The 72,089-nt window shown below is 34.7% G+C and overlaps 6 protein-coding genes across 6 annotated transcripts; 1 reads left to right on the forward strand and 5 right to left on the reverse strand.

Annotated features, from left to right (window-relative positions):
* Positions 1-5,205: 5,205 nt before the first annotated feature.
* On the reverse strand, positions 5,206-6,361 carry LOC144841120 (fibrocystin-L-like). The gene is made up of 3 exons (XM_078697309.1): positions 5,806-6,361; positions 5,458-5,654; positions 5,206-5,277 (listed from the first exon to the last, which is right to left on the reverse strand). Exons 1-2 carry the CDS (start codon positions 6,011-6,013, stop codon positions 5,521-5,523), a joined length of 342 nt encoding a protein of 113 aa, XP_078553435.1. The 5' UTR covers positions 6,014-6,361; the 3' UTR covers positions 5,206-5,277; positions 5,458-5,520.
* An 8,168-nt stretch (positions 6,362-14,529) lies between these two features.
* Positions 14,530-16,700, reverse strand: LOC144839190 (fibrocystin-like). The gene is made up of 4 exons (XM_078694503.1): positions 16,673-16,700; positions 15,888-15,958; positions 14,971-15,145; positions 14,530-14,651 (listed from the first exon to the last, which is right to left on the reverse strand). Exons 1-4 carry the CDS (start codon positions 16,698-16,700, stop codon positions 14,530-14,532), a joined length of 396 nt encoding a protein of 131 aa, XP_078550629.1.
* Positions 16,701-22,371: 5,671 nt separating this feature from the next.
* Positions 22,372-22,903, reverse strand: LOC144839191 (fibrocystin-L-like). Its single transcript, XM_078694504.1, has 2 exons — positions 22,843-22,903; positions 22,372-22,751 (listed from the first exon to the last, which is right to left on the reverse strand). The coding sequence occupies exons 1-2, from the start codon at positions 22,901-22,903 to the stop codon at positions 22,456-22,458; spliced, it is 357 nt and encodes a 118-aa protein (XP_078550630.1). The 3' UTR covers positions 22,372-22,455.
* An 8,672-nt stretch (positions 22,904-31,575) lies between these two features.
* On the forward strand, positions 31,576-34,173 carry LOC144839192 (uncharacterized). Its single transcript, XM_078694505.1, has one exon. It carries the CDS (start codon positions 31,576-31,578, stop codon positions 34,171-34,173), a length of 2,598 nt encoding a protein of 865 aa, XP_078550631.1.
* A 4,836-nt stretch (positions 34,174-39,009) lies between these two features.
* LOC144841122 (fibrocystin-L-like) lies at positions 39,010-40,165 on the reverse strand. The gene is made up of 3 exons (XM_078697311.1): positions 39,610-40,165; positions 39,262-39,458; positions 39,010-39,081 (listed from the first exon to the last, which is right to left on the reverse strand). The coding sequence occupies exons 1-2, from the start codon at positions 39,815-39,817 to the stop codon at positions 39,325-39,327; spliced, it is 342 nt and encodes a 113-aa protein (XP_078553437.1). The 5' UTR covers positions 39,818-40,165; the 3' UTR covers positions 39,010-39,081; positions 39,262-39,324.
* A 26,803-nt stretch (positions 40,166-66,968) lies between these two features.
* Positions 66,969-69,977, reverse strand: LOC144840259 (fibrocystin-L-like). Its single transcript, XM_078696015.1, has 5 exons — positions 69,834-69,977; positions 69,059-69,177; positions 68,591-68,711; positions 67,733-67,890; positions 66,969-67,077 (listed from the first exon to the last, which is right to left on the reverse strand). Exons 3-4 carry the CDS (start codon positions 68,616-68,618, stop codon positions 67,754-67,756), a joined length of 165 nt encoding a protein of 54 aa, XP_078552141.1. The 5' UTR covers positions 68,619-68,711; positions 69,059-69,177; positions 69,834-69,977; the 3' UTR covers positions 66,969-67,077; positions 67,733-67,753.
* Between the last annotated feature and the right edge of the window lie 2,112 nt (positions 69,978-72,089).

The following is a 72,089-nucleotide window of genomic DNA, read 5'->3' on the forward strand; positions in this document are numbered from 1 at the left end:
TGCATATCATTATTATACATGATACCCAAAACAACAAGGCTCATCTCATAAACACAATATTTCCCGTTTTTTTAATTGTACTTCTTCATTTCTTATGCACTCGGAGTTTATAACTTGATACAGAAACCATAATCCTGTTATCGATAAAATGAATATTAATTATTAATATTGGTAATGGTAACTAATAATAAATAAACTAATTTCCAACATTTAAAAAACACAAATTGCAGAATAAAACCAAAACGGAAACAAAACAACTTTATTTATAAAAATCACACATACTTATTGGCACATGTAAAATAAAAAAAATAAAAAATGTACTGGCGTAACTGACGGCCGCAATAACTGGTGGCTGAAATGATCCCAAAAGAGTTATGTTGTCTGGTACTCGTTGTGTTAACATTAATAATGTCTTTTTCCTTTTCATATAGGCCTAGTGTCTGATGTGTTGATGGAGTAAATGTTCTTGGGCAGCTGGTTGCAGTTTTTCTCATTTTCTATGGCTATATTGTTCTTAGTTGATGTCATATTCTAAATATGTAATTTGTATTGTCATGACGTTGAAAATATTTAAATAACAATTGTCCATGTGGTTTTTAACATCTTTAGATTCATCTGATGTCCAAATCCAGTAAAAGTATTGGATTATTTTATTGATGATTTGTTCTACTGTACAATCATGTAAGAATTAGAAATCTGGCTACTCGCTCAAAGCTGCTACAGTAATGTACTGTGTTAGGAATACTATTAATTGAATCTAACATACACTGGATAGTTCCTAATTTCAGTCTGTTACACTAGTATTAATTTTAAGAATTTTATTAAGGAACATACTACACTAATTGTGCTTCATATTTTCATATTCATACCGGTAATTTTTTTAAAAACATTTGACGTTTTTAACATGTATGAAATCTATCTCCAGCAGGATCAATTGCAGGACAATTGTTCTTGTCTTATATGTGATGATTTTTATGTATAAATAAATGATCATAATGTAAAGAAAAATAAATTAGAAACATTGACATTCTAGCTGAAATACTTTGAAATATTTAATCACTGAATAACTTAATAAATTACACTTTAATATTGTGAACATTTCCAAATTGATCAGCTTGTATTATACCATGTACCGTCAATTCTAATAGTAACCCACACTCTAATAGTAACCCCGCTTCTAGTAGTAACCCAACTTATAAGTCAATCTATAATAATAACACACTACTACTACTAGTAACCCATGGGGGAGGTTATTATTAGAGTCACAAAAACTATTGAAAAAATGACATTAAGACTGGTCGTTTATTATGCAGCAATATTTTGAAAATAAGGAGATAATGCATGTTGATCTCGGGAGGACTGAGTGTTTTTGAGTTTATAAAATAAAGTTCAAACAAATTTATTTATTCGTACTGTTTTATTATTTTTCTATGATTTGCTGACCGGAAAAGTTGGGGTGGGTTACTATTTTCAGGTGCCTAATTTAAGATTAGTAATAATAACCCACTACTCCAATAGTAATCCCCCTTTCCCCCCCCCCCCCCACTTCTAATAGTAACCCACCCTAAAAAACAATCAAAAAATTTACAATTAGAAGATTTACGGAATCAATTAGTTTAAACTAATTAATACATGCTATAGACTATTGTAGCCCAAATATCAAATTACACTTTTAATATTGCAAACATTTCCAAATTGATCAACTTGTAGTATATAACCATGTATCAATTAGTTTAAACTAATTAATCCATGCTATAATCTATAGACTATTGTAGCCCAAATATCAAATTACACTATTATTTATAATAATAACAGCAACCAGTAATCCACAAAATGTTAGGATTCAGCCAAGTAGCCTTTTTTGCAATTAAAATCTCATTACACGGAATCTCTTCGATGTTATAGAACACACTTCTCGTAGGCGTGTTGAATATGTGTGTAATAGCGTGTTGTATAAACGCGCCCTTAGGTGCAACAGCCTGACAAATTGATATGGTAACACTATTAAAAACAAGTATATCAATCAGAACGTTAACATACGTTATGTTATATCTATTTTCAAACCTTTTAAAATCAAAAACTCATCAGCATCATTTTTTCATTCTTAACTTTCATCCTTATAATTATCCAATTTTGAATTGAGAATCCAGGATTTGATGTCAACAATTTCGCTACCTCTTTCTTGCCTGCAAAATGAGAAAAACAAAAATGCAATTATTCTATCATCTCTTACAGGTGTATTTGTCCTAAATTTGTCCTATTTTTAGGACAGCTATCCACTTGGAATCGAGAAATTGAATATTTGCGACCAACAACCGGCCCATATTTTATAACTACTGTAGTACTGTACTTGTTCAAAAATAACACTATATTGATCTCTTTCCCTTTAATGTTCAACAATATTCCAATTAAAATGCTTAAATACAGAAGTATAGGCCTACATATGACAACCTCAGACATCCATCCTATATTAGACTGGGTTCCAGCCCGTAAATTGTGGCACATATGGCGTTTTATACGTATAATATAATACTCAGATTTACGCACTGGGGAAATATGTGAAGAAATCGATTTGCATGCCCGCAAACATCCGATAAGAATGACGTAGGTTATCATACCATATGTGCCAAATTATTTATCTTTACAATTTACGGGCTGGAACCCAGTCTAATCATATATATGCACTGCTCTTTAACCAATTGAATGCTCTTTGGCATGTGAAGAACGAACCTTTTTAAATATAAACTTACCTGTGAGATCGTCATGGTTGTATAGGTCATCTCCTATAGTAGTAAACAAAAACAATTTATAACATTAATATTTTATACATTTTCGTTCTTGATACATTGTACATTTGTGTTTTCAAATGTTTTGCTGCTAATATTGTAGTAGACTAACCTGATGTTGTGGCAATTTCTAGTTGTCCATAATTATCAGCATCATCTGCTGATAAACAACAATAAAATGTTAAGAATGTAATGTTTACGAAAATCTAATTTGTGTCTGATAAGTGCCATTTCCGGCATCTACAGTTGCACAACTCTTAAACATTTCTTATGACACAGGGACAGATTGGAATGGAAAATGGGACATGGATTAATTAATTTTAACACTAAAAAAGAACTTCATAGAAAGAGTCAATCTTAATTTCACCTCACCTCAGCACCAGCTGGTATAGATTTTTATTAGTAATGTTTTATAAGCTTACCTGTGATGTTTTCTTCTTCTTTAAAAGTTTCATCTGCTGATCAATAATAAATGAAAAGTTAACAATTTAATATATTCCTAATATATATCTGTACATTAAGTACTTTGATTGCACTGATTGCATTGAAGAACTTAAGATCTACCATAAAATTTGTTTCCATGTTTAGAAGCAACAAATATATGGTCTTGATTTTATGGCACTCTGGAATTGTCTCTTCTATTAGCAAAAGAAGTATTCTCATTTTACATACTTTGTTTATAAACTATATTAAAGCTTACCTGTAAAAGTATTCATTTCTACTTCTAGGCTTCTGGGTTATCTCCTATAGAAAAACACAATAAAATAATTAATTAAAAAAAATTAAGTTTTCTTATTCTTCTTACCTGTACAAGTGTTGCCACTTGTTAATTTGACAAAATTTGCTGATTTTTCAATTACCTACTGGCAGAACAGGTAAGTAAAAGATATGTACTGTGAGGGTAATAAGCTGTACGAACTATATAAAGGGCAGGAAATATTTTGAGATAATCTAGGTTTTGGCGAGATTCTGGTTTTTAAGGTGTTTATGCTTTGTGAGAGTGAAGTTTGCATTGTACCAGCAACAATGCCTATTTTTTTTTTAAAAAGATGTGCCGTGTTTAACGTTTTCACCCGCAACTACAGCAATTGCATTATAATTCTTCAAGGTTGATATGTCCTTGGCTATTGGCTGTTCTTGTGGCCTCGAAGTCTCTGCTGCCTGCTTTTTATTTTGGGCATATACCGCATCACATGCTTGTGCATATCTAGCACTTTCCTGTGATTTGTGATCATTATCTGTTATTAAAAACAATCCACTTAATATGTTCCCTTATAGAAGTATTTTAACACAACTTGTTATTAAGTTGCAAAATACTGAAATTAAAGACTGCCTGAACCCAAAACAAGTAAGTGCCAGACAAAAAGCCTAAGGAAAAGCCTAGAATATTATATTTATCCTTGTTTGACCAATGTTTGACCAATATTTATCCAATTGTTCTGGAGGTTGTCTTTAATTTGAGGTGATTTATACAGCCGATGAAATCAAATTTGAAAGTAGTCTGTAATTGGATTTTTATGGGAGTGACTTGTAGGTACTTTTGGCTAGTCTTCAACATAAGTTGCTCTTAGAGTGGATACGATAGTCTACAATTGAAGATGCTTTTAAAATTGGGGTAGGGGGAAGTATTAATAGAAGGTAGTGGGTTAAATAGAGGGAGACCTGCATTGAAAATTTGAAATGGACTGTTAGTCTTCAAAAAGAAGTTGCTCTTAGATTGGATACGTCACTAGTCTACAATTGATGGTGATTTTTGAATTATAATGCAGTATTAAATAGAAGATGGATGGTTAATTAGAGAGAGAACTGCATTGACAATTTGAAAATGACTTATAATTAATTAAAAAATCACCAACCTTGGAATCCAGATGTTCTGCAATATCCGTTGTAAAATCTTCAATTAGATTAAACTGAACATTAAATTTCTCCAAAACTTTTACTGTTGATCTGCGATTGATATGTGGAAAACACCCTCAATGACAGAAAACTCTGTTGAGTTGATACCTTCTAGCGTGGATGAGTTGGAATAAACAATGCTGAATTCAAAGAAGTAACCACTTCCCGACAGATTAATGGCAAGATCAGTGAAGTTGGCCCAGCCATGGATTATATCTACAGTGTTGTTGCTGATGAGCTCTGCATCAGATACTCCTGGGCATTTTCCATGGATGTGAAGAATGTCCCAGATTTTGCACAATTTCAGCCTGAAAAAATCAAAAAATCATTGAATAATTCCTTTTTTTCGTAGAATATTTGTATCAAACCTATGGTGTATTACCAAAGCTTGATAGCCTACAGTATATTGGAGTTTAGAAAGAATTGTGTTAAAACCTACACTGGTATCCAATATAGAGATGCAAGGCTGAACCTCAAATGGATGGTTCTCCATAGCATCAGCCGTAAACGTATACTCATTGTGCTTTGGAATTGATAGATGATTTCTACTCCTTGGTCACTAGATGCCTCTTCTTCAGCTTGCTTCTCAGAATACCTGTGAACCAATTAGTTATGTTGGTTTGTAATGATATAGGCATTATGGTTATGTTTGTTGCACGCCACACATGAGAATACAATTTAAGACTTTGGACAAGACGATACAAGCCAGTTCTATACTACCGTAACTCTACAGAAAACTCTACTTCAACTCATTACTTCTTAAAATGTGACTTACGTTTCATTGCCTGTACTTGGACCTCCTGTTGTATTTGTTGCTCTCACACCCCTTGTTGGGTCTTCAGCTGGGGGAGAAGAATCGGTCATTGCTAATAACCTCAACTTCAAGACTCTCGTACAAAGTACCGGTTTGTGCTGCATTAACAATTTCTGCTTGAAGGTTAACTAACTCATCATGTTCAAGGGTTGAATTGCCTGTAAGGAAAAAATATTAATTATTGTTTAGATATTAAAAGAATAGGTAATTAAATAAAATTCAACTCATTTCTAAACATATGAAACTGAAAAAAGAAGAAATCTGGATAGATTATGTGATACTTTAATATGGTTAAAGAAAGCTATTTACTTATTATATATACCAAACTGGCAAGATTGTTAACAAGATCTTCTTCATAGAAGTCGTCAACATCAACAGGAGCCACACCAAAGTCAACCATTATAACCGGTGTAGTGATGATGTCAATTGGGTCACTACCACGTATAAGTATCCAAAGAGTCTGCCAATCGCGATCACAATAGTTCTCGCCATAAATGCTGGAGTCAGGAGTTGGCATGAACTGATCGTTTGGATCTTCTGGAACCCATATTTCTCTTTCTATTAATGGCAATGATGTCGAAAGAGTTGACAATTTTAAATATCTTGGACTTACATTTGATTCACTTTTATGTCATGGAAAGAGCATGTTGAACAAGTAGCTTCTAGAGTATCACAACGTATCGGTATTATTCGTAGATTAAGATATTATATTCCAAATTTTGCTTTAAGACTACTTGCTAATGCAATAGTATTACCTTGTTTTGATTACTGTAGTAATGTTTGGTCAAATTGTAACTTAGAACTTGTTAATCGTCTACAAGTACTTCAAAATAGAGTAGCTAGAATCATTCTTTATGCTGATATGTACACCCCTATAACAGAATTGATGTCCTCACTAAAATGGAAGAGTGTCCATGACAGATGGGAAAATGATTTATTAATTATGCTATTTAAATGCCTACAGGGTTTAGCACCATCTTATTTAACAAATCTATTCAAATTTATGGACACTTTTCACACAAAAAATACAAGAAGTCAATCAACAAAAACTCTAAATGTTCCAGCATGGAACAATATTTATGGAAAGAGAATGTTTAATTATAGAGCATCAACCTTATGGAATAATCTTCCTGTACATATCCGTAAAAATTATGAGACACTTAGTCAAGTTGAATTTAAACATCTTGTATAACTTCTATTGTACATAGTTTTAATATAGCTTTTACTTTTATTTTTCTTGTATTTTTTGGGAGACCAGTACTTCCAGAATAAAGAAAGATTTGTATTGTATTGTATTGTATAGAAACATATCTCCATCCAGCTGCCCGTTATTTGACATGACATAGTGACCTTGATGGTACACATCTAAGCGTTGAGGATTGGCATACCAGATGCCGACAACTATTTTCTGATCTGGAGCTGTGTTCAGGAAATGAAGTCATAACGTTTGAGGATTCGTTGAACTCTCATATACATCTCATAAGTCTCTCCAATTGCAACGATAGACATAAATGTGCTGATGCGCTCTTGACATGTGTACCCATGACACCAGCCGTGATCTTGTGGTCCATTGATCAAATCAACATAACCGTTAGACCCAATGACGATTGGTGAAGACGTCGTAATTCTGTGTCAGGATCAAGACTTTCAATAATCAACATAGCGTAATCATAGTCATAGCATTCAAAAGCCTGCCAAGATTCATGCCATATGCAGTCTTCTGTACCAATGATACCTTAATGAAAAGAGCAGATTATATAAAAGATCACAGCTACAACACAGTGATTCTCCTACTTCTCAAAAAAGGGATGCCACAATAAAATTGCGTGCCCAGTCTCGGTGAATGGACTGGTCTTGTTTCAAGAGTGCAACTTTAATAGGAGGAAAGATTTAGGGAAGAATCACAGTTTACAAAAGCTAAAATTCAACATTAAAGCAGACAACCAACCTTTATGTGGACATTTTTCATCATAAGGAATTTTAAGTCCACGTCTCGGATCTCTATCCCACTCGTATGGAGAATCAGGAATAACATAACTTTTAACTTTTAAATGTAAATAGGTTGGGTAATCATCAGGAATAGTCCTGAACAGGGAGATGAGCGCCCCTGCCCACCGATGAGTTTCGGGATCCCTTTCACCCGGAGGGAGAGTACCCGTCAGGGTCCCTACCAAGGGTTACAGGTCCCAGGTTTTTAGTTGTTTTTAAAATTGTTCCATGACCTTCTCATCAAAATTAACGTCTCTCATAAAATTAAGAAAAGTTGTGCTATGTCAACATAATGTCAATGACGGCGAAATGTCCCCAATATTGGGGATAGCTATGAAAACAAGTAAGTAAGTAAGTAACTTGTATTTCAAGGCAAAAGAAATTACTACAGAGGAGAAGAAACAAGCAACACTGTTAACAGTTATTGGCCCATCATCTTATAAGCTTTTACGAAATTTGGTTACACCAGAAAAACCCAAGGATAAAACATTCGATGAGCTGGTAACAGCTATGAATGGGCATCACAGTCCAGTGCCTAGTGAAATTGTACAGCGATACAAATTCAACTCACGCTTTCGACGTGATAATGAAACAGTGCCTGAATTTATGGCATCGCTTTGATCGATGGCAGAATTCTGTAACTTTGGAGCCTCGCTCAATACAATGTTACGAGATCGTCTAGTTTTTGGCGTCCGTAATCACGGAATTTGGTCTTTTGGCAGAAAAAGCACTGACACTGGAAAAAGCTGTTGAAATTGCAACTAGCATCGAAACTGCAACAAGAAATGTAAGAGATCTGGCACAGCCAACCTCTGCAGCTGCAGTTGAAAATGTAAACAAAATTGCTTACAAAAAGAAGTCAAAATTTACATCAAATACAAATAAGAAGTCGAAACCATGTTTTCGCTGTGGAAAGAATAACCATTTGCCAGACAAATGTTATTTTAAGTAAACAACTTGCCATTATTGTAGCAAGGTAGGACACATTCAATCTGTTTGTCTTAGCAAAAAGAAGGGGAAGCCCCAAACAGTTAAAAATGTTGTGGCAGATGAGCCAAGCGATGAACCAAGCAACATAGCTACAGAAATGTATGAAGAATTATTTGGAACAAAGACCACGTCTAGTTCTCCACCTCATCATCAAAGTTAAGATACTGTTAGATGGTTTGGATACTGAAATGGAAATTGACACAACAGCCTCGGTATCAATAATGTCGCAGACGAAATTTAGGCAATTATGGCCTGAAAGAAAACTTGAACCATCGTCAGTTAAGCTACGTACGTACACTGGACAAATAATGGATGTTTTGGGTAAAATTAATGCTGAAGTTACATACCAGAGTACTACTACAATATTACCGTTAACGATTGTGCGAACAAATGGACCTACCCTAATTGGTCGAGACTGGCTTCAGTTTATAAAGTTGGACTGGCAACAAATCAAGGTAATAAACCAATTAGATTTAAGTTCACTGCTTGGTAAATACCAAGAAATATTTAAAGATGAACTAGGTACCCTTAAGGGTACTGAAGCAAAAATGTATGTTGATAAAGAGACAATGCTAAAATTTTGCAAAGCCAGAAATGTTCCGTATGCTTTGCGACAGAAAGTAGATGACGAACTTGATCGCTTACAACGAGAAGGCATTATTGAACTTATACAGTTTTCAGACTGGGCTGCACCAATAGTTCCGGTACTTAAGGCAGATAAATCTACCATTAGGATCTGTGGTGACTACAAAATTACTGTAAATAAAGCAGCCAAAGTTGATCAGTATCCTTTGCCCCGAAGAAAAATTTACTAAATTGGACATGTCACAAGCGTACCAACAATTACTCTTGGATAAAGATTCTCGAAAATATGTTGTAATCAACACTCAAAAGGGACTTTACAATATACACGGTTGCCGTTTGGAGTCTCTTCAGCACCAGCGATTTTCCAGCGTGTCATGGAAGGACTATTACAAGGAATTAAAGGTGTTACAGTATACCTGGACGATATATTAATTACAGGAAAAAATGACTTTGAGCATTTCGAAACTCTTGAAACCGTCCTAAAGCGACTGGCAGATGCTGGACTTCGTCTAAAAAAGAGTAAGTGTGTTTTTATGGTTAAATCTGTTGGTTATTTGGGACACCTGATCGACAAAGAGGGATTGCATCCCACAAACGCCAAAGTGAGAGCAATTAAAGATGCTCCAGCGTCTCAAAACTTGACAGAACCGAGAGCTTATTTGGGATTATTATCTTATTATGAAGTTTTTACCAAACTTATCCAACACACTTAATTGCTTTGTTATATGCCTTACTTCGTAAGGATAAAGCTTGGAACTGGACAAATTTAGAACAATCTACTTTTGATAAATCAAAGGAATTGCTACTTTCCTGCAGAGTACTTGCACATTATGATCCAAAAAAGGAAATAATATTATCGTGTGATGCATCTCAATATGGAAGTGGGGCTGTGTTAGCACATCGACAAAGTGACGGTACAGAAAGACCAATCGCATTTGCATCTAGAACACTTGCAGAAGCGGAAAAAAAGTATTCGCAAATTGAGAAAGAAGGTTTGGCATGCGTTTTCGGAGTAACGCGATTTCAGTCTTACATTTATGGTAGACATTTCACATTGGTAACAGACCATAAGCCATTGCTGGGTCTTAATGAGGACAGACTTGTGCCTAGCCAAGCATCAGCTAGAATCCAACGTTGGGCACTGAAATTAGGTACATACAAATATACATTAAGCTTCAAACTGACAAAGTCCCATGCCAATGCGGATGCCTTAAGCAGATTACCATTGCCAGGAAAACCAGAATCAATTCCACAACCTGCCGAAACTGTTCTATTGATGGAGTCAATGAACCAATCTCCAGTTTCCACAGCAGATATTAAAGGTTGGACGGTTAAAGATCCAACACTTTTTCGAGTTCTTTACTACATTGAAAAGGGTTGGCCCAATACTAATCCAAAAATTGAAAACTTGCAACCATATTGGATCTGACAAAGAGAACTCTCTACACAAGATGGATGTATTTTGTGGGGAAATAGAATTGTTGTTCCACAGCCTGGTAGAAAACAGTTGCTACAAGCACTACATGACGGTCATACTGGAATTGTCAGAATGAAAAGTTTTGCTCTGGATTCGTTATGGTGGCCTAATATGGACAAAGACATATCAAAGCAGTGCGATACATGCCAATCCAATCAAACTTTACCACCTAAAGCACCATTGCACCCATGGAATTGGCCAAATAGACCATGGTCACGATTACATATCGACTATGCTGGACCATTTATTGGAAAAATGTTTTTAATACGATGCATACTCAAAATGGCTTGAGGTAATTCCGGTAAATTCCTCAACGACAAATACCACAGTGGATAAGCTCAGGCTTATATTTATGATAAAATAGTATCCGACAATGGAACATGTTTCACCAGTGATGAATTTCATACATTCGTAAAGCGAAATGGAATAAGACATTCTTTAACAGCCCCATATAACCCATCATCGAATGGTCTTGCGGAACGTGCTGTACGCACATTTAAAGAAACAATGAAACGTATGAAAGATGGATATATCGAAACAAAAGTCGCAAGATTCTTATGTTGTAATTTGTATGTTCTTGTTATCAGTTTCTTGTTTTTAGGACCCAAGTGGAAATAAGTTTTTAACTTTTCTTGGCATTCCTTGTAATCAAGGCCTGTTTTTTCCGTGCAATTGTTTTTCTATTTTCTATTTATTATATTTTATTGTTTTTTAACCTTGATTACCAAATAAAGTTTTAAAAAGAAACAATTCAAGATTCCTATTTAAATATAGAAATACACCTCATAGCACAACTGGCAAAACACCAGCAGAATTACTGAATGGCCGAAAATTGAAAACGCATTTTGATCTTTTACACCCTTATCAAGCAGATCGTGTTATCACTCAACTTGAAAAACAGAAATTAGCCCATGATCGTCATGCAAAGAACGCACTTTTGTAGAAGGAGAGTAGGTGTATATAAAGAACTTTAGAGGACAAAATCTGAAATGGTTACCCGGAACAATAATATTAAAATCCGGTCGCATCTCATTCAAGATAAAACTAGAAGATGGACGAGTTTGTCGTCGTCATGCCGACCATATCAGGAAGCGTTATAGGCCTGTTCAAACTCAGGATAAACAGCTTACAAACAAAGATGATCCTCCACAATTACCTCCAATGCTCATTAATCCAAATCTTAACAGTGGAAACATCACAATCGACTGTCGAAGCACAGTCTATTACTGCTCAGCGAAGAGTATACCTTACTCGCGATAGAAAACCGCCGGAAAGATATGGACATTTTTAATAACTGAAATATAGAAACTTTTATGGACATTATTACTGGACAATTTAAAATGTTGATCTTATATTTTACTTTATACAGTGCATTATACCATATACATTTAAAGTGTTATTAAACCATAACTTAGTACAGTGCTGCTTTGATTCAATTATAAATAAATAGCTTAGAATTGTTTATAATAGAAGGGAGGGAATGTAATGTATTGAACTTGATTAATATTACTTGCTACCAATTATTTATACTTCCTTCACCTGTTACCATATATATTACGTTAACCCACTTCTATATAACCCTGGCTACTTAATGGTCACTAATGGCTAAAGTAGACCCCTCTGCTGAGACCACTAAACATTCCACCTTTACAGATTAATTACCCATTACCGATATTGTTATTATATATAGTAGATGTAGAATAAAGAATAAACACTTCAGTGCTAGCTTTCAACTATAACAGAACTTGTCTCTCTCTCACTTATTTGTATTGTAAATCGGTACATTACAAAAAGTATTGTAGGTAAGTGTACTAGGTTGATGAAAATAATGCAACTAGCAAGTAAGGATACACAATGATTTACATTTACGTAACTTGGATAAATGCAAGTGGTCCGTAGATATATAGGATAAATACTATTAGTACTTACCCTAAATTATGTATAAGATAAGATAAGATAAGATAACTTTTATTGATCCTCAAAAAGGAAATTCATTGCTCGTCATATTAACAAAGAAAACACTATAAAAACAAATATAGCATAAAACCATTCATATAAAAACATCTAAAAAATTACAATATAAAATTATCTTCTTGACTTCCTGTTGTACTGGATGATACCGGAGGGAATAAAGGATTTAGCAAATCGATTTGTTTTCACACCGAGGAGCCTCAATCTACCACTTGGATTAAGTTGGTCTATTATCACTTTGTGGAGAGGATGAGAGGCATCCAATTCAACTCAATGCGTTCGAAATCTTTCTGGAGGTGTTCTAGGTGCACATCGGTAAAGGAAGGCAGTTCCAGACCAATCATTTTACCAGCCCGACGGATGAAAGTTTCAAGGCGTCCTTTATTCCCTCCGGTAACATTACCAGCCCAACAGGAGAGGCAATACGTCCAAACACTACATATAACGGATCTATAGAACGAAAGTAACATCAAATCACAGGAGTTAAATTTATATAAAGTTCTCATACAATACATTCTGGGACTTAATTTTTTGCTGATGAAGTCTATATGGTCTCCCCAACTCAGTTTATCATTGAAAACAATTCCTAGATACTTGTACTGGTCAACAATTTCAATTTCTTTACCTTTGATAGTGATTGGTTGAAAATTAAATTTATGTTTAGTCCTAAAATCAATGATCATCTCCTTTGTTTTTGATGCATTTATTTGGAGATAATTATCGTCACAAAATTTAACAAATCTTTGTATTTCGCTACGATAATTTTCATCATTGTTTGAAACTATGAGACCAATAGTACTAGTGTCATCAGCGAATTTAACAACGGGGCAAAGCTCATCATTTAAAGATCTGTAATCCGCCGTATACAAGGAATATAATTTAGGTGCGTTGACAGTACCCTGAGGAACACCGGTGTCAGAGGTTACGATTTCTGACTTAACACCATTAATATTAACAAATTGTTTTCTATCACAAATGAAATTTAAAACTAAACGAACAATCGGACGGGGAAACTCCATATTCAACATTTTGTCTGCTAAGATATGGGGTTGTATGGTATTAAACGCAGATTGAAAATCAAAATACATAATACGTGCCGAGTGGCCTTTCTTTACATTATCTAGATGTGAATACAATTTATGTAATTTAAAATAAATCGCATCACTGGTACTACGGAGTGATCGGTAAGCAAATTGCAACGGGTCTAACACTTTTTCAGCATAAGGTTGCATAATTTTTAAAATAATACGTTCCAATATTTTCATCGCGACAGACGTGAGTGCAACGGGTCTCAAATCATTCATGCTGTTAATCTTAGGTTTCTTAGGTACCGGTATTATGCATGAAAGTTTCCAAATATCCGGGAACGCATGATAAGAAAGACACATATTGAAAATAAATGTAAATATACCATCAAGGTGAGGAGAGCAGACCTTAAGTACTCGTGGTGGGATTCTATCCGGCCCAGCAGCCTTCGATGAATTGAGTTTCATGAATTCGTTATGTACATCAGAAATGCTTATACTAAATTTGGGATCATCTTCAGTCACCCGACACAAGCTAAATAGAGCCTCTCTTTCTTTTTTAAAATCATGAACATTAAAACGGTTATAAAATTCATTTAACTCATTAACATATTGCACAGTAACATTCGGAATCGAGGTGGGTGTATTACCACCGTTTGTGTAACCACTCATAAGTTTCATTCCCTGCCAAACTTGTTTCATATTATTAGACCTGAAGTTATGTTCAACTGTTTTCCTATAAATGTTCTTCTGTTTCATTATTTCAGATTTAATCTCTCTAGTCAATATTTTCATACGATTAGAGTCGCCCATCTTAAAGGCTTTACGTTTCTCACACAACAGTAATTTAACGCCTTTCGTGATCCATGGCTTGTTGTTAGGGTAGATTTTCACTTTTTTAACTGGAACGCATTTATCAATACAAAAGTTTATGTACGAGCTCACTGCATAAGTAATACTGTATATGTATGTAAACCCTGTTCTTGTCTCTGACTGTTACCTTCTTTGTACAGTACCTACAGCGGACATTGGGTGGATACCATCATCATTTGATGGATTGGTCATAGTAGCGTAATGATCTTTCTTACACGCAGTATCAAAATGAGCGAATGTGACATCTATTGATAAGAAAGAGCAAAATACCTTTATTTGTAAATGAATAAGTATGTTGAAATATATTCATTTGGTAAGTTTCACCAAAAATGTATTCCGATATTAAAGACATATTTTATGATAAAACAGTACTAAGGGACAACCTCAACATTACAGTGGTGATAACTTGGATACAATGGCAATTTTATGTTATCCAAATAAGCATTCAGCTTCATGTGTAAACAGTATGAGTATGCGTTTCCTGCAATAGAACTCAACTGGTTTGTCCAAGTAAGGACTAGGTTTGTCCAAGTAAGGACCAGATTATGTCATGCTTTTACATACCTTGCAATCTTGTGCTTCCAGCAATAGCTGGGTAATTATGTATACCATGAAATGGAAAAAATGGAGCACCATTATCACCAGACATGAAATTTGCCCTCACGTATCCAGCATTTCCATTGTCTGGACCACAAGGTGCACACTGTTTTGCACTTTGACCTGCATTCTCCGGTTGATTCTGAAATATTTACATGAAAATGTTAATGGGAAAATGTAATATTTTAATCAGAATTTATAAATTACGTGACTGATTACACAATGGAATGGCATTATCAGTACACGTTAAGAAAAAGAAGGTAGAAGAGTAAGAAAGTCCTTTGACAAATTTCCTTATGAAAGTCAAGTATGCATATATAATATCTATACATTGATTTTATTTGACAGAATGCAAAATATAGTTCCCCAAACTGACAAAATAATAACATTTGAAAAACAGAAATAAAATCTTTTAAAATGAATAATAAAAATGTTCATATTTATTGAAAATGTTTATATCTTTTTTGGGTTTCCCACTTTTATTTCATCGTCATTAACATTGTTCCATTCATTATGATTTTTACATTTATACATTATCTAATCTAATTCATCATAATTGCTTAATTACAGTATTCGGTTTGTAACATGCTACAAATGTTTATATTCTTATATCGCAATCAAAGAACAGGCTTGTACCAATTATAAACGATGACTACATTCTCACACATACTTATCAACAGCTTCATGACTAAGAGAAGATGGCCCAATGACAAATGGCATCACCCCGATGTTGTTGTCTAAAATCTAAAATGTAAGTTACTATATAAGGAAAAGAGAAGTATTTTGGTATTGCTTACCTGCTCCAACTGTGTGGTGAATTACATTATCCTGAATTGCATCCCGATAGCAGGACTGAAGCCATTATGAAATGTATATTCACGTACAAACGATGGACTTTCTACAGTAACTTCTCCAATATCCAAAAAAGCAACTGAATAATGTGGCTCATAAAAATCTGAAACAAATAAATAAGTGTCACTATCGAATGAATAAGTGCCAGACAAAAACCTCAGGGAAAAAAAAGTTACAATTACAGAACTAACAATTTCCAATGTAAGAATGTTCCTTTATAGAAGTATTTTAACACAACCTGTGTTATTATAATGTATTATTCTGGTCCTCAAGCTTTACTGGAAACTGAGGAAATTCGGATTAGGCCCTCCACGGACCCTCGACAGCCAGCAGTGCAGCGCCTACCAGATCAGCACACCGGGAGACAATCCCCTACTTTTTTTCAAACAGTGTACCACGTTCTTTAATGTGCACTGTTAAGTACACAGGACCAACGGCTTTACATCTCATCCGAAGAATAAGGCAATGAGAGTAAAGCATCCTGCCTAAGGAACCATGGTGGTCTATTTATAATTATTTTCTCTCAATCTAATAACAATCATTGCCATGATTCAATAAATTGTTTATTAATTAAAAATAAAAAAATCATCACCATTAATGACCAGAAATAATGAGTGATAGAGCTGATAATGTTAGTTTTCCCAACGATTATATAATCTTAAGTTTCCAAAGAAGGAAAGAAGGCAAATAAAGAGAATGCTAGAAGTTTGGACTGGCAAACAGTTTAGTGTACACATAAACAGTAGTTACTGGCACTGTATACTTCAACACAAAGAATAAATATTCTAAATATTTATTTCTTAGGCTTAATACTTACAATAGTTGATTAGATCCACTGCTAGCATTCTTCTTACTTAGATTCATTCGCATAGTCTGACATTTTAACTTAAGGTACCTTCTCAGGCAGTGCCATGTTCTCTATTTTAGAAAATTGTGCTCTACAAAGAAACACAAATATTTAATATAACTCACAATATTAAAAAAAAACTTACATACAGTACATAAACGTATACACGGTAGGTGTATGGTCAAATTATTTGACATATTGTTGCATGATGAAATCAATATGAAAAGAACGGTTGCGTTTTTCTCCACATTTCAATCAACATGCTGTGATCGTTCTGTACCGCAAACATATCACTATCACGAACGCTGAACATCTTGCGACATAGCGCACTTAACAAGACTTCCCCAATCAGAGCGATTATTGTCCAAAGTGTGCATAGACTTGTTTATTTTTGTTTTTTCATTTTCTATAATTTTGATGTGATTTTGGGTCGTCCCCTTAGTCTCTTAACTTTTCTCATTGTTTGTTTCCTCGCATAGAGCTCTTTGAGCTGGGATATCGGAGTCTAGATGAAGAAGGTGTCCACACTATGTCAACATATACTGTATATTTAACAATTACAAACTTCATTTTGTATATGAAGACAGATTATGGCACTCCTCATCTTAGAGACTCAAAATACCTGCTTTTAAAACGGATAGATTTTAAGTAGCTACCAGAAAAGCTTTAGTGAGAAGTTTAAGGCGCTGTGGGTGCTCAAATGAAAACTGTCAATGGATGTCAAAGGTTGAAAAAGCAATGCGTTGCTCAATTTCTAAACAATGACCCTGTTGTACACACATTTGACTGGATATTTGTTTAATTAATGTACAGTATGTATGCATGTATGAACATGCTCGCCTGCATCTTAAATTGAGAGGATCTGTGTGTGTAGCATGATTTCGATCCAAGTCGGCCCTAAACCGTCTCGGCCAAAGTCAAGTCGGCCCCAGGTCAACTCGGCCCCAAGTCAACTCGGCCCCACGTCAACTCGGCCCCAAGTCAACTCGGCCTCACGTCAACTCGGCCAAAAAATAATCGGTCAACTCGGCCCCATTAAAGTATGGAACGCAAAAAGTGCAAAGGAAGGGGATTGATATTTCTTCACATTTTTTTTACCTATGAATAATTCTGACTTTTAATGAATATTAATATTTAGACAATGATACATTTAGCAACAAAAATAAGAATGATAAGCAATCATTATTACTTATTACAATGAACATTTGGATAATAAATAGGAACACATTGTAGGCCCAATAATGATGATGCACGTACGTCGGCGCGTATGTTCGTTCGTGCGTCGAAATTCAATCATGTCCGATATGCGAGTACATGAACTATTAGGTGTAGTAATTAGATTGTTTGGTTGAATCATTGAGGTATAAAATATAATTGTTAACTATGGTTGAATCACGCGTAGATTTTTTTCAGTGCTGCATATCCATTTGATTAGGCGACAACATCTGAAACCAATTCGTAGCTGCGCCTCCCTGCGCCTTTGCTAGCTATTTCGATATCTACAACTGCTACGTGTTTTCGCTGACCGGGGGATTCCCCTTTTTTAAAAACGCAAATCATGGACAAAAACGAGGCACGCCAAAACGATGTACGACCATGTTTTCTATGGCCAAATGGTGGAACGTAGGCCTACGTCTTCGATTTACTAAAATGCTGTACCTGCACGTGTTTTTGTAACACGCGGGTACTTCTATTCGGCAATGAGATCATTTTTTATATGAGTATTTTTCTTATTTCTTCATTTTTTTTAAAGCGTGGATAGTAATAATCATAATAATATTAAGCACTTTTTGCGTTCCATACTTTATTGTGGCCGAGTTGACCGATTAGTTTTTGGCCGAGTTGACGTGAGGCCGAGTTGACTTGAGGCCGAGTTGACTTGAGGCCGAGTTGACTTGGGGCCGACTTGACGTGGGGCCGACTTGACTTTGGCCGAGACGGTTTGGGGCCGACTTGACCTGCACCCTGTAGCATCCAATAAGAATTTAGTGAAGTTCGAGAAGCTGGGAAGAGCAACCCTGTGTTGATCTGGGCCTCCGTGGATAAATTGAACTTATTATACCTATTCATGGTAACAGTAACGTTTGTTGCTCTTAGAGTGGATACGATAGTCTACAATTGAAGATGCTTTTAAAATTGGGGTAGGGGGAAGTGTTAATAGAAGGTAGTAGGTTAAATAGAGGGAGACCTGCATTGAAAATTTGAAATGGACTGTAATCTTCAAAAAGAAGTTGCTCTTAGATTGGATACACTAGTCTACAATTGATGGTGATTTTAGAATTATAATGCAGTATTAAATAGAAGATGGATGGTTAATTAGAGAGAAAAACTGCATTGACAATTTGAAAATGACTTATAACTAATTTAAAAATCACCAACCTTGGAATCCAGATGTTCTGCAATATCCATTGTAAAATCTTCAATTAGATTAAACTGAACATCAAATTTCTCAACAACTTTTAGTGTTGATCTGCGATTGATATGTGGAAAACACCCTCAATGACAGAAAACTCTGTTGAGTTGATACCTTCTAGCGTGGATGAGTTGGAATAAACAATGCTGAATTTAAAGAAGTAACCACTTCCTGACAGATTAATGGCAAGATCAGTGAAGTTGGCCCAGCCATGGATTATATCTACAGTGTTGTTGCTGACGAGCTCTGCATCAGATACTCCTGGGCATTTTCCATGGATGTGAAGAATGTCCCAGATTTTGCACAATTTCACCCTGTAAAAATCATTGAATAATTCCTTTTTTTTCGTAGAATATTTGTATCAAACCTATGGTGTATTACCACAGCTTGATAGCCTATATTGGAGTTTAGAAAGAATTGTGTTAAATCTACACTGGTATCCAATATAGAGATGCAAGGTTGAATCTCAAATAGCATCAGCCGTTATAAACGTATACTCATTGTGCTTGAGAATTGATAGATGATTTCTACTCCTGGGTCACTAGATGCCTCTTCTTCAGCTTGCTTCTCAGAATACCTGTGAACCAATTAGTTATGTTGTTTTGTAATGATATAGGCATTATGGTTATGTTCGTTACAAGCCACACATGAGAATACAATTTAAGACTTTGGAAAAGACGATACAAGCCAGTTTAAAACTCTACTTCAAATCATTACTTCTTAAATGTGACTTACGTTTTATTGCCTGTACTTGGACCTCCTGTTGTATTTGTTGCTCTCACACCCCTTGTTGGGTCTGCGGCTGGGGGAGAAGGATCGGTCATTGCTAATAACCTCAACTTCAAGACTCTCGTACAAAGTACCGGTTTGTGCTGCATTAACAATTTCTGCTTGAAGGTTAACTAACTCATCATGTTCTAGGGTTGAATTGCCTGTAAGGAAGAAATATTAATTATTGTTTAGATATTAAAAGAATAGGCAATGAAATAAAATTCAACTCATTTCTAAACGTATAAAACTGAAAAAAGAAGAAATCTGGATAGATTATGTGATACTTTAATATGGTTAAAGAAAGCTATTTACTTACTGTATTATATATACCAAACTGGCAAGATTGTTAACAAGATCTTCTTCATAGAAGTCATCAACATCAACAGAAGCCACACCAACGTCAACCATTATAACCGGTGTAGTGATGATGTCAATTGGGTCACTACCACGTATAAGTATCCAAAGAGTCTGCCAATCGCGATCAAAATAGTTCTCGCCATAAATGCTGGAGTCATGAACTGATCGTCTGGTCTATTTGGATCTTCTGGAACACATGTAATGACGATTGGTGAAGACGTCGTAATTCTTGTGTCAGGATCAAGACTTTCAATAATCAACATAGCGTAATCGTAGTCATAGCATTCAAAAGCCTGCCAAGATTCATGCCATATGCAGTCTTCTGTACCAATGATACCTTAATGAAAAGAGCAGATTAGATAAAAGATTTTACTACCATTGATGTCTGTAACCATCATGTTTGCAATTCTATAATCCTATAATTCTAAGTCAACGTCTCGGATCTCTATCCCACTCGTATGCAGAATCAGGAATAACATAACCAGGCCGTGATCCTACTAGAATTCCACCATCTTCGTCTCTGATCATTGCATTCTTAAATGCATCACAATCCATCTCCACGCACTCAGAAGGATTAAAGACCCTTTCCCTTCAATTTGTGACGTTTTGTAAAAATAATACATATATATTACTTTAAAAACATTAAACAAGGTCACTCCTTGTCTAAAATGTACGTTTTATGGTAAATTATGATAAAAAGTGAGAAACAATGCACTACCTATGTAGCTCGCGGCGAATGACCTCTCGTGGGCAGTCTAGCCTAGCTAGGCTGAGTTTTGTAGGCCTAGCCGGTAAACATCGGTAACGTACGAATATCGTATGCTAGTTATATACCTAGCCTGACGTTGTATAGTTGCTGCAATAATTGTCTTTCTATATTTGCCAGACACCGTTGATACAAAATGGGGAAAACCTGGTATTTTCGGTGAAAATTTATGAGTCTTCCATTTGTTTTGGCCTCACGATCAATCAAAAAGTGGGTGAATTACAGAAGAAAAACAAAAATATCAATCCGCACGCAATGCATTTTGGGATTTATAGCGGGCCGCTAAAATTACTAGAATCAACTTATTTTTCACATTTTTAACCATTTAAAGACAAAAAAGTTACCATATAATATTTATTTTTACATTAATTGTAGTTTGTGACCTTAAATTAGATCTAAAAAACGTAGGGAAGGGGGTCTTTTTAACTTTACTGTAGTGTTAAGATTAAATGAAAAGTATTGTAGGTACAGTAAGTGTACTAGGTTGATGAAAATAATGCAATTAGCAAGTAAAGATACACAATGATTTACAATAACGTAACTTGGATAAATGCAAGTGGTCCGTAGATATATAGGATAAATACTATTAGTACTTACCCTAAATTAGGTATATGTATGTAAACCCTGTTCTTGTCTCTGACTGTTACCTTCTTTGTACCTATAAGCATTCAGCTTCATGTGTAAACAGTATGAGTATGCGTTTCCTGCAATAGAACTCAAACAATGGCAGTTGTTGGTTTGTCGAAGTAAGGACTATAGGTTTGTCCAAGTAAGGACCAGATTATGTCATGCTTTTACATACCTTGCAATCTTGTGCTTCCAGCAATAGCTGGGTAATTATGTATACCATGAAATTAATTGAAAAAATTGAGCACCATTACATAAAATTTGCCCACACGAATCCAGCATTTCCGTTCTCTGGACGAGGTGCACGCTGTTTTGCACATTGACCTGCATTCTCCGGTTGATTCTGAAATATTTACATGAAAATGTTAATGGAAAAATGTAATATTTTAATCAGAATTTATAAATTACGTAACTGATTACACAATGGAATGGCATTATCAGTACACGTTAAGAAAAAGGAGGTAGAAGAGTAAGAAAGTCCTTTGACAAATTTCCTTTCGAGTGAAAGTCAAGTATGCATATACTGTATAATATCTATACATTGATTTTATTTGACAGAATGCAAAATGATTTTTACATTTATACATTATCTAATCTAATTCATCATAATTACATAATATATACAGTATTCGGTTTGTAACATGCTATTTAATGTTAAATCTTACTGAACCTACCTGTAACTCATCGCAATCAAAGAACAGGCTTGTACCAATTATAAACGTCCATTCTCACACATACTTATCAACAGCTTCATGACTAAGAGAAGATGGCTCAATGACAAATGGCATCACCCCGATGTTGTTGTCAGCAAGAACAAGATCAGTCATTTACAACGGAACTCGAAATTTGGAAAAAGACTCCATAATCCCAATTCTTCCAGATGAAGAAATTGGCAATCTGTGTGCAGTCTCTCTGACCATCCCTCGTCATGAACACCGTGCAAAGAAGTATGGCCTTCGTTGTTGCTCCATTGACTTTCAACGTCACAATCTCCCCACTGACATGGTACAGCACCATCTCAGAGCCTACCACAGTGTTGTCTTGTAGGATGACATCTCTGGAGCTCTCAATTTCAATACCTGCTGGCCACGATATATCCTCAGCATTGTAGCGGTCTTGATATGTACCAGGAAAGACAGAACAGCAGATTAATCTAAAATGTAAGTTACTATATAAGGGAAAGAGAAGTATTTTGGCATTGCTTACCTGCTCCAACTGTGTGGTGAATTACATTATCCTGAATTGTTAGTCCTGAAGTACCAAACATCCCGATAGCAGGACTGAAGCCATTATGAAATGTATACAACCGCTGGACCTTCTACAGTAACTTCTCCAATATCCAAGAAAGCAACCTAAGGGAACATTATACTTACCCGTTGATTAAGTTAATTAACAATTGGGATGAAATATTTTACAGTACTTTGTACTTAATTTATTATTAACATTAAAACATATTTTAGTGTAAATTAAAAATAATTTTATTTTATAGTTGTTTATTTATAATTTAATTTAGCATTTACTTAAACTATAGGCTTAATATAATTAAGTTAAGTTATCTTGCCCAGTGGGCTAGTCACAACAAAAACAAAAATCAAGCCCTGCTGAAATGGAAGCCTTATAATTCTTTTTTGCACTTTTTTTTATAAAAAGAAGAATTATCTGCAATTGCGCCATTGGCTGCAACAGTATTTTTAATTAATGATTTATGGTTTTTTTCAAATAACTACTGCATATATCACAATATATCACTTTTTAACAATTAGCCAGTAAATCATGGTCTGGTGTTAACATTCTGAATTTTCCACTGATGCAGTGATTCCTGAATTTCACTACACTGCATAAAATATTAGTAAGCCTATTATAAGATTACCTTTTCCTTCAAATAGAATACAGTAAATGTCCATCTGGGTCTTGTCTTCTAATATGCGATGCTTCAAAACACATATCCAGTCGTCTTCTGTTGGTCATTTTGAGATTTTTTTCTTCTGAAGAAACAATAACAATTCTACTAATTTTTTAATTAATTATTAATTATTAGGTCGTACAGACAGTGACCAACAACTTTATGTCTTGTCTGAAGAATCACCCAAGAACACAGACAAGTCAGCACAGATCTCGAATTATAAAATATTGCTTATTGAATCGATCAAAAGATGTGTACGGCGTAACAGTTAGCGTTATTTAAATATTCCTTGTTTTTAACTATATAAATATTGACTTTTTGGAACTGAAGTTGATTTATAAAAAGCATATAGGCCTATTTACATCGTATTTGTTACATATAACCCTGAATAGTCTTTGGTTTGGTGTTTAATATAGGACATGCGGATAGATTGTACTGTGTTTATTAGGTATTGGTATATAGGCTAGGCCAATACTAGGATGATAGGTTCCAGCATGTAGGCTATAGCCTGCTGGGCCTAAAAAAAAATAAACCTTAAACCAAAATTACATTTCCTAGTTTTTAGAATGAAAGCTGTCTACAGAAAAACCAATTGATATCTAAGCTAGGCCTAATTGAATATAGGGTCTTCGGCCTAGGCTAGCTTGATACTAGACTAACGATATAGCCTTTATAGTAATAATACTAGCCTAGCTAGGCCTTATAGGCCTAACCCATTCCCATAAAAGAAAGAAGAAGAAAACAGATCTGTCATATAGGCCTAGCTAGCCTAACTAGGCCTAGGCTAGAGCTATAATAGACTATAGGCCTAGTAGGCCTAGAGCTAATACTAGGCCTAGGCCTATTATTATGATTAGGCCTAGGCCTAGCCTAGGCCTATTCTATTGTTGCAACCACTTTACCTTAAAAAAACAATTTGTATCCAAAGCTAATTTGATACGAAGACATCCTTCCACATTCCAATAAAAAGGGGCCTAGGCCTAGCTAAGTATAAAAAGTGTATTGCTATACAATACAATACAACGAATAGGCCTAGGCCTAGGCTAGGCCGAAATCAAACTTCCCCGCAGGAGGTTCGTGCAAAAAAACACTTAAATAGGCCTAGGCCTGGACCCACACTTTTAGAGACTCGTCAACTTATTGTTTAAGAATGCAGATATTTTTTGCCCCGTCGATATAAAATATTTTCCCGTAGAAGTAATTATTAGTTTATTACTAATTTTTCTGTTAAGGTAGTATAAGTATAGGATTTGGTAAATCATTATTTTAATACAAATAAATATAAGTAGAACCACCAGAACTATTTCCGCTATACAGCCCTATTTAAAAATGGCCTGGTCTAAATTAACATTCTACCTACTAGGGGAACGTAGGTTGGCCGAGGCACTCTGCTTGACTTTCTAGGCCCCCACACTACAAGTCCTAGGCCTACCCGTTAGGCCAATTTCTCTCGCGTTGTGGTAATAAGGATACGCAGCTAAAGTGAATTTCCTCCGCTACACACTGAACCACGAGCTAAGCCTACATATTTACCGATACTCGTCAATTTATTTTTTATGGCATCAATGCTACACATTTTGCCCATTGTTAATACATTTTCTCGTACTAAAAGTACTTATTAATTTAATTCATTATGTCTATACTTTATTTATTTAGATATTTAGTTCCCGTTTCTTGTTGAAATAAACTGCAAATAAATAAAGCTATTGTATTTCTAAAGGTTCCTTTAGCAAAATGGAATCATCTTTCCTATAGTATATTAGAATACAAAAATATTTAGGATCTCGCTATTTATCTGGGCGATGTAGTCTGTGGGGTTAAAGAATACTCGAGCGGAAGAATGCAACACATAATAACCATATCTATTACCAGTAAAACAGCGTCCTCTCTTATTATTTCGCGTAGGTTTCAAATAACGGGGAAAAAAAGTTAAGTAATATCTAATTAATGACTAATAATTACATTACATTTTAATATTTAATAGCATAAGTGTGTTCCACTCATAAAAGAGTATTTAATTCCAAAATTGTAATACAGTATATCGAAAAGTTAGATTTTTATTAGTGATAGAAATTAATTAGTATTATTTGGATAAAATAAAACTGTAAAAACATCATTCAAAAACCATCGTGGAAAAATACTTAACCAACTTCAATTTTGTTCAAATTTGGTACAATAATTCTATATGTATTTATTTATCTTTAGTAAAAAAATTGGGTAATTTACTAGAATTTTAGATGATTTGGACATTTGTTATCTTTCAAAATATGATGCCTATGGTTCTACTATACATTTACAACATTTTTTTTACTAAAAGTGCGCCTAAGTTATTTTTAAAAAAAAACTTGATACTAGTATTTTTCTTTTCCATTATAACATTTGTCTAGTAAATTTTTCTTCTCATAAGCTATTATAGTGTAGGCCTACATTTATATTATAGTAGAACCCCTCGTTTAATTGGGGACAGCTCTTTTTACTATTTCGCCTTAACGTCTGTTTTTTTAACATTCGCCATTTACATTGCAAATTATAAATGGTATTATTATTTTTTAGTGGATTTAGAATAGCTAGAACATGTGTGATAGTAGTTTTGACTACACTATATCAGGGAAGAGTGAGATTAAAGCAGTCGTGAATTAAAATTTCAATAAAATTTGTCAACAAATATAATTTTACTATTTCGCCTTAACGTCTGTTTTTTTAACATTCGCCATTTAGGCCTAGGCCTACATCGCATTATAAATGGTATTATAATTCATACTGGATTTGGAATAGCTAGAACAGTGTGTAGTTTAAACTATACTATATCAGGGGAATGAACGTGAATTAAAATGTCCATAACATTTGTCAACAAATATAATTTTGCGATTTCGCCTTAACGTCTGTTTTTTTTTTACATTCGCAATTTGCATTATAAATGGTATTATTTTTATAATGGATTTGGAATAGCTAGAACATGTGTGTAGATCTTTTCCAGATGGATTTCTTTTCGAGATTTCTTTCAAACTAAATGAGGGGATCTGCTAGGTTCCCGCCCGGAGAAATAGTTTTTCTTACAAGATTTGAATAATCAACAATATCAACATTCAACAGTGTGGCGTGTTGACCGCAATGAATAACAATACCATCTTCCCCACTACACCTGCACCAACTCATTTGCATAATAACGCACGGCATACCAACTGATCAATATTTGTATAGGAGTAGCAATCAATAGGTTGGTTGGATGGCTGCTGTTGTTCATCATTTAATTCATTGTATCAGTTGTTTTGATTTTTCATGATCAATTATTCACTTAATTCATTTCATTTATTCATGATCAAACACAGTAAAATGTAGTACATGGTTTCGAATAATGTTCGTTTGTTCAAAGTTAATAATTCAATTTCAAAAAAAATTGTGAAATTATTTATTACAATAATGCATATGTATTTAAATAAATAGAGAGAATACACTAGCCAGGCTAGGCATCGGCATCTTTACACATTTCTATTTATTTGTTCCTAATTTTCTGACATAACTAAGGTGTTCTTAAAATTGAGGGCGCCAAACATAAAATTTACGAGATCGGAAAGAGGCGGGAAGCCAAAAAAAATGATGGTGTGCTCCCTTGCCTCTAGCACGGTAAGGCTCTCTCACAGCCTTGGGGGTACCACACATCAGATGCTTTGATGTTATTGCCTCATAATGTGTGGTGGAAAGGGGGACGTTTAAATCTGTGAACCCCAAACACAGAAGCTCGCATAGCTTTAACTCTTTTCCACCGACCGGCATGGGGTTTGAACCCACGATAATCGTGTTCCACGACGCTCTACCAACTGAGCTACCCGGCCCTCTGGTTAATAGCAAGGTTAAAACTAGATTCGTTTCCTCAAAATTACGTCATGAATATGCAAATTTATGACGTAACGATTAGAATGACGTAATATGAAGCGCGTATAAGACTATACTATTGTCACCTTTTATTACTCGTGTACATTGTGGCATAACGGGTAGTGCTCTAGTAACTATCGTTTGGATTGAATTCTCTCAGCTCTACTGGCTGGGGTTCGAATCTCTACGGATTTCTTTTTTTTTAAAATAAATATAAAATGCTTTTCTTTTATTTTGAAAGAGAGATATTTAGAGAGTCAGGTTAATTTAGGATAATATAATGTAAAAGATTAACAACATCAAAATTCAACAGTGTGGCGCGTTGACCGCCGCGAATGACTAACAATTGAATGTCAGAAAAAAAGGAATTATAGTTCTCTTCGTTACGTGTTTAGAAAAGAATTTATATCTCATCGTTGGTGGTATGTCGGCGTTGTTATGCAAATGGTTTGTACAGGTGTAGTGGGAAAGATGGTATTCCAACCGTTTTAAACCAAAATATCGGCTAAATATATTCTTTTTTGCGTTTCAACATATATGTTAATGATTCCAATTACGATACAAACTTTTTTTTTATTTTGTAGGTAAAATGGCAGATATAACCCTTTTTGTCTTTCCCCTTAACGTTTTCATACCACAATCGCTGTGCTAAGGGGAATTTATTATATTACCCTTAAGGCCATTTTACACTAAAAAGAGGGAAGTAAAATCAACCGATTGACCCCTATCTAAGTTTATTTTCTGTCAATCCTTAAGGCTACAATTTATATAAAACAAAATAATTAAATGGTTAAATTCTGTTTCACAAAATTTATAAATAATTTTAGGTCCTAGAGGCATGTCTTTTAATTTGTTGTCGGTGTCTTCTATTCTAGGCCTAGAAGGCCTAGCCTAGGTCTAAGTGATGCGGCCTTTGCCGCCTGGCTGGGCGTGAGGTGAGTTGGTACCAATTTTAAAAACTAGTTGCATAGGCCTAGTCAGCTAAGCTAAAAGGTTAGGCCTTAGCCAATTATAGTCGCCGCATAGTACTGTATATCGCTATTAATTAGGGCCAAAATTAAATAACTAGCCTAGGGGCCTAGCTTAGGCCTATTTAGCTTATTTTTCTTAGGCTAGGCCCTAGCCTAAGCCTAGCTAGGTAGGCCTAGAATAGGCCTAGTAGATATTCGCCCAGGATTCGCGTATGGGTGTTAAACGGCTGGGGGTCCAGGGGGCGAAGCCCCCGGAAGCAACGCGTTCTAGCGTCATTTGAGGTCTTTTTAATCAGATTTAGGGTAGCCATTTTTTCCATTTTTTATAATGCATAAATAAAATACTGCGTGCAAAAAAACGATGCGCGATGACTGTTTCAATCCATATTTTTCAATTTAAAAAATAAAAGTTCAAAGAAAATTTAGAAAAATAGAGTTGGAGGTCCCGGAAATTGGACTTATTATACTTCAAAACATGAAACAAAATATATAAGTCCCTATCATGGTTGTGACTGAGCTAAGAAATGTTTGAAAAATAGAGATGTTAGGTCCCGGAAAATGTACTTCTTGTTCTTCGAAATATGACCAGCTTTATTGTTGGGGCTGAGCTAAAAAAATGTTTAAAACTAGAGCTGCAGGTTGCAATTTCATTTTATACTTTGGAAACATCAGGCCTAGAGGCTTAAAAAACGCAAGCGTAGACCTTTTTCAGTCGGGGAAATAAGTTTATTCCTCCCAGGTGTATGCGTGCGTACCATCTGGACTACTTCCGCGAGTGGTGAGAAATTCATGACATACAGGATATTGAAAAATGTAATAACTTAGCTATAATAAGATGTTGGCTAAGCGAAAAGGGCATGTTTTTTTGTTTAGTAATGGATGAAAAATTTATTTTAGGTGCCCCACGGTACAGAAGGTTACTTGTAAATTAAAAAATTGGTGAACATACGAACAATTTAACATAATTCGTTTTTGCTGTAGTGTAGCGTACGTCGACGCAGTACACGACGTAACCGTCGGTAAACTTCGCCTGGAAAATAACTACAGTACACATTTTGGTCCCTGGATGAAACATGATATCACGCGTCTCGACCCAACGTTGAACGATTCGTACAAAGGGATACCGCCAGACAAGTGCGTACCTAGCTAATGTTTAGTAGTAAGTTAGATCGCTGGCAATAATGAATGCATAAAAGTGGATATTAGCCCTCTGACGTACTCTCACGGTCAATGGAACGTCGTGGTTTTCTAGGCGCTGAAGCTATATGAAGTGAACGCGAACGTTTTTTACTGTATATTATATTCCCCGACAAAAAGTACCCGTGTTCCCCGACGGGGGGGCTAGGCTCCCCGACGAGGGGGCTAGAGCCCCCGTAGCGCCCCCCCCCCCCCCCCCACTGGCGCCACCACTGTTAAACGGATGATCGGGCCCACTTTTGTATGCGCACCAAACAAAAGGAGGCCTCCAAATAGCCATAAATAAACACAGAACTAAATGGCCATTAAACTAGTTTAGTATCTAGTCAAGTATCAGCCGCGCAATGTTTTTATGAATATAGTAAATATTAATTAATTATTAAACAGCCGATAAATACTAATCAATGTGTCTTAATACAAAACAAATTTTACTAATCTAACATCTAGTTTTAATGATTAATTATAATAATTAATCGTATATTTCTTTTTTTTACGTCTTTTCTTATTTCTGCATATCATTATTATACATGATACCCAAAACAACAAGGCTCATCTCATAAACACAATATTTCCCGTTTTTTTAATTGTACTTCTTCATTTCTTATGCACTCGGAGTTTATAACTTGATACAGAAACCATAATCCTGTTATCGATAAAATGAATATTAATTATTAATATTGGTAATGGTAACTAATAATAAATAAACTAATTTCCAACATTTAAAAAACACAAATTGCAGAATAAAACCAAAACGGAAACAAAACAACTTTATTTATAAAAATCACACATACTTATTGGCACATGTAAAATAAAAAAAAAAAAAAAATGTACTGGCGTAACTGATGGCCGCAATAACTGGTGGCTGAAATGATCCCAAAAGAGTTATGTTGTCTGGTACTCGTTGTGTTAACATTAATAATGTCTTTTTCCTTTTCATATAGGCCTAGTGTCTGATGTGTTGATGGAGTAAATGTTCTTGGGCAGCTGGTTGCAGTTTTTCTCATTTTCTATGGCTATATTGTTCTTAGTTGATGTCATATTCTAAATATGTAATTTGTATTGTCATGACGTTGAAAATATTTAAATAACAATTGTCCATGTGGTTTTTAACATCTTTAGATTCATCTGATGTCCAAATCCAGTAAAAGTATTGGATTATTTTATTGATGATTTGTTCTACTGTACAATCATGTAAGAATTAGAAATCTGGCTACTCGCTCAAAGCTGCTACAGTAATGTACTGTGTTAGGAATACTATTAATTGAATCTAACATACACTGGATAGTTCCTAATTTCAGTCTGTTACACTAGTATTAATTTTAAGAATTTTATTAAGGAACATACTACACTAACATCTGTAGTGGCGCTGGTCTAGCTGTCTGCCGCTCACTGATTGTAAATTGTCTCAATTTCGGTTTTTGCTTATATAATTGTTTAAATGTTGTCTTATATTTCTAAAGTCTTGTGTATTGAGTCAGGTCAGTTTGTTGTTTTGTGTAATTCCAGTCTTTTTTAGTGTTTTTTTTAAGTGTTTTTGCTAGGCCTGGTACCTAATTTGTTAGTGATAATTGTCTCTATTCACACAGGGGATAACCAGCTTCAGACTTGTACACTGCTTGTCTTGAATTTTTGTTGAAGGCCTCTTCTATCGCAGTTTTATATTCTGTTCGTGGTTTTCTTCTCTTGACTAATTCCCCTTAGTTTTTGATACATTGTTTTATTCTTAATTGTTCTTTATTTCCGATTATTATGGGTTTGAATTTTAATTTTTCAAGAACTAATGTATCCGCTTTCAAGCGTAAAAGAGGGCGCCGTGCTGGTCGGAATATGCGGAAGCAAATACTTGTCCAGATCGGAAGAAGAGTAGATAATTATAATATTAATGGTGAGAGAGGGCCTAGCATTCTTGTTCCAATTTTGTGTAAAGCTAAACTTAGTAGGTCTAACATTTACCCTAGTGTTTTTCTGTGTAATGCGCGCTCGTTATGTAATAAGATGAATGAATTTGAGTTAGTTTTAGCAAACAGTAACATTGATATTGCTGGTATAACAGAATCGTGGTTTCATTCTGATTTTTCTTCCGAGTGTTCGGCAGTTAAGGGTTTCTCATGCATTCGGAATGATAGAAGTAATCGCGTTGGCGGTGGTGTTGTTCTATATATTAATGAAGTATATGATTACGAAGTTGATGATGCATGTCCTATTGATCTTGAATGCCTATGCGTTGATGTTAAAATTAACCTCTCTTTCTCAATCGTCACTATTGTCGTCTATTACCCACCTAACTGTAATCGGAATCAACAGCTTACAGAGTTCTTGTGCTCAAGAATTGACTATTTTCGTAGTGTAAGGGATAATGCTGCTTTCATTATTATGGGTGACTTTAATGACTACGATATTGACCCCCTACTTTATCAAACATCATTAGAACAAGTAGTAGATTTTCCCACTCGCGATGATGCATGTCTTGATAAAATTCTAACAAACATCTCAGATCTTTACCAATCCCCTTTAAAACTCTCCCCCCTGGGTCGCAGTGACCATGCCTCCATTCTTTTAAAACCTAATTTTATTCAAAAGAAACCGGTAAAGAGAAGGTTGCTAGTACGCCGTCCCTTGAAAGACTCGTCCATGCGTGCATTTGGCCAAGTTATTACTGGGATTGACTGGGATGATATGGTTCATGAGGATGACAGTTCTGAATATTTAGCTGCCAAATTTGAAAGTGTGCTTAAGGAAACCTACGAAAAGTCCTTTCCTTCAGTTGTTATTCGTGTCAGAGACAATGATAAACCTTGGTTTAATCAAAGTATTAAAAAAATGATTGAGAAAAGACATCGTGCTTATCGAAAGGGTAACCAATCAAGATACCGTCATTTTAGAAGGCTTGTTCGTTCTGAAGTAAGATTGGCAAAATCAAATTTCTATAAAGAATCTATATCTTCTCTTAGGAAAATTGAGCCCCAGAAGTGGCACAAGAAAGTGCAGAGGATTGCTGGAAAATCAAAACCGCAATCTGCACTTCTTGAACCTGGTTGTGACCCTGATGTTGTTGTAAATGTTGTCAACAAACATTTTGCTAGGATTTGTTCTTTTTTACCTGCATTAGATTTGCAAAATTTACCTGCCTTTCTTCCTTCTGTTAAGCCCCCTGTTATTTTTCCTGGGCAAGTTTTTAAAATATTAAAGGGCATTAATGTGAATAAATCAAGGCATCCTCGTGATATACCTCTCCGTTTAATTAAGGAATTTGCCTTAGAGCTTGCCCAACCTCTCGCTAAAATATTGAATTGTTGCCTCAAGGATAATAATTTCCCATCTATCTGGAAGAATGCCATCATTACTCCTGTACCCAAAAAGCCAAAGGCTTCTACACCTGATGAACATAGGCCTATATCCATCACGCCTGTTTTTGGTAGAATTTTTGAGAGCTTCCTTTCTGATTGGATAGCTACTGATTTCAGACCTCTTATGGATTCCCAACAGTTTGGAAATGCGAAGGGTTCATCACCGACTCATTACCTTGTACAACTCTGTAATAGGCTTCTGTCAGGATTAGATAGCTCAGGAATGTATGGTACTATTTGTGCCATAGACTTTAGTAAAGCCTTTGACCGGGTCAACCATTCAATTCTGATTGACAAATTAATTGGTCTTAATATCATGCCCTCTCTCATTCCAACGGTGTGTAGCTTCCTCTCGCAAAGAAATCAGTGTGTGCGGTTGGGCGGTTCAGTCTCAGCGCCAGAACCAATTTCGTGCGGAGTGCCTCAGGGTACTAAATTAGGCCCAATCCTATTTACTATCATGGTTAATGATTTGCTCAACAATGTACCTGATAGATGGAAGTTTGTTGATGACCTGACGATTGGTGAGGTGATTTCAGTACAGAGACCTGAAGATAGTTCGATTCAAAGTAACCTTGATGCTCTTTCCAGTTGGTGTGTGGAGAATGATGCAACACCAAATCCTGTAAAGTTTCAAGTGATGCGTGTTCATTTTTTGCGTAATGTTCCCCAATTTGAGCCGTTACAAATGGATGGTGTTATACTCGAAGAATCCCAGAGTGTGAAACTTCTTGGAGTGCATCTGCAAAGTGACCTCAAGTGGGACATGCAGATTAAAGAAGTCGTTTCCAGGGCATCACGTCGTCTATATATGCTATACATTCTGAAGCGTTTTGGAGCCCCAAAGGATGACCTGGTTTTCACTTTTACAACATACATTCGTCCTTTACTTGAGTATGCCAGTCCTCTTTGGCATAGCTCGATCACCAATAAACAGAGTGATCAACTTGAATTCATCCAAAAGCGTGTTGTAAAACTTATTATTGGATATCAAAACTATGTTAGTTACGCAAAATCACTTGAAACCCTCAAGTTAAAGACATTGCAGCATAGACGTCAGGTTCTTCTTTATAACTTTGGAAAGGGGCTGCTAAAGTCGGATCGTTTTAAGGAATGGATCCCTGAAAAAGAAAAGCCGACAAGGTGTTTGCGTAAAGTTAATAAGTTCGATGTGCCACGATGTCGGACTAAAAGACTTGCTGCCTCAACAATTCCAAGTGTTATTGGACTCTTAAATAATGAATAGATTTGGACAATTAACCTTTAAAGACATTTCGGAGAGTATGAATGTGATTAAGATTCAATTTTTTAAATTTGTAAATATATATGAATTTGTAATTATTAATATCATCCTTTGAATTTGATCTTTGTGCAATTTTTATAGTAATTTTTTAGTTTAAATGAATTATACATATATATTATTGGTGTATAAAAATAATGTGATTAATAATATTAGTCTCTATTTTTTAAAATTGTAAATATTTAAGAATTTGTAATTATTAATCTTATCTTTTGATCTTTAAGCAATTTTTATAGTAATTTTAAGTTTAATGAATTATACAGTAATTATTACTGTATCATAGGCCTTAATGTGTTTTTTCTTCGTTTAATTTTGTTTTATGTGAATTATCATTTTCATTTGTAAGCTCTTCATTTCAACTATGAGTTGTATTTTGAGTCTTTTTATACCGATTAAATTAAAAAAAAATTAAATTAATTAATTGTGCTTCATATTTTCATATTCATACCGGTAATTTTTTTAAAAACATTTGACGTTTTTAACATGTATGAAATCTATCTCCAGCAGGATCAATTGCAGGACAATTGTTCTTGTCTTATATGTGATGATTTTTATGTATAAATAAATGATCATAATGTAAAGAAAAATAAATTAGAAACATTGACATTCTAGCTGAAATACTTTGAAATATTTAATCACTGAATAACTTAATAAATTACACTTTAATATTGTGAACATTTCCAAATTGATCAGCTTGTATTATACCATGTACCGTCAATTCTAATAGTAACCCACACTCTAATAGTAACCCCGCTTCTAGTAGTAACCCAACTTATAAGTCAATCTATAATAATAACACACTACTACTACTAGTAACCCATGGGGGAGGTTATTATTAGAGTCACAAAAACTATTGAAAAAATGACATTAAGACTGGTCGTTTATTATGCAGCAATATTTTGAAAATAAGGAGATAATGCATGTTGATCTCGGGAGGACTGAGTGTTTTTGAGTTTATAAAATAAAGTTCAAACAAATTTATTTATTCGTACTGTTTTATTATTTTTCTATGATTTGCTGACCGGAAAAGTTGGGGTGGGTTACTATTTTCAGGTGCCTAATTTAAGATTAGTAATAATAACCCACTACTCCAATAGTAATCCCCCTTCCCCCCCCCCCCCACTTCTAATAGTAACCCACCCTAAAAAACAATCAAAAAATAATAACCCAGGGTTACAATTAGAAGATTTACGGAATCAATTAGTTTAAACTAATTAATACATGCTATAGACTATTGTAGCCCAAATATCAAATTACACTTTTAATATTGCAAACATTTCCAAATTGATCAACTTGTAGTATATAACCATGTATCAATTAGTTTAAACTAATTAATCCATGCTATAATCTATAGACTATTGTAGCCCAAATATCAAATTACACTATTATTTATAATAATAACAGCAACCAGTAATCCACAAAATGTTAGGATTCAGCCAAGTAGCCTTTTTTGCAATTAAAATCTCATTACACGGAATCTCTTCGATGTTATAGAACACACTTCTCGTAGGCGTGTTGAATATGTGTGTAATAGCGTGTTGTATAAACGCGCCCTTAGGTGCAACAGCCTGACAAATTGATATGGTAACACTATTAAAAACAAGTATATCAATCAGAACGTTAACATACGTTATGTTATATCTATTTTCAAACCTTTTAAAATCAAAAACTCATCAGCATCATTTTTTCATTCTTAACTTTCATCCTTATAATTATCCAATTTTGAATTGAGAATCCAGGATTTGATGTCAACAATTTCGCTACCTCTTTCTTGCCTGCAAAATGAGAAAAACAAAAATGCAATTATTCTATCATCTCTTACAGGTGTATTTGTCCTAAATTTGTCCTATTTTTAGGACAGCTATCCACTTGGAATCGAGAAATTGAATATTTGCGACCAACAACCGGCCCATATTTTATAACTACTGTAGTACTGTACTTGTTCAAAAATAACACTATATTGATCTCTTTCCCTTTAATGTTCAACAATATTCCAATTAAAATGCTTAAATACAGAAGTATAGGCCTACATATGACAACCTCAGACATCCATCCTATATTAGACTGGGTTCCAGCCCGTAAATTGTGGCACATATGGCGTTTTATACGTATAATATAATACTCAGATTTACGCACTGGGGAAATATGTGAAGAAATCGATTTGCATGCCCGCAAACATCCGATAAGAATGACGTAGGTTATCATACCATATGTGCCAAATTATTTATCTTTACTATTTACGGGCTGGAACCCAGTCTAATCATATATATGCACTGCTCTTTAACCAATTGAATGCTCTTTGGCATGTGAAGAACGAACCTTTTTAAATATAAACTTACCTGTGTGATCGTCATGGTTGTATAGGTCATCTCCTATAGTAGTAAACAAAAACAATTTATAACATTAATATTTTATACATTTTCGTTCTTGATACATTGTACATTTGTGTTTTCAAATGTTTTGCTGCTAATATTGTAGTAGACTTACCTGATGTTGTGGCAATTTCTAGTTGTCCATAATTATCAGCATCATCTGCTGATAAACAACAATAAAATGTTAAGAATGTAATTGTGTCTGATAAGTGCCATTTCCGGCATCTACAGTTGCACAACTCTTAAACATTTCTTATGACACAGGGACAGATTGGAATGGAAAATGGGACATGGATTAATTAATTTTAACACTAAAAAAGAACTTCATAGAAAGAGTCAATCTTAATTTCACCTCACCTCAGCACCAGCTGGTATAGATTTTTATTAGTAATGTTTTATAAGCTTACCTGTGATGTTTTCTTCTTCTTTAAAAGTTTCATCTGCTGATCAATAATAAATGAAAAGTTAACAATTTAATATATTCCTAATATATATCTGTACATTAAGTACTTTGATTGCACTGATTGCATTGAAGAACTTAAGATCTACCATAAAATTTGTTTCCATGTTTAGAAGCAACAAATATATGGTCTTGATTTTATGGCACTCTGGAATTGTCTCTTCTATTAGCAAAAGAAGTATTCTCATTTTACATACTTTGTTTATAAACTATATTAAAGCTTACCTGTAAAAGTATTCATTTCTACTTCTAGGCTTCTGGGTTATCTCCTATAGAAAAACACAATAAAATAATTAATTAAAAAAAATTAAGTTTTCTTATTCTTCTTACCTGTACAAGTGTTGCCACTTGTTAATTTGACAAAATTTGCTGATTTTTCAATTACCTACTGGCAGAACAGGTAAGTAAAAGATATGTACTGTGAGGGTAATAAGCTGTACGAACTATATAAAGGGCAGGAAATATTTTGAGATAATCTAGGTTTTGGCGAGATTCTGGTTTTTAAGGTGTTTATGCTTTGTGAGAGTGAAGTTTGCATTGTACCAGCAACAATGCCTATTTTTTTTTTAAAAAGATGTGCCGTGTTTAACGTTTTCACCCGCAACTACAGCAATTGCATTATAATTCTTCAAGGTTGATATGTCCTTGGCTATTGGCTGTTCTTGTGGCCTCGAAGTCTCTGCTGCCTGCTTTTTATTTTGGGCATATACCGCATCACATGCTTGTGCATATCTAGCACTTTCCTGATCTCCTGTGATTTGTGATCATTATCTGTTATTAAAAACAATCCACTTAATATGTTCCCTTATAGAAGTATTTTAACACAACTTGTTATTAAGTTGCAAAATACTGAAATTAAAGACTGCCTGAACCCAAAACAAGTAAGTGCCAGACAAAAAGCCTAAGGAAAAGCCTAGAATATTATATTTATCCTTGTTTGACCAATGTTTGACCAATATTTATCCAATTGTTCTGGAGGTTGTCTTTAATTTGAGGTGATTTATACAGCCGATGAAATCAAATTTGAAAGAAGTCTGTAATTGGATTTTTATGGGAGTGACTTGTAGGTACTTTTGGCTAGTCTTCAACATAAGTTGCTCTTAGAGTGGATACGATAGTCTACAATTGAAGATGCTTTTAAAATTGGGGTAGGGGGAAGTATTAATAGAAGGTAGTGGGTTAAATAGAGGGAGACCTGCATTGAAAATTTGAAATGGACTGTTAGTCTTCAAAAAGAAGTTGCTCTTAGATTGGATACGTCACTAGTCTACAATTGATGGTGATTTTTGAATTATAATGCAGTATTAAATAGAAGATGGATGGTTAATTAGAGAGAGAACTGCATTGACAATTTGAAAATGACTTAATTAATTAAAAAATCACCAACCATGGAATCCAGATGTTCTGCAATATCCGTTGTAAAATCTTCAATTAGATTAAACTGAACATTAAATTTCTCCAAAACTTTTACTGTTGATCTGCGATTGATATGTGGAAAACACCCTCAATGACAGAAAACTCTGTTGAGTTGATACCTTCTAGCGTGGATGAGTTGGAATAAACAATGCTGAATTCAAAGAAGTAACCACTTCCCCACAGATTAATGGCAAGATCAGTGAAGTTGGCCCAGCCATGGATTATATCTACAGTGTTGTTGCTGATGAGCTCTGCATCAGATACTCCTGGGCATTTTCCATGGATGTGAAGAATGTCCCAGATTTTGCACAATTTCAGCCTGAAAAAATCAAAAAATCATTGAATAATTCCTTTTTTTCGTAGAATATTTGTATCAAACCTATGGTGTATTACCAAAGCTTGATAGCCTACAGTATATTGGAGTTTAGAAAGAATTGTGTTAAAACCTACACTGGTATCCAATATAGAGATGCAAGGCTGAACCTCAAATGGATGGTTCTCCATAGCATCAGCCGTAAACGTATACTCATTGTGCTTTGGAATTGATAGATGATTTCTACTCCTTGGTCACTAGATGCCTCTTCTTCAGCTTGCTTCTCAGAATACCTGTGAACCAATTAGTTATGTTGGTTTGTAATGATATAGGCATTATGGTTATGTTTGTTGCACGCCACACATGAGAATACAATTTAAGACTTTGGACAAGACGATACAAGCCAGTTCTATACTACAGTAACTCTACAGAAAACTCTACTTCAACTCATTACTTCTTAAAATGTGACTTACGTTTCATTGCCTGTACTTGGACCTCCTGTTGTATTTGTTGCTCTCACACCCCTTGTTGGGTCTTCAGCTGGGGGAGAAGAATCGGTCATTGCTAATAACCTCAACTTCAAGACTCTCGTACAAAGTACCGGTTTGTGCTGCATTAACAATTTCTGCTTGAAGGTTAACTAACTCATCATGTTCAAGGGTTGAATTGCCTGTAAGGAAAAAATATTAATTATTGTTTAGATATTAAAAGAATAGGTAATTAAATAAAATTCAACTCATTTCTAAACATATGAAACTGAAAAAAGAAGAAATCTGGATAGATTATGTGATACTTTAATATGGTTAAAGAAAGCTATTTACTTATTATATATACCAAACTGGCAAGATTGTTAACAAGATCTTCTTCATAGAAGTCGTCAACATCAACAGGAGCCACACCAAAGTCAACCATTATAACCGGTGTAGTGATGATGTCAATTGGGTCACTACCACGTATAAGTATCCAAAGAGTCTGCCAATCGCGATCACAATAGTTCTCGCCATAAATGCTGGAGTCAGGAGTTGGCATGAACTGATCGTTTGGATCTTCTGGAACCCATATTTCTCTTTCTATTAATGGCAATGATGTCGAAAGAGTTGACAATTTTAAATATCTTGGACTTACATTTGATTCACTTTTATGTCATGGAAAGAGCATGTTGAACAAGTAGCTTCTAGAGTATCACAACGTATCGGTATTATTCGTAGATTAAGATATTATATTCCAAATTTTGCTTTAAGACTACTTGCTAATGCAATAGTATTACCTTGTTTTGATTACTGTAGTAATGTTTGGTCAAATTGTAACTTAGAACTTGTTAATCGTCTACAAGTACTTCAAAATAGAGTAGCTAGAATCATTCTTTATGCTGATATGTACACCCCTATAACAGAATTGATGTCCTCACTAAAATGGAAGAGTGTCCATGACAGATGGGAAAATGATTTATTAATTATGCTATTTAAATGCCTACAGGGTTTAGCACCATCTTATTTAACAAATCTATTCAAATTTATGGACACTTTTCACACAAAAAATACAAGAAGTCAATCAACAAAAACTCTAAATGTTCCAGCATGGAACAATATTTATGGAAAGAGAATGTTTAATTATAGAGCATCAACCTTATGGAATAATCTTCCTGTACATATCCGTAAAAATTATGAGACACTTAGTCAAGTTGAATTTAAACATCTTGTATAACTTCTATTGTACATAGTTTTAATATAGCTTTTACTTTTATTTTTCTTGTATTTTTTTTTCCAAATCTGGACCTCTTGGGAGACCAGTACTTCCAGAATAAAAAAAGATTTGTATTGTATTGTATTGTATAGGAACATATCTCCATCCAGCTGCCCGTTATTTGACATGACATAGTGACCTTGATGGTACACATCTAAGCGTTGAGGATTGGCATACCAGATGCCGACAACTATTTTCTGATCTGGAGCTGTGTTCAGGAAATGAAGTCATAACGTTTGAGGATTCGTTGAACTCTCATATACATCTCATAAGTCTCTCCAATTGCAACGATAGACATAAATGTGCTGATGCGCTCTTGACATGTGTACCCATGACACCAGCCGTGATCTTGTGGTCCATTGATCAAATCAACATAACCGTTAGACCCAATGACGATTGGTGAAGACGTCGTAATTCTTGGTCAGGATCAAGACTTTCAATAATCAACATAGCGTAATCATAGTCATAGCATTCAAAAGCCTGCCAAGATTCATGCCATATGCAGTCTTCTGTACCAATGATACCTTAATGAAAAGAGCAGATTATATAAAAGATCACAGCTACAACACAGTGATTCTCCTACTTCTCAAAAAAGGGATGCTACAATAAAATTGCGTGCCCAGTCTCGGTGAATGGACTGGTCTTGTTTCAAGAGTGCAACTTTAATAGGAGGAAAGATTTAGGGAAGAATCACAGTTTACAAAAGCTAAAATTCAACATTAAAGCAGACAACCAACCTTTATGTGGACATTTTTCATCATAAGGAATTTTAAGTCCACGTCTCGGATCTCTATCCCACTCGTATGGAGAATCAGGAATAACATAACTTTTAACTTTTAAATGTAAATAGGTTGGGTAATCATCAGGAATAGTCCTGAACAGGGAGATGAGCGCTCCTGCCCACCGATGAGTTTCGGGATCCCTTTCACCCGGAGGGAGAGTACCCGTCAGGGTCCCTACCAAGGGTTACAGGTCCCAGGTTTTTAGTTGTTTTTAAAATTGTTCCATGACCTTCTCATCAAAATTAACGTCTCTCATAAAATTAAGAAAAGTTGTGCTATGTCAACATAATGTCAATGACGGCGAAATGTCCCCAATATTGGGGATAGCTATGAAAACAAGTAAAGTAAGTAAGTAACTTGTATTTCAAGGCAAAAGAAATTACTACAGAGGAGAAGAAACAAGCAACACTGTTAACAGTTATTGACCCATCACCTTATAAGCTTTTACGAAATTTGGTTACACCAGAAAAACCCAAGGATAAAACATTCGATGAGCTGGTAACAGCTATGAATGGGCATCACAGTCCAGTGCCTAGTGAAATTGTACAGCGATACAAATTCAACTCACGCTTTCGACGTGATAATGAAACAGTGCCTGAATTTATGGCATCGCTTCGATCGATGGCAGAATTCTGTAACTTTGGAGCCTCGCTCAATACAATGTTACGAGATCGTCTAGTTTTTGGCGTCCGTAATCACGGAATTTGGTCTTTTGGCAGAAAAAGCACTGACACTGGAAAAAGCTGTTGAAATTGCAACTAGCATCGAAACTGCAACAAGAAATGTAAGAGATCTGGCGCAGCCAACCTCTGCAGCTGCAGTTGAAAATGTAAACAAAATTGCTTACAAAAAGAAGTCAAAATTTACATCAAATACAAATAAGAAGTCGAAACCATGTTTTCGCTGTGGAAAGAATAACCATTTGCCAGACAAATGTTATTTTAAGTAAACAACTTGCCATTATTGTAGCAAGGTAGGACACATTCAATCTGTTTGTCTTAGCAAAAAGAAGGGGAAGCCCCAAACAGTTAAAAATGTTGTGGCAGATGAGCCAAGCGATGAACCAAGCAACATAGCTACAGATATGTATGAAGAATTATTTGGAACAAAGACCACGTCTAGTTCTCCACCTCATCATCAAAGTTAAGATACTGTTAGATGGTTTGGATACTGAAATGGAAATTGACACAACAGCCTCGGTATCAATAATGTCGCAGACGAAATTTAGGCAATTATGGCCTGAAAGAAAACTTGAACCATCGTCAGTTAAGCTACGTACGTACACTGGACAAATAATGGATGTTTTGGGTAAAATTAATGCTGAAGTTACATACCAGAGTACTACTACAATATTACCGTTAACGATTGTGCGAACAAATGGACCTACCCTAATTGGTCGAGACTGGCTTCAGTTTATAAAGTTGGACTGGCAACAAATCAAGGTAATAAACCAATTAGATTTAAGTTCACTGCTTGGTAAATACCAAGAAATATTTAAAGATGAACTAGGTACCCTTAAGGGTACTGAAGCAAAAATGTATGTTGATAAAGAGACAATGCTAAAATTTTGCAAAGCCAGAAATGTTCCGTATGCTTTGCGACAGAAAGTAGATGACGAACTTGATCGCTTACAACGAGAAGGCATTATTGAACTTATACAGTTTTCAGACTGGGCTGCACCAATAGTTCCGGTACTTAAGGCAGATAAATCTACCATTAGGATCTGTGGTGACTACAAAATTACTGTAAATAAAGCAGCCAAAGTTGATCAGTATCCTTTGCCCCGAAGAAAAATTTACTAAATTGGACATGTCACAAGCGTACCAACAATTACTCTTGGATAAAGATTCTCGAAAATATGTTGTAATCAACACTCAAAAGGGACTTTACAATATACACGGTTGCCGTTTGGAGTCTCTTCAGCACCAGCGATTTTCCAGCGTGTCATGGAAGGACTATTACAAGGAATTAAAGGTGTTACAGTATACCTGGACGATATATTAATTACAGGAAAAAATGACTTTGAGCATTTCGAAACTCTTGAAACCGTCCTAAAGCGACTGGCAGATGCTGGACTTCGTCTAAAAAAGAGTAAGTGTGTTTTTATGGTTAAATCTGTTGGTTATTTGGGACACCTGATCGACAAAGAGGGATTGCATCCCACAAACGCCAAAGTGAGAGCAATTAAAGATGCTCCAGCGTCTCAAAACTTGACAGAACCGAGAGCTTATTTGGGATTATTATCTTATTATGAAGTTTTTACCAAACTTATCCAACACACTTAATTGCTTTGTTATATGCCTTACTTCGTAAGGATAAAGCTTGGAACTGGACAAATTTAGAACAATCTACTTTTGATAAATCAAAGGAATTGCTACTTTCCTGCAGAGTACTTGCACATTATGATCCAAAAAAGGAAATAATATTATCGTGTGATGCATCTCAATATGGAAGTGGGGCTGTGTTAGCACATCGACAAAGTGACGGTACAGAAAGACCAATCGCATTTGCATCTAGAACACTTGCAGAAGCGGAAAAAAAGTATTCGCAAATTGAGAAAGAAGGTTTGGCATGCGTTTTCGGAGTAACGCGATTTCAGTCTTACATTTATGGTAGACATTTCACATTGGTAACAGACCATAAGCCATTGCTGGGTCTTAATGAGGACAGACTTGTGCCTAGCCAAGCATCAGCTAGAATCCAACGTTGGGCACTGAAATTAGGTACATACAAATATACATTAAGCTTCAAACTGACAAAGTCCCATGCCAATGCGGATGCCTTAAGCAGATTACCATTGCCAGGAAAACCAGAATCAATTCCACAACCTGCCGAAACTGTTCTATTGATGGAGTCAATGAACCAATCTCCAGTTTCCACAGCAGATATTAAAGGTTGGACGGTTAAAGATCCAACACTTTTTCGAGTTCTTTACTACATTGAAAAGGGTTGGCCCAATACTAATCCAAAAATTGAAAACTTGCAACCATATTGGATCTGACAAAGAGAACTCTCTACACAAGATGGATGTATTTTGTGGGGAAATAGAATTGTTGTTCCACAGCCTGGTAGAAAACAGTTGCTACAAGCACTACATGACGGTCATACTGGAATTGTCAGAATGAAAAGTTTTGCTCTGGATTTGTTATGGTGGCCTAATATGGACAAAGACATATCAAAGCAGTGCGATACATGCCAATCCAATCAAACTTTACCACCTAAAGCACCATTGCACCCATGTGAGCCGCAACAGGTGAAAAAATATTAGGCCTATATATTGTAGAATGTATTTTATTTAGTCTTTTTAAGTAACCAATATTCAATAATTCACGAACTCATTTTCATTGCGGTTCAAGCCTTGACATCTGGGCTGTATCAAGTTACAGTGACAAGGCGTGTACAGTATTTACTAGCAACTCATGCCGGGTACGCGCTTGTCTGGTTGCGGTGTTCCTTTGTACGAATTATAACTCTAAATTTAGAATTGGTTAGCTAGCGGGCGTCGATATCTGCTGGGCCATACTACATCCAGGGACCAATATAGTTACGACGCGCCAATTATTTCGCAACTCGCCTACATTTACAAGTCCGTGTGTGGGGTCGCTTTATTACGATCGCGATTCGCCTATAGTAGATCATAGACTAAAATTGTATTAATTAGGGACCACTTTAGGAAGTTAACAGCAAGACTTCTGTATGCCTAAATTGCTCTAAAAGACCTTCGTCCCCTGGAACGCAACCAAAACAAATCCTGAACACATCCCTAATTTTTTTTTTTAATGTCTTTTATACTAATAAAGGTGTAATTGTGAACTGTGGTCCGACAAAAAAAAAGAGTGAAAATAAAGTTTCTGGCAGGAACTATGGACCTACCAGCAATGGCCATGGTAAAAGAGATCAAACAGTTTAATGGGTTCTTTGGCTGTGGAATATGTGAGGAAACGGGCGTCCGTGCGAAGCAAGGGAAAGGAAGCGTTCAAGCGTACCCACAAAACGCCGAGCCAGCGCAATTAAGGACAAATGACAGGATGAAACGTCAAGCTATTCAAGCCGTGGCTTCCGGAAAACCTGTAAGTGTAACCTGCATTAGCCTTTGTTTATTTTGTAAAGATGTATTGTCCCCCAAAAACATGAAAAATGAAGATTAATAAAATTATTCTTTGGATAGTCCATTTTGCATCTTTAATATTTACAGCTTTAAATTACAGGGTTAATATATTGTGGCTATATATACAGGGCTATTATATGCAACATTAAAATTGCATATCAAAAAACTTTATTGCCATATTGTGATAATTTTTCTTTATTGGGGAAACCATTTTTGTCATTCTAAATTAATTTTATTTGATCAGGTTTGTGGCGTTAAACAAATGTCGGCCTTAACATTCATCGAAGATTTCGACCCAGCAGTCCAGATCATGATTGATTATCTTCATGGTATCTGTATAGGCGTCACAAAAGCCCTTGTCAAGCTTTGGTTGAAAAGCAGTGTTAAGGAGCCATACTATATCGGAGACAAGCTTGATCAAATCGATGGAAGACTTGCAAACATAAAACCACCAGACAATCTCACAAGAAATCCCCGCTCATTAGCTGCTGAACTGCCAAATTTCAAAGGTACCGTAGTTAAGTACAGTACATATTTAAATATCGACCATGTTATTTCGACTAGTGTGTTAAGTACATTATACAATATACTGTTTGAAGGTTTGCATGGCGAAATCCAATGTTGATATAAAGTTTGCAGTACACCACGTATATTAGTTCTGAAAACAACTGTTGAGTTTCTCGAAGTTTCGATCAATATGCTTTGATCGTCCGCAGTACATTATACAAAATAGGCCATACATGAAAGGACATTTAAAACCAAAGAAGATCGTCCAAAATTATTTTACACACAGAAACTTCTATTTAGATTTTTCTTTCAATCGTTTTAGTACATATAAAACATATTTAAAAGTTGTGTCTAATTTACTAGTAATTATCAATTATTATTATATTAACATATATTAACATGTTTTCTCTCCATACAGCCTCTGAATATCGAGCATTGCTACTGTATTATGGCCTGGTGGCGTTCAAAGGAGTTTTACCTGACAAGTACTTTAGGCATTTTGCAATGCTGTCAACGGCCATTTATTTGCTCCTTCAGGATGAAGTGACTTTGAACGACAGAACGACGGCGTCCAGTTTGCTCAGGGAATTTCACAGACTATATTCAGATTATTACGGTAATTAATTCATTTTAAATTTTGTTAGTAGGGCTACTGGGCTTGAAAAAATAGGTAAATTTAACCAATGTAAATGTGTCTTTAACAGCACTGGAAAGTTCACGGGGTCAGTTTTACCACAGGTTTTACACATAAAAAATAACTGAAAATTACTATACTACCTTTTTTGCCATTCATTAAATTTTCATTATTAATATATAGGAATTCAGAATTGCACTGTGAACTTGCACAATGCATGTGCACACATAATCCGGTGCGTTGAATTGGCAGGACCTCTTTGGGCTTTTGGTTGCTTCGCCTTTGAAGGAAACAATAGCACAATGGTGCGATTTGTTCATGGAACGAGATACGTTGGAATGCAGGTACAGTACACTAATTTTAATTTTTCCAGATCGTTTTATCAATATTTATTTAGAAAATCCGATAATAAGAGTTGTATGCATTCAAGGACGAATATTAATAATGTGCTTCGTAATGTAATCCATATTCCATTAAAGTGTGAGAAAAAAAATATATCATGATTTACTTCTATATACTGACAATGATTTTGACAGAATGAAAATATTAAACAACAAATTGTCTGTTTTAGGTAGCAAATGGATACCACATGCTTCAACGTATACGTTCTTTAAGTCAAGTAATCACTTGTCCCGAAGTTAATGACTACCTACGACGAGCAGCCAACAAGAGAAAAGGGTAAATGAGGAAATATAATTTTATAAAAAAAATATATATTTTACTTTCGTTAACATTAATGTGTGTATTTGACACACGCTAATCAATACATTTGAGTAGAGGCCACACTTGTGTAAACTGAATTGTATAATACAGTATTTACTGTATATTAATATTATGATACACTTTTTTTTTACATTTTAATTACCCTCCTAATTTACCTTTGTATCAATTTTTGTATATATCCCATGCGATTTTTGGGTATTTTTTCAATGAAACTTTTATAAATAGAAATTTATATTTTGTAAAAAAAATGTTTTTATATAGATACCAACTGTCGCCTGAATTAGGGCGGATGAAACGTTTACCGGATGACAACGTTGTTACCATGACGTTGAAAAGAAAGTTTGGATGTGACGCGGTTGTGCGACAATTTTCAAGATATGTAAACGGGTGGGATATTTTGATATCTGAAAACTGGCTCAGGCAAAAAACAAAGGATTCAACGGTTGTCGCCTACATGGATGGGAATGTTCAACGTTACGGGAGGATACTGGCGTTTTACAACATCTTGACTAATACCCAACAATTTAATGTGGCTGGCATCATCCCCGCCAATATTGTTTATGAGAATGGAATCGTCGGAGACGGATTGCCACTTATACATGGGCTCAATGCCGGTGGCCACACAAAAACCATTCAATTTGACAGGTAAGTTTATATTTTATATAAACTTTTTTTATTTAAATAAAATTACTAAGTGGACAATGATTTATTAAAGCGTTATTAATTAATAATAAGAATTAGTTATTATGAAATTTGTTTTTATTTACTTCTTAGATCACAGACACACTACGTTGATATCAAAGACATCGTGATGCGCATGGTGATGCTTAACGAAGGTGCTGAGACTGGCCTTATAATATCCATTGCGAATAAATCAGACCACGACTAAACTTCACCAAGCAAACCATGGAGGATTTCAATTCAAACAAAACTGCTCTTTTCAGAGCAACTTATAAGACAAAGAGATTTGATAATGCATTTGTTTGTTTGTTTATTCATTTCCACTGAGCATTAGCGAATTTACACAAATTTCACACATCGTTAAGCTTACACCATTCATACAATTATTTCACTAAAAAGCTGATTATTTTATAAATATTGGAATTAAATTATATAGGCCTATATTTCAACAAATTATTCTAAATTTGGACAAATTGTTTTAATTTTCTGTTTAAAATCTAATCATAAAAGATTAATTAAGAAACTTAATAACTGTGGCATTGGTGGAAACACTAATGCATGGATTACAGATTTTCTTTCAAATAGACGCCAAAGGGTTATTTACAGAGGAGAAAAGTCAGAGTGGGTAAATGTTACTTCAGGGGTACCACAAGGGTCAGTTTTGGGCCCTCTTTTATTTTTGATTTATGTAAGTGATATTGTAAATAATATTTCTTCTTCACTTTTTCAATTTGCTGATGATCACACATTATCACGTCCTATTTATAACAATAATGATTGTAAATTGCTTCAAAAGGATTTAGATTTAATTGCTAAATGGGCAAATGTAAACAAACTTCCCTTAAATCCTGTCAAATGCGCCGTAATGCATGTTACAAGATGTAAAGAGATAGTTAACTGGGATTATACCATAGAATCAGACAATATTCCTAAAGTTACAGAATTCAAATTTCTAGGTGTTTATGTAAATAGTTCGTTGTCTTGTCATACACAAGTTAATTATATATGTTGTAAAGCAAGCAGATTGCTTGGTTTCATTTCAAAATGTAGTAAAAATATGTCCTGGTTAGCTATGTTGAACTTATACAAAGCTCTATTACTTCCAGTGGTTACCTACTGTTGTTCAATGTGGGCACCATTTGAGAAATCATATATTAATAGAATAGAAAGTATACAAAGGAAAGCAACAAGGATAATAATGTTTAGAAAGGAAGGTTCCTGGGACACATCTTATTTTCATAGGTTGAAAGTGCTTGAATTATTATCTATTGATGACTTGTTTAAATTAAATAGACTTTCATTAGGATTTAAGGTGTTGAAAGGTTACTGTCCCCATTCTTTCAATGAGTATATTAAAACTAGTGAAAGATGTCCGGGTAGGCTTTTACGTTGGAATTCGAAAGGCAATACTTTTCATAATTCTGTTTTTGTTTCCTTTCCTAGACTATGGGAGCAAATACCAAATGACATAAAAGATTCACAAACAATTTCAATATTTAAGGCTGCTCTAACAAAACACTATATTTCATGTTATGTATAATTTATTTGTATTTTTCTTGTATATGGTTTTATCTTTAACTGATTGTATTGTATGGAGTGAGTGCAGAATCTGTTTGGGCTTTAGCCTATTCTCATTCCTGGTTATTTTTACATTGATGACCGAATAAATATTATTATTATTATTATTATTATAAAACAAATATTAAGTATGAGTAAATTTATTTTGACCCCCCAAAACCTGTTTGCGCTATGCATTAAGTCACACAGTGTTACGTCACATTACAACCGAGGGAGGGCAAACAACGATCGGAAATCCATTCAAATTTCTTATTCGCCTTCCTACCAGTACCAGCAACATTTGTAAATACAATTAATTGAATCACATAAACATTTTGCAAATGTCACGCATCGTTAAGCTCATTCATAAAACGAATGCAGTGTTTTATTTCAATCACTAAAAAGCTAATTCAACATTAAAGTTGGTTTTCAATTTTCACTGCAGTAATGACTATTAATTATTGATTTTTATATCGTTTTTTTTTTCGAAAAAGTATTTTTTAAATATTGGAATTAAATTATATCTATTTGAACAAATTCTTCTAAATTTTTGTAATTTTCTGTTTAAAAAATATTAACGCGAGACCAATCGGTTAAATTGATTGTATTGGTTTTATTATTGCTATTAATTATTAATTTTTATATCGGTTTTTTTTTAAAGTATTTTATAAATATTGGAATAAAATTATATAGGCCTATATTTCAACAAATTATTCTAAATTTGTACAAATTGTTTTAATTTTCTGTTTAAAACAAATATTAAGTATGAGTAAATTTATTTTGACCCCCAAAACCTGTTTGCGCTATGCATTAAGTCACACAGTGTTACGTCACATTACAACCGAGGGAGGGCAAACAACGATCGGAAATCTATTCACATTTCTTATTCGCTTTCCTAGAGTAAAGCGCAGGATTGGTTATTTTGGAGTTTTCAGAGCTTATACTTGTGTTGTAGCATACAGGTTTTTTTTGCTATTTGTTGCTTTAACCATGCTATTTATGCTAATATTGCTATTTCTGCTTATAGCTGGAAAAGCAGTTGTGGTTGCTACTGATATGTTATTGTGCTATTGAATTCTAAGGGCTAAGTGTTTCACTGCTATAGCAGCTATTTTTGCTATAGCTGGAAAAGCAGTTGTGGTTGCTACTGATATGCTATTGTGCTATTGAAGTCTGAGAGTTAAGTGTTACTGCTATAGCAGCTATTTTTGCTATAGCTCGAAAAGCAGTTGTGGTTGCTACTGATATGCTATTATGCTATTGAAGTCCAAGGGTTAAGTGTTACTGCTATAGCAGCTATTTTTGCTATAGCTGGAAAAGCAGTTATGGTTGCTATTGATTTGCTATTATGCTATTGAAGTGTAAGGGTTAAGTGTTTCACCGCTATAGCAGCTATTTCTGCTATAGCAGGAAAAGCAGTTGTGGTTGCTACTGATATGCTATTGTGCTATTGAAGTCTAAGGGTTAAGTGTAACTGCTATAGCAGCTATTTTTGCTATAGCTGGAAAAGCAGTTATGGTTGCTATTGATTTGCTATTATGCTATTGAAGTCCAAGGGTTAAGTGTTACTGCTATAGCAGCTATTTCTGCTATAGCTCGAAAAGCAGATGTGGCTGCTACTGATATGCTATTGTGCTATTGATGTTTAAGGGTTAACTCTGACTGCTATAGCAGCTATTTTTGCTATAGCCGAAAAAGCAGTTGTGGTTGCTACTGATATGCTATTATGCTATTTAAGTCTAAGGGTTAAGTGTTACTGCTATAGCAGCTATTTTTGCTATAGCTGGGAAAGCAGTTGTGGTTGCTACTGATATGCTATGCTATTGAAGTGTAAGGGTTAAGTGTTTCACCGCTATAGCAGCTATTTCTGCTATAGCAGGAAAAGCAGTTGTGGTTGCTACTGATATGCTATTGTGCTATTGAAGTCTGAGAGTTAAGTGTTACTGCTATAGCAGCTATTTTTGCTATAGCTCGTAAAGCAGTTGTGGCTGCTACTGATATGCTATTATGCTATTGAAGTGTAAGGGCTAAGTGTTTCACTGCTATAGCAGCTACTTCTGCTATAGCTGGAAAAGCAGTTGTGGTTGCTACTGATAAGCTAGTTTGCTATTGAATTTGAAGGGTTAAGTGTTTCACTGCTATAGCAGCTATTTCTGCTATAGCTCGAAAAGCAGATGTGATTGCTAATGATATGCTATTGTGCTATTGAAGTCTAAGGGTTAAGTCTGACTGCTATAGCAGCTATTTTTGCTATAGCCGGAAAAGCAGTTGTGGTTGCTACTGATATGCTATTATGCTATTGAACTCTAAGGGTTAAGTGTAACTGCTATAGCAGCTATTTTTGCTATAGCTGGAAAAGCAGTTATGGTTGCTATTGATTTGCTATTATGCTATTGAAGTCCAAGGGTTAAGTGTTACTGCTATAGCAGCTATTTTTGCTATAGCCGGAAAAGCAGTTATGGTTGCTATTGATTTGCTATTATGCTATTGAAGTCTAAGGGTTAAGTTTTACTGCTATAGCAGCTATTTTTGCTATAGCTGGAAAAGCAGTTGTGGTTGCTACTGATACGCTATTATGCTATTGAAGTGTAAGGGTTAAGTGTTTCACCGCTATAGCAGCTATTTCTGCTATAGCAGGAAAAGCAGTTGTGGTTGCTACTGATATGCTATTGTGCTATTGAAGTCTGAGAGTTAAGTGTTACTGCTATAGCAGCTATTTTTGCTATAGCTGGAAAAGCAGTTATGGTTGCTATTGATTTGCTATTATGCTATTGAAGTCTAAGGGTTAAGTGTTACTGCTATAGCAGCTATTTTTGCTATAGCTGAAAAAGCAGTTGTGGTTGCTACTGATATGCTATTATGCTATTGATGTCTAAGGGTTAAGTCTGACTGCTATAGCAGCTATTTCTGCTATAGCTGGAAAAGCAGTTGGGGTTGCTACTGATATGCTATTGTGCTATTGAAGTATAAGAATTAATTCTTACTGCTATAGCAGCTATTTTTGCTATAGCTCGAAAAGCAGTTGTGGTTGCTACTGATATGCTATTATGCTGTTGAAGTCTAAGGGCTAAGTGTTTCACCGCTATAGCAGCTCGAAAAGCAGATGTGGTTGCTACTGATATGCTATTGTGCTATTGAAGTCTAAGGGTTAAGTCTTACTGCTATAGCAGCTATTTTTGCTATAGCTGGAAAAGCAGTTGTGGTTTCTGTTGATATGTATGTTAGTACTAATTATTGAGGAGTTGCTAAGTTGATAATTAAAAAATAGGCTTAATTTATAATATTAAAATAACAAATAAAACCTCGTAATTTTCAATAATCATGGCATTTTTGAATGAAATATACATTATGACTAATTTTGCGCACCATATATTTGTAAGACCGGACCATATTTGGCTGCCAAAAACAGTCCTACTGCCCGGACCGATTTTATCCAGGCTGGACCAGTTTTGGCCCTGGTACAGATGGGTGCAATAATCACCTTTTCCTAACCTTGGAGACATTGATTTGTATAAGGATGGTGGCATGAAGCTATATAGACCCATTGTCTATGTTGTAACTTCATTTATTCATTAAACATATGAAAGCATTTAACACATTTAACACAAACAATACTGAACAATTTTACATCTCAAAATTGCAGTGCATATTATGAGAAGAAACAAATAAGCATAAGGTTGCTTATAAAATGATGAAGAAATATTAAAATTTTTAGGCATGATGACGTCATAAAAATTAAAATATTTTTATCTCATGCTAAAGAAAGTTGATTGACCTACACAATATATAAATGTAGGAGAAAAAGGAATACAGATAAGCGTGATGGGCTCCATTGAATGTGATGACCAATAACGAAAGAGACAAAAATTCTATATTTTACATTCGTGTGGCCATACGATGACGTCACAATGTTTTTTTAGCCTTATCGATGCATGATCCGATATCTACAACTCATCAACTTCTAGATTTTGTAATAAAAATAAACGGTTCACGGTTTACTTTAGAAACTATGACTGTTTTAAAAAAGACATAATTTTGACGATTTTTTAAGCTTTTTCATAAAAAACGCGCACGAATTGTCTAATTCAACGTGTTCGTATGGCGTCATTTAAACTAGAAAAGGTCTAAATTGTTTTCAAAATTACTAGGAAAGGCTTGAAAAATATAATTCAAGAGAAAAAAATATGTTTTTAATGCTACGTGCGCACCGCTGCGTAAAAAAATGCGCGCCCGTGGGAATTTTTGACATGCTCAAAATGACAAGAAACGCATAAAAAGTTGATTAGAAATTAATTTTGCGCATTTTAAAATTTTAAATGCGCGTGCGCGCGTAACTTCTTGTGAAACATGCCATTTTTAATCTGTAGAAAGTTTGCCCCTGATATGACTTAAATTTTGTCAAAGTGTCAATACTAAATGACTTTTGGTTTTTAATCTATGATCAATCATTGAAATTCATAAAATTGCGCGTAAGTCACGTTGCGCAACTATGACGTCATTCAAAAATAGGAGGTGCACAACTTCACGTAAATGCCCATATGTTGTCAAAGTTATGAAATGTTATGTTTACACATTTTAGAGAAACGCGACTCACAAAAAGGAAGGAAGGAAAGAAGAACTAGACATGAAACTCGTCACTTTGACGAGTTAGTTATCCGCACGACAAATGCCACGTGCACGTCATACGTTGGAATATTGCACACAGAAAAAGATTATGTCATTATGACCTGAACTGAAGAATATCATATCTTGTTAGTGCTGAATTCTGTCTATTTTGTGTCATATAGTATATACAGTATAATCTGTATACATATTACATACAGTGTAGAATAGGTGAAATTACGGGACCCACCGTTTATTCCAATTTTTAACATGGCGACGGTATTAAAATTAAACACTAAGATAGCAATTTCGGAAGGACATTATCTCACCAACAACATATTAACGTGTAGAAGAAATTTGAATACGTAGAATATGTATGCGTGCTCGTTTAAATGTGATGAACTATGATGCAAAATATGAAAATACAACTTTTTTTATTCAACTGGCCATATGATGACTTCACAACATCCGATTGGCAAAATGTTCACATTAATTCGTATCTACAGTCCAATAGCTTCCAGAAAACGTTTTAATCATAATTATCACTTTTTATTCTTACGAGCTATAACAGATTAAAATTGACTGTAAAGATGAAATTAATAACCCTGTTAATTATAATTTTTAGGCATGATGACGTCATAAAAATTAAAATATTTTTAACTCATGCGTAAGATAGTTGATTGACCTAGACAATATTAAAATCTCGGAGAAAAAAGAATACAGATAGGCGTGATGCGCTCCATTGAATATGATGAGCAATAACGAAAGAGACAAAAATCCTATATTTTTCATTCGTGTGGCCATACGATGACGTCACAATGTCCGGTTAGCCATATTGATTTATGATCCGATATCTACAACTCATCAACTTCCAGAATATGTAATTTAAAAAAAGTTCACCTCGTTGTTTAGAATCTATGACTGTTTACAAAAAAGCATAATTTTGACTAATAATACAGAAAAACTAGATTTGAACTCGTCACTTTGACGAGTTCGAGTTATCCACGCAAACGCAACATGCACATACGTTTATATTATATGAACGCCGACAATTATTATGCCATCATATGACATGAAATAAATATGTTTACAGTGCTGAATTGTACCTATGTTGTACCATACAGCATATTACAGTATTTACAGAATACACTGTATATGTTATATACAGTGTAGCATAGACGAAATTACGAGACCCATCTTTTAAATCAAATAATTAACACGATGACGTCATCAAATTGACATATAAACATAACTATTTTAGAAGCTAATTATCTAAATAATTACATTAATACAAATTTCTTTTTTTAAATGACTAGGAAAGACTGTAAAATCCTAATTCAAGTGAAAAACACATGATTTTCATGCTCCGTGCGCACCTTACGCGTAATTTTTTTCGCGCGCGTGGGAATTTTTGACATGCTCAAAATGTCATGATCAGCGTAGAAAGTTGATTAGAAATTAATTTTGCGCATTTTGAAATTTTAAATGCGCGTGCGCGCGTAACTTCTTGTGAAACATGCCATTTTTAATCCATAGAAAGTTCGCCCGTAATATGACTTAAATTTTCACCAAGTGTCAATAAAAAATGACTTTTGGTTTATAATCTATGATCAATCATTGAAATTCGTAAAATCGCGCGTAACTTACGCTGCGCGACTCTAACGTCATATAACGAAGTTTCCTGCACATCTACAGCTACAGGTCAATCTTATGACAAAGTTATGTCTACAAAAATTTGAGATATAGCTGCAACAAAAATCCGGGAAAGAAAGAAGAATAAAGATGAAAAAAAAAAAAGATATTTACAATCACAAGGGTTATCCGCAACTTTATAAGTTGCGGATAACCAAAAATATTGATCCCATACAATAACAAGGAGTTATCCGCTCTACCAAGCGGATAACTAATTATTAAGGACAAATACACTTGTTCCTTGCTCTCAATAATAGAGAAAAAATCCAATAATTCTCATTACAAAAATATCTGAATATACATGTGGAGTAATTTTTTTTTTAGGATACATGCCAGGGGTTTTAAATGAGGGTGGTTAGGACAATACACATTGAATACACTGTGTATACTAATAAAGGGTTAGGTGTAGTTGACACAGTGGAGGTTATTTAAATGGTTAGGTTCAGTTGGTTAAAGGGTTTGGTTTATTAAGAGGGTGGGGTTCAGATGATAGTTGAGATTATTTAGAGGGTTGGGTTCATTTGATGCTTGAGATTATTTCGACGGTTAGGTTTAGTTGACAGTTCAAAATTTCTTGAAAGTGGGATTCAGTTGATACTTCAGATTCTTTAAGTTTCTGTCCAAAGAAATTTGATGCAACATGTTAATTGCAATTGTGGGTTGCATATATCCCAAAACACCGATTTACAAATATAAAAAATTAATTTCATTGCAATGTGTATAAGTATGTGGTTGGAAGATGTTTCTATAATGTTGATGGTAGTTGTTTTTATAACTCAAACAGCTTTAAGTACTGTATTACAGTATTGCCAATAACCTAGCATCCGTCTGTTGCAAGCTGTATATAGGAGTTATCAGTTTGATTGTTCAGTTAATAAGTATGGCTGTAATTGATATAATGTAATGACAAAGTAGTACATTGTGATTTAGGTTTTCTGAACCAAATTAAACACATCGTCATTGCTAACAAATACGAGACATTCGCAATAATTGAATTGCGTTCAGAGCTTGATAATTCAATCAGTGAGAACGAACCATCACGATAAGTTGTAGTTTGTTTTTGCTTGTACTTAATTGTATTTATTTATTTTTTTTTTTTTATTTATTTATTTATTTTTTTGGTTACTGTATCTACACCATCATGTGAAACGCCTGACGTGTATACCCTTAAAAAAACATCACTCCAGATGTAAACCGCCAAGATATCACCACCCTCATGTAAAATGCCTGACGTGTATACCCTTAAAAAAAACCATTAATCCTGACATAAACCGCCAAGATCTAACCACCCTCATGTAAAACGCCTGATGTGTATACCCTTAAAAAAAACTATTAATCCTGACATAAACCGCTAAGATCTAACCACCCTCATGTGAAACGCCTGACGTGTATACCCATAAAAAAACATCACTCCAGATGTAAACCGCCAAGATCTGAACACCCTCTTGTAAAACGCCTGACGTGTATACCCATAAAAAAACATCACTCCAGATGTAAACCGCCAAGATCTGAACACCCTCTTGTAAAACGCCTGACGTGTATAATCTATAAAAAAAAACATCACTCCAGTGTAAACCGCCAAGATGTAAAACGCTCCTGACATAAACCGCCAAGATCTAACCACCCTCATGTGAAACGCCTGACGTGTATACCCATAAAAAAAACATCACTCCAGATGTAAACCGCCAAGATCTAACCACCCTCATGTAAAACGCCTGACGTGTATAACCTAAAAAAAAACATCACTCTAGATGCCAACCGCCAAGATCTAACCACCCTCATGTGAAACGCCTGACGTGTATACCCATAAAAAGAACATCACTCCAGATGTAAACCGTCAAGATCTGACCACGCTCATGTAAAACGCCTGACGTGTATAACCTATAAAAAAACATCACTCCAGATGTAAACCGCCAAGATCTAACCACCCTCATGTAAAACGCCTGACGTGTATAACCTAAAAAAAAACATCACTCCAGATGTAAACCGCCAAGATCTAACCACCCTCATGTAAAACGCCCGACGTGTATAACCTAAAAACATCACTCCAGATGTAAACCGACAAGATGTAAAACGCCTGACGTGTATAACCTTAAAAAAAAACATCACTCCAGATGTAAACCGCCAAGATTGAATCACCCTCATGTGAAACGCCTGACATGTATACCCATAAAAAAAAACCATCACTCAAGATGTAAACCGCCAAGATCTGACCACGCTCATGTAAAACGCCTGACGTGTACAACCTAAAAAAAAAACATCACTCCAGATGTAAACTTCCAAGATGTAAAATGCCTGACGTGTATAACCTTAAAAAAAACATCACTCCAGATGTAAACCGCCAAGATTGAACCACCCTCATGTGAAACGCCTGACGTGTATACCCATAAAAAAAAACATCACTCAAGATGTAAACCGCCAAGATCTGGCCACGCTCATGTAAAACGCCTGACGTGTATAACCTAAAAAAAAACATCACTCCAGATGTAAACTGCCAAGATGTAAAACGCCTGACGTGTATAACCTTAAAAAAAAAACATCACTCCAGTGTAAACCGCCAAGATCTAACCACCCTCATGTAAAACGCCTGACATGTATAACCTTAAAAAAAACTCATTAATCCTGACATAAACCGCCAAGATCTAACCACCCTCATGTAAAACGCCTGACGTGTATAACCTTAAAAAAAACATCACTCCAGATGTAAACCGCCAAGATCTAACCACCCTCATGTAAAACGCCTGACGTGTATAACCTTAAAAAAAACATCACTCCAGATGTAAACCTTTAAGATCTAACCACCTTCATGTGAAACGCCTGACGTGTATAACCTTAAAAAAAACATCACTCCAGATATAAACTGCCAAGATCTAACCACCCTCATGTGAAACGCCTGACGTGTATACCCATAAAAAAAAAAACATCACTCCAGTGTAAACCGCCAAGATTGAACCACCCTCATGTGAAACGCCTGACGTGTATACCCATAAAAAAAAAACATCACTCAAGATGTAAACCGCCAAGATCTGACCAAGAAAACCATTAATCGTGACATAAACCGCCAAGATCTAACCACCATCATGTGAAATGCCTGACGTGTATACCCATAAAAAAAACATCACTCCAGATGTAAACCGCCAAGATCTAACCACCATCATGTGAAATGCCTGACGTGTATACCCATAAAAAAAACATCACTCCAGATGTAAACCGCCAAGATCTGACCACCCTAACTGGTTATTTTCAACAAGCTCGTGTAACACAAAGAAAATCCCAAAAATTATGAAACATAGGGGAAACTATAGATCGATGATTATTGGAATGTATGATCAATAGAAATTTCTTGCCCGCACCTGGCCTTTAAGTATACACAGTTTAAGTGTAGCATTGTGTAATTTTTTAATTGTTTGGCTTTAACTATGACTACATTCTGACATGGTATGGTGTAGTTAAATTATAGCAGCTATAGCTGAGGTTTCAGGCAAGTGACCAATGTGTCACAGTAGGATAGTGATATAACAGCTATCCCAAGGCTATTTGCAGCCTGTTTTGTAGAGTGGTTTTGTATAGGTGGTGTGAAGCAATTGCACAGGTATTTGTTTGCTGTTTATAATACAAAAGCTATCCCAAGGCTATTTTCAGCCTGGCTATATCAATTATAGCAACTGCAAGCTATTTCAACTTGCTATTATTTGCTATTATTGCTGTATCAGGTATAGCAATTACACAGCTATTTGTTTGCTATTATTTGCTATTGTTGCTGTATGAGGTATAGCAATTATACAGCTATTTGTTTGCTATTATTTGCTATTATTGCTAAGTGACCAATGTGTCACAATAGGATAGTGATAGAACAGCTATCCCTAGGCTATTTTCAGCCTGTTTTGTATAGCATATACACAGCTATTTGTTTGCTATTACTTGCTATTATTGCTGTATCAGGTATAGCAATTATACAGCTATTTGTTTGCTATTATTGCTGTATCAGGTATAGCAATTCCACAGCTATTTGTTTGCTATTACTTGCTATTATTGCTGTATCAGGTATAGCAATTATACAGCTATTTGTTTGCTATTATTTGCTATTATTGCTGTATCAGGTATAGCAATTACACAGCTATTTGTTTGCTATTATTTGCTATTATTGCTGTATCAGGTATAGCAATTATACAGCTATTTGTTTGCTATTATTGCTGTATCATATATAGCAATTACACAGCTATTTGTTTGCTATTATTGCTGTATCAGGTATAGCAATTACACAGCTATTTGTTTGCTATTATTTGCTATTATTGCTGTATCAGGTATAGCAATTATACAGCTATTTGTTTGCTATTATTTGCTATTATTGCTGTATCAGGTATAGCAATTACACAGCTATTTGTTTGCTATTATTTGCTATTATTGCTGTATCAGGTATAGCAATTACACAGCTATTTGTTTGCTATTATTTACTATTATTGCTGTATCACAGGTATAGAAATTATACAGCTATTTGTTTGCTATTATTTGCTATTATTGCTGTATCAGGTATAGCAATTACACAGCTATTTGTTTGCTATTATTTGCTATTATTGCTGTATCAGGTATAGCAATTATACAGCTATTTGTTTGCTATTATTTGCTATTATTGCTGTATCATATATAGCAATTACACAGCTATTTGTTTGCTATTCTATTGCTATGTTTGCTGTATCAAGTATAGCATTTACACAGCTATTTGTTTGCTATTTATTGCTATGACCAATCCTGCGCCTTAGTGCTTTCCTACCAGTACCAGCAACATTTGTAAATACAATTAATTGAATCACATAAACATTTTGCAAACGTCACGCATCGTTAAGCTCATTCATAAAACGAATGCAGTGTTTAATTTCAATCACTAAAAAGCTAATTCAATATTTCAATTTTCAATTTTCACTGCAGTAATGGCTATTAATTATTGATTTTTATATCGGGTTTTTTTTCGAAAAAGTATTTTTTAAATATTGGAATTAAATTATAAATATTTGAACAAATTCTTTCTAAATTTTATTTTATTAAGTTAAGACCTATCGGTTAAATTGATTGTATTGGTTTTATTGTGTGTTAGCGTGTTTTATAACATTGTTTTTAATTTTTCAATTTTGAAACAACGTTAACAAGTAATTTCCTTAGAAAGGAAGTTATACAATAGACCCATCTACCAGCAAAATGTGCAAATACAATGAATCACAAACATTTTGCAAATGCCACGCATCGTTAAGCTCAAGGCAGTTACGATACCCTTTCATGGTGACTTCATTAAAATATTTTCTTTTCACTATTCCAATTTTGTATTTTTGTATTATGTATTCATGTGAATAAATCGATTGGTCAAACTTGCTTGATCAATATAATATAGCATCATGAGCGTTTTATTTCACTGAAAAGTTAGATTTATAAACACGAATAGTCAATAATTCAAAGTGAAATTTTTAAAAAGCAAAATAAATTCTTTTCAAGCTCGGTAAAGGTTAACGTTAACGTCATGGGGTTGTGTTTAAAATGTATTTAAAACATGTTTTAACATGACCAAAAAAATGTAAAAAATAAAACAACATTCAAAATGAATTAAAATGATAATTTGAAAACAACATTAAAAAGAAAATTGAAAAAAATGTGAAACAAATTAATTAAGATTATTATCACATCGTACATGTGCCCCTACCATGGAGCAATCACTCCATGAACACAATGTCGATAACATTTCGACATCGAATTGCTATCGTCTGGCTTACGTAGCAGAATTAGCGATACACGTGTACAATACAAAAATAAGATCACTTGAATTTATTACCTAGGATGTCCACATTTCCTCAAAATACGTGTGGTGTAAAATTTTATAACCAAAAAAAATGAAACAACAAGATTAATAACATTTAGTTAAAACTGTGGCCCTGTTCTGCCATGGAGTAATCACTCTATGGTAGAACACGATGTCGATAACATTTCGACATCGAAATGCTATCGTCTGGCTTACGTAACAGAATCCACGACGCTCATTCAGGGTACAATAAAAATAAAAATGAGATCGCTTGCTTTTAATTAACTATCCTCGAAATGCGTGCCGTGTATAAAAAAAATAAAAACAATAATTAAGAATAATAACCTTCAGTTAACTCGTAGTTATCGGAAAAAAAAAAGAATCTTCAGTTAACTCGTCGTAGAACTGTGACCCTGTTCTACCATATAAGTATAATCATTCTATGGTAGAACACAATGTCGATAACTTTTCGACATCGAACTGCTATCTGAATCCTTATAGTACAATACAGAAATCAAAATTAATGAGATCGCTTGCTTTTATTATACCCAACTATCCTCGAAATACGTGGTGTATACATCGGAACAAAATGAAACAATCAGATTAATAATATTCAGTTCACTTGTACAACTGCGACCGTGTTCTTCAATAAAGTCATCACTCCATTGTAGAACACATTGTCGATAACTTTTCGACATCGAACTGTTATCGTCTAAGGGTAAGGCCTACATAGGACTACACGTCAATAAGAGCGCATGTTTTATCACCATACTAGAAATGGATATGGGGTAAACTATACAAAAAAACTATTACAATACATTTTAGGTTAACTCATCATGTTAGTTGCCATTAATAACTCAACAGTTCAACAACATTCAATTTCCGACATCGAATTGCTATCGTTTATTAAATGGAGTAACAAATAATATGGAAGGAGCTAATTTCGTATGTGTTTGTTATCGAAATGTGTAGTAATAGTATGTAATACACAAAATTAAATTTTATTCAGGCTGTTTCAGTGTGCGGTTAGGCCTACATTAAAAATTGTACTCATTTTCGGGGTACTGTAGGCGCGCCTATGTTACAGCAGCAGGTATGTCACTAAACACCACCACCACGCGTCGATACGTACTTCGTAGACTACACTACTGACTGCACTCTGGCCGCCGCCGTGGCGACATCGAACTGTCATCGTTTTGATAACGAATCTGCTTACCAGTAAAATACTGTTTGTTTTCATTATTAAATTAACTATTTTGAACCAAAAACATTTAAATAGCTAAAATCTAGTCTTAGGCCATGGTCAGGTTTATAATACACACAGACCTAGGCCTAGCCTTGATTAAGTTTTCTTCCAAGCCTAACGTGGGCCTGTGGAGGAGGCCTAAAGGATAGCCTGATATTATTTGCGTAGCCTATAATTTTCGTTGTTAAACAAATATAGGGGGCACAATTGATGGAAAATAACTATGTTTAAGTCTTGTAAATGCAAATCTGTCAATCAAAACATAACACACCCAACAATTCGAAGGGAGATAAACAACTTATCAGCTCTTATCGGGTGTGAAGTGTGCCTGTATCGGAGCTTCCTGGCAACATATATTTGGTGATTTCCCTAATCTACAAATAGACGTCGACGCGGTAGCGCGTTTGTGTCTAAACTGTCGAACTTTTTTCCAGCGGGTACAAGCACTACATGACGGTCATACTGGAATTGTCAGAATGAAAAGTTTTGCTCTGGATTCGTTATGGTGGCCTAATATGGACAAAGACATATCAAAGCAGTGCGATACATGCCAATCCAATCAAACTTTACCACCTAAAGCACCATTGCACCCATGGAATTGGCCAAACAGACCATGGTCACGATTACATATCGACTATGCTGGACCATTTATTGGAAAAATGTTTTTAATACGATGCATACTCAAAATGGCTTGAGGTAATTCCGGTAAATTCCTCAACGACAAATACCACAGTGGATAAGCTCAGGCTTATATTTGCATCGCATGGATTGCCAGATAAAATAGTATCCGACAATGGAACATGTTTCACCAGTGATGAATTTCATACATTCGTAAAGCGAAATGGAATAAGACATTCTTTAACAGCCCCATATAACCCATCATCGAATGGTCTTGCAGAACGTGCTGTACGCACATTTAAAGAAACAATGAAACGTATGAAAGATGGATATATCGAAACAAAAGTCGCAAGATTCTTATGTTGTAATTTGTATGTTCTTGTTATCAGTTTCTTGTTTTTAGGACCCAAGTGGAAATAAGTTTTTAACTTTTCTTGGCATTCCTTGTAATCAAGGCCTGTTTTTTCCGTGCAATTGTTTTTCTATTTTCTATTTATTATATTTTATTGTTTTTTAACCTTGATTACCAAATAAAGTTTAAAAAAAAAACAATTCAAGATTCCTATTTAAATATAGAAATACACCTCATAGCACAACTGGCAAAACACCAGCAGAATTACTGAATGGCCGAAAATTGAAAACGCATTTTGATCTTTTACACCCTTATCAAGCAGATCGTGTTATCACTCAACTTGAAAAACAGAAATTAGCCCATGATCGTCATGCAAAGAACGCACTTTTTGTAGAAGGAGAGTAGGTGTATATAAAGAACTTTAGAGGACAAAATCTGAAATGGTTACCCGGAACAATAATATTAAAATCCAGTCGCATCTCATTCAAGATAAAACTAGAAGATGGACGAGTTTGTCGTCGTCATGCCGACCATATCAGGAAGCGTTATAGGCCTGTTCAAACTCAGGATAAACAGCTTACAAACAAAGATGATCCTCCACAATTACCTCCAATGCTCATTAATCCAAATCTTAACAGTGGAAACATCACAATCGACTGTCGAAGCACAGTCTATTACTGCTCAGCGAAGAGTATACCTTACTCGCGATAGAAAACCGCCGGAAAGATATGGACATTTTTAATAACTGAAATATAGAAACTCTTATGGACATTATTACTGGACAATTTAAAATGTTGATCTTATGCATTATACAATATACATTTAAAGTGTTATTAAACCATAACTTAGTACAGTGCTGCTTTGATTCAATTATAAATAAATAGCTTAGAATTGTTTATAATAGAAGGGAGGGAATGTAATGTATTGAACTTGATTAATATTACTTGCTACCAATTATTTATACTTCCTTCACCTGTTACCATATATATTACGTTAACCCACTTCTATATAACCCTGGCTACTTAATGGTCACTAATGGCTAAAGTAGACCCCTCTGCTGAGACCACTAAACATTCCACCTTGACAGATTAATTACCCATTACCGATATTGTTATTATATATAGTAGATGTAGAATAAAGAATAAACACTTCAGTGCTAGCTTTCAACTATAACAGAACTTGTCTCTCTCTCACTTATTTGTATTGTAAATCGGTACATTACAAAAAGTATTGTAGGTAAGTGTACTAGGTTGATGAAAATAATGCAACTAGCAAGTAAGGATACACAATGATTTACATTTACGTAACTTGGATAAATGCAAGTGGTCCGTAGATATATAGGATAAATACTATTAGTACTTACCCTAAATTAGGTATATGTATGTAAACCCTGTTCTTGTCTCTGACTGTTACCTTCTTTGTACAGCACCTACAGCGGACATTGGGTGGATACCATCATCATTTGATGGATTGGTCATAGTAGCGTAATGATCTTTCTTACACGCAGTATCAAAATGAGCGAATGTGACATCTATTGATAAGAAAGAGCAAAATACCTTTATTTGTAAATGAATAAGTATGTTGAAATATATTCATTTGGTAAGTTTCACCAAAAATGTATTCCGATATTAAAGACATATTTTATGATAAAACAGTACTAAGGGACAACCTCAACATTACAGTGGTGATAACTTGGATACAATGGCAATTTTATGTTATCCAAATAAGCATTCAGCTTCATGTGTAAACAGTATGAGTATGCGTTTCCTGCAATAGAACTCAACTGGTTTGTCCAAGTAAGGACTAGGTTTGTCGAAGTAAGGACCAGATTATGTCATGCTTTTACATACCTTGCAATCTTGTGCTTCCAGCAATAGCTGGGTAATTATGTATACCATGAAATGGAAAAAATGGAGCACCATTATCACCAGACATGAAATTTGCCCTCACGTATCCAGCATTTCCATTGTCTGGACCACAAGGTGCACACTGTTTTGCACTTTGACCTGCATTCTCCGGTTGATTCTGAAATATTTACATGAAAATGTTAATGGGAAAATGTAATATTTTAATCAGAATTTATAAATTACGTGACTGATTACACAATGGAATGGCATTATCAGTACACGTTAAGAAAAAGAAGGTAGAAGAGTAAGAAAGTCCTTTGACAAATTTCCTTATGAAAGTCAAGTATGCATATATAATATCTATACATTGATTTTATTTGACAGAATGCAAAATATAGTTCCCCAAACTGACAAAATAATAACATTTGAAAAACAGAAATAAAATCTTTTAAAATGAATAATAAAAATGTTCATATTTATTGAAAATGTTTATATCTTTTTTGGGTTTCCCACTTTTATTTCATCGTCATTAACATTGTTCCATTCATTATGATTTTTACATTTATACATTATCTAATCTAATTCATCATAATTGCTTAATTACAGTATTCGGTTTGTAACATGCTACAAATGTTTATATTCTTATATCGCAATCAAAGAACAGGCTTGTACCAATTATAAACGATGACTACATTCTCACACATACTTATCAACAGCTTCATGACTAAGAGAAGATGGCCCAATGACAAATGGCATCACCCCGATGTTGTTGTCTAAAATCTAAAATGTAAGTTACTATATAAGGAAAAGAGAAGTATTTTGGTATTGCTTACCTGCTCCAACTGTGTGGTGAATTACATTATCCTGAATTGCATCCCGATAGCAGGACTGAAGCCATTATGAAATGTATATTCACGTACAAACGATGGACTTTCTACAGTAACTTCTCCAATATCCAAGAAAGCAACTGAATAATGTGGCTCATAAAAATCTGAAACAAATAAATAAGTGTCACTATCGAATGAATAAGTGCCAGACAAAAACCTCAGGGAAAAAAAAGTTACAATTACAGAACTAACACTTTCCAATGTAAGAATGTTCCTTTATAGAAGTATTTTAACACAACCTGTGTTATTATAATGTATTATTCTGGTCCTCAAGCTTTACTGGAAACTGAGGAAATTCGGATTAGGCCCTCCACGGACCCTCGACAGCCAGCAGTGCAGCGCCTACCAGTTTTTTCATTTTCTATAATTTTGATGTGATTTTGGGTCGTCCCCTTAGTCTCTTAACTTTTCTCATTGTTTGTTTCCTCGCATAGAGCTCTTTGAGCTGAGATATCGGAGTCTAGATGAAGAAGGTGTCCACACTATGCACTGTTTTGCACTTTGACCTGCATTCTCCGGTTGATTCTGAAATATTTACATGAAAATGTTAATGGGAAAATGTAATATTTTAATCAGAATTTATAAATTACGTGACTGATTACACAATGGAATGGCATTATCAGTACACGTTAAGAAAAAGAAGGTAGAAGAGTAAGAAAGTCCTTTGACAAATTTCCTTATGAAAGTCAAGTATGCATATATAATATCTATACATTGATTTTATTTGACAGAATGCAAAATATAGTTCCCCAAACTGACAAAATAATAACATTTGAAAAACAGAAATAAAATCTTTTAAAATGAATAATAAAAATGTTCATATTTATTGAAAATGTTTATATCTTTTTTGGGTTTCCCACTTTTATTTCATCGTCATTAACATTGTTCCATTCATTATGATTTTTACATTTATACATTATCTAATCTAATTCATCATAATTGCTTAATTACAGTATTCGGTTTGTAACATGCTACAAATGTTTATATTCTTATATCGCAATCAAAGAACAGGCTTGTACCAATTATAAACGATGACTACATTCTCACACATACTTATCAACAGCTTCATGACTAAGAGAAGATGGCCCAATGACAAATGGCATCACCCCGATGTTGTTGTCTAAAATCTAAAATGTAAGTTACTATATAAGGAAAAGAGAAGTATTTTGGTATTGCTTACCTGCTCCAACTGTGTGGTGAATTACATTATCCTGAATTGCATCCCGATAGCAGGACTGAAGCCATTATGAAATGTATATTCACGTACAAACGATGGACTTTCTACAGTAACTTCTCCAATATCCAAGAAAGCAACTGAATAATGTGGCTCATAAAAATCTGAAACAAATAAATAAGTGTCACTATCGAATGAATAAGTGCCAGACAAAAACCTCAGGGAAAAAAAGTTACAATTACAGAACTAACACTTTCCAATGTAAGAATGTTCCTTTATAGAAGTATTTTAACACAACCTGTGTTATTATAATGTATTATTCTGGTCCTCAAGCTTTACTGGAAACTGAGGAAATTCGGATTAGGCCCTCCACGGACCCTCGACAGCCAGCAGTGCAGCGCCTACCAGATCAGCACACCGGGAGACAATCCCCTACTTTTTTCAAATAGTGTACCACGTTCTTTAATGTACACAGGACCAACGGCTTTACATCTCATCCGAAGAATAAGGCAATGAGAGTAAAGCATCCTGCCTAAGGAACCATGGTGGTCTATTTATAATTATTTTCTCTCAATCTAATAACAATCATTGCCATGATTCAATAAATTGTTTATTAATTAAAAATATAAAAATCATCACCATTAATGACCAGAAATAATGAGTGATAGAGCTGATAATGTTAGTTTTCCCAACGATTATATAATCTTAAGTTTCCAAAGAAGGAAAGAAGGCAAATAAAGAGAATGCTAGAAGTTTGGACTGGCAAACAGTTTAGTGTACACATAAACAGTAGTTACTGGCACTGTATACTTCAACACAAAGAATAAATATTCTAAATATTTATTTCTTAGGCTTAATACTTACAATAGTTGATTAGATCCACTGCTAGCATTCTTCTTACTTAGATTCATTCGCATAGTCTGACATTTTAACTTAAGGTACCTTCTCAGGCAGTGCCATGTTCTCTATTTTAGAAAATTGTGCTCTACAAAGAAACACAAATATTTAATATAACTCACAATATTAAAAAAAAACTTACATACAGTACATAAACGTATACACACAAATTATTTGACATATTGTTGCATGATGAAATCAATATGAAAAGAACGGTTGCGTTTTTCTCCACATTTCAATCAACATGCTGTGATCGTTCTGTACCGCAAACATATCACTATCACGAACGCTGAACATCTTGCGACATAGCGCACTTAACAAGACTTCCCCAATCAGAGCGATTATTGTCCAAAGTGTGCATAGACTTGTTTATTTTTGTTTTTTCATTTTCTATAATTTTGATGTGATTTTGGGTCGTCCCCTTAGTCTCTTAACTTTTCTCATTGTTTGTTTCCTCGCATAGAGCTCTTTGAGCTGAGATATCGGAGTCTAGATGAAGAAGGTGTCCACACTATGCACTGTTTTGCACTTTGACCTGCATTCTCCGGTTGATTCTGAAATATTTACATGAAAATGTTAATGGGAAAATGTAATATTTTAATCAGAATTTATAAATTACGTGACTGATTACACAATGGAATGGCATTATCAGTACACGTTAAGAAAAAGAAGGTAGAAGAGTAAGAAAGTCCTTTGACAAATTTCCTTATGAAAGTCAAGTATGCATATATAATATCTATACATTGATTTTATTTGACAGAATGCAAAATATAGTTCCCCAAACTGACAAAATAATAACATTTGAAAAACAGAAATAAAATCTTTTAAAATGAATAATAAAAATGTTCATATTTATTGAAAATGTTTATATCTTTTTTGGGTTTCCCACTTTTATTTCATCGTCATTACCATTGTTCCATTCATTATGATTTTTACATTTATACATTATCTAATCTAATTCATCATAATTGCTTAATTACAGTATTCGGTTTGTAACATGCTACAAATGTTTATATTCTTATATCGCAATCAAAGAACAGGCTTGTACCAATTATAAACGATGACTACATTCTCACACATACTTATCAACAGCTTCATGACTAAGAGAAGATGGCCCAATGACAAATGGCATCACCCCGATGTTGCCTGTCTAAAATCTAAAATGTAAGTTACTATATAAGGAAAAGAGAAGTATTTTGGTATTGCTTACCTGCTCCAACTGTGTGGTGAATTACATTATCCTGAATTGCATCCCGATAGCAGGACTGAAGCCATTATGAAATGTATATTCACGTACAAACGATGGACTTTCTACAGTAACTTCTCCAATATCCAAGAAAGCAACTGAATAATGTGGCTCATAAAAATCTGAAACAAATAAATAAGTGTCACTATCGAATGAATAAGTGCCAGACAAAAACCTCAGGGAAAAAAAAGTTACAATTACAGAACTAACACTTTCCAATGTAAGAATGTTCCTTTATAGAAGTATTTTAACACAACCTGTGTTATTATAATGTATTATTCTGGTCCTCAAGCTTTACTGGAAACTGAGGAAATTCGGATTAGGCCCTCCACGGACCCTCGACAGCCAGCAGTGCAGCGCCTACCAGATCAGCACACCGGGCACATCCCCTACTTTTTTTCAAACAGTGTACCACGTTCTTTAATGTGCACTGTTAAGTACACAGGACCAACGGCTTTACATCTCATCCGAAGAATAAGGCAATGAGAGTAAAGCATCCTGCCTAAGGAACCATGGTGGTCTATTTATAATTATTTTCTCTCAATCTAATAACAATCATTGCCATGATTCAATAAATTGTTTATTAATTAAAAATATAAAAATCATCACCATTAATGACCAGAAATAATGAGTGATAGAGCTGATAATGTTAGTTTTCCCAACGATTATATAATCTTAAGTTTCCAAAGAAGGAAAGAAGGCAAATAAAGAGAATGCTAGAAGTTTGGACTGGCAAACAGTTTAGTGTACACATAAACAGTAGTTACTGGCACTGTATACTTCAACACAAAGAATAAATATTCTAAATATTTATTTCTTAGGCTTAATACTTACAATAGTTGATTAGATCCACTGCTAGCATTCTTCTTACTTAGATTCATTCGCATAGTCTGACATTTTAACTTAAGGTACCTTCTCAGGCAGTACCATGTTCTCTATTTTAGAAAATTGTGCTCTACAAAGAAACACAAATATTTAATATAACTCACAATATTAAAAAAAAACTTACATACAGTACATAAACGTATACACGGTAGGTGTATGGTCAAATTATTTGACATATTGTTGCATGATGAAATCAATATGAAAAGAACGGTTGCGTTTTTCTCCACATTTCAATCAACATGCTGTGATCGTTCTGTACCGCAAACATATCACTATCACGAACGCTGAACATCTTGCGACATAGCGCACTTAACAAGACTTCCCCAATCAGAGCGATTATTGTCCAAAGTGTGCATAGACTTGTTTATTTTTGTTTTTTCATTTTCTATAATTTTGATGTGATTTTGGGTCGTCCCCTTAGTCTCTTAACTTTTCTCATTGTTTGTTTCCTCGCATAGAGCTCTTTGAGCTGGGATATCGGAGTCTAGATGAAGAAGGTGTCCACACTATGTCAACATATACTGTATATTTAACAATTACAAACTTCATTTTGTATATGAAGACAGATTATGGCACTCCTCATCTTAGAGACTCAAAATACCTGCTTTTAAAACGGATAGATTTTAAGTAGCTACCAGAAAAGCTTTAGTGAGAAGTTTAAGGCGCTGTGGGTGCTCAAATGAAAACTGTCAATGGATGTCAAAGGTTGAAAAAGCAATGCGTTGCTCAATTTCTAAACAATGACCCTGTTGTACACACATTTGACTGGATATTTGTTTAATTAATGTACAGTATGTATGCATGTATGAACATGCTCGCCTGCATCTTAAATTGAGAGGATCTGTGTGTGTAGCATCCAATAAGAATTTAGTGAAGTTCGAGAAGCTGGGAAGAGCAACCCTGTGTTGATCTGGGCCTCCGTGGAAAAATTGAACTTATTATACCTATTCATGGTAACAGTAACGTTTGTTGCTCTTAGAGTGGATACGATAGTCTACAATTGAAGATGCTTTTAAAATTGGGGTAGGGGGAAGTGTTAATAGAAGGTAGTAGGTTAAATAGAGGGAGACCTGCATTGAAAATTTGAAATGGACTGTAATCTTCAAAAAGAAGTTGCTCTTAGATTGGATACACTAGTCTACAATTGATGGTGATTTTAGAATTATAATGCAGTATTAAATAGAAGATGGATGGTTAATTAGAGAGAAAAACTGCATTGACAATTTGAAAATGACTTATAACTAATTTAAAAATCACCAACCTTGGAATCCAGATGTTCTGCAATATCCATTGTAAAATCTTCAATTAGATTAAACTGAACATCAAATTTCTCAA

This window comes from Antedon bifida, chromosome 4 (assembly GCF_963402885.1).
Source record: "Antedon bifida chromosome 4, ecAntBifi1.1, whole genome shotgun sequence".
In the NCBI taxonomy this organism is placed as follows: Eukaryota; Metazoa; Echinodermata; class Crinoidea; order Comatulida; family Antedonidae; genus Antedon; species Antedon bifida.

What these genes read in the sequence shown, in the direction of transcription:
- LOC144840259 (XM_078696015.1), bottom strand. Translation starts at nt 68,618, where the DNA reads ATGCTAGCAGTGGATCTAATCAACTATT. An exon ending in AGTGGATCTAATCAACTATT is followed by an intron (nt 67,891 to 68,590) that starts GTAAGTATTAAG and finishes TATTTGTTTCAG; the next exon opens with ATTTTTATGAGCCACATTAT.
- LOC144839192 (XM_078694505.1), top strand. Translation starts at nt 31,576, where the DNA reads ATGAATGAATTTGAGTTAGTTTTAGCAAACAGTAACATTGATATTGCT.
- LOC144841120 (XM_078697309.1), bottom strand. Translation starts at nt 6,013, where the DNA reads ATGCCAACTCCTGACTCCAGCATTTATGGCGAGAACTATTGTGATCGC. An exon ending in CAGTTTGGTATATATAATAA is followed by an intron (nt 5,655 to 5,805) that starts GTAAATAGCTTT and finishes TTTTCCTTACAG; the next exon opens with GCAATTCAACCCTTGAACAT.
- LOC144839190 (XM_078694503.1), bottom strand. Translation starts at nt 16,700, where the DNA reads ATGCTAGCAGTGGATCTAATCAACTATT. An exon ending in AGTGGATCTAATCAACTATT is followed by an intron (nt 15,959 to 16,672) that starts GTAAGTATTAAG and finishes TATTTGTTTCAG; the next exon opens with ATTTTTATGAGCCACATTAT. An exon ending in CTGTAGAAAGTCCATCGTTT is followed by an intron (nt 15,146 to 15,887) that starts GTACGTGAATAT and finishes TAAATATTTCAG; the next exon opens with AATCAACCGGAGAATGCAGG.
- LOC144839191 (XM_078694504.1), bottom strand. Translation starts at nt 22,903, where the DNA reads ATGTTTGGTACTTCAGGACTAACAATTCAGGATAATGTAATTCACCAC. An exon ending in TCACCACACAGTTGGAGCAG is followed by an intron (nt 22,752 to 22,842) that starts GTAAGCAATGCC and finishes GTACATATCAAG; the next exon opens with ACCGCTACAATGCTGAGGAT.
- LOC144841122 (XM_078697311.1), bottom strand. Translation starts at nt 39,817, where the DNA reads ATGCCAACTCCTGACTCCAGCATTTATGGCGAGAACTATTGTGATCGC. An exon ending in CAGTTTGGTATATATAATAA is followed by an intron (nt 39,459 to 39,609) that starts GTAAATAGCTTT and finishes TTTTCCTTACAG; the next exon opens with GCAATTCAACCCTTGAACAT.